The sequence below is a fragment of the Python bivittatus genome, unplaced genomic scaffold (assembly GCF_059951505.1).
Source record: "Python bivittatus isolate LINGU-HERP-01145 unplaced genomic scaffold, Pbiv_v1 ctg000590_np1212, whole genome shotgun sequence".
Lineage (NCBI taxonomy): Eukaryota > Metazoa > Chordata > Lepidosauria > Squamata > Pythonidae > Python > Python bivittatus.
The window spans coordinates 24287884-24359972 of NW_028277086.1; the positions used below are offsets into that span (position 1 = coordinate 24287884).

Sequence of the window (72089 nt, forward strand, 5' to 3'; positions counted from 1 at the left end):
AAAGTTTGTAAACAATATAGGCAGCTCTAAATCTCCTTTTGAGCTTCTGGCATTCTCGATCAAATCATTGTTGATCTTTGCTATTCAGGTAAAAGAGATACCTCCTCTTCTCCGAGGAAAAATTTGCTCATCAGCAAATTGTACAACTCAGTCTTGCACTCCTGTGGGGGCAACTGGCAATTAAACTTGAGCAAATTTCTAAAATACCTTCTGACTTTAACTATTGAGTTACAGCATTAGCATTTTTTCCCCTTCCACTTGGGTCACAGGACAGTGTTAATGACCTCCAAATTCAGGGCGCCAAATTCTTTGCCTCTGTCTTCACTAATCTGTTATACATTACTGTAGCAAATAGAAGGGGATGATGGTCACCTGTTTAAAAGATAGGTAGAAAATTTCAGAAGGTAATCCAGTAGTCAACACTTGACCTTCTCTTTTCCCCAAAATGCATATTCAGCTTGGTGATCTCTGTCTAATGTGCCATTCAAAATGCAGAGATTCAGGCATGTGGTCTATCTCAGTCTGGATTTTCACATATAGAAACAGTTTGGGTGCAAACCAAAACCATGGTTACATGAGAGAACTGAAGGCAAGATCTGAAACTATGTCTTAAAGTTGTTAGATATTATAAGCAGACCAACAAACCATCATTTGACTGGTATATTGTCCTGTTCTAATTGGATGCAGCATGGAATAGAATTTAGGGAAGATGAGAGAACAGGGAAATCACTCAGAATTTTACCAAATGTCATGGATATGTGTGGTTGGAATATAATTTGTAATTTGAAGTTTTAAATACACAACAAACCACTTGGTATTACATCTGAACAAACCTAAAATTTATAATTATACAGTACATTTCAGGGGATATCCACTGCTATATGTATGATCAGCAGTATGAAATAAAGTTAAAAAATTTATGCCATTTGTGCTTTCCAAATAAGATCAGCTTTTCAAATGAGATAAGCAGTTTTAAGGTTGATCTCTTCTTTCAGTCAATATACTCTTTCAGAGGTGACGTGCTTTTTACATATGGAATTTAGACAGAATTCTCATGTCTGAAATATAGGACTTTGAGAAATGGAACATTAAATATAGGCAATGCTATAGTCACTTATCTAAGAAAACACTTTTCTTCTATAATATTTTGCTTCTGTAGGGTAAGTTGTGTTATGGATGATGAAAGATGGAGCACAAATCTGATGAGGAAGATCACATACTTTATTGGAGCAATGATTGTTGGCTTCCAGCTTACAGAAAAGAAGAATAAAAAATAATAGGTAAGGACTTTTGTAGGATTTATGAACTGTGGAGTGGGAAATTCTAGGGCTCTGATTTGCTGACAGGCTTTTTGGACCACAGGAAGAAAACTGGATTGTTTTTGTCTATGTAAATGGGGCCATTTTTGATATTAAGAAAGCCTGACTTTTCTGAAGTGGCAGTACAACTGGAAATGCCAGTTGTTCCTTTGTTAATGAGCAATGGAATATTGATGAAATTAGGTGCATATCCTTGGTTTGGAATGGAATGTCCACAGTTTTGCCTAGTGACCCTGTTGCCTTTTCTTCATAGATCTGCCATTAGGTGATTATGTGGGCTGAGTCTTCACTGCCTTTTCTCAGTTTTATCCTGCTTTGTTAAGGTGAGTAATATTCCTTTCCTTTTAGTCAGAAAGGATTACGGTTAGGGGAGAATTGTTTAGGGGCAGGAATAGTTGCTTTGGGTCTGGCAGAAACCTCCATTTTTGTTTGCCCCAACAATGGAATCATTTTTTAATGAAGACTTCTAAATCCTTCTCAAGATGAGGTTGTGCATAGTTCTGTCTAAAAGTGAAAATGAAGAAATATGTACCAAAAATACATAATTATATTACATGAGTAGGTCAAGACAGATCAAGAAAATCTGTACACATTTGCTTATTTTGCTGCATTTTGTTTGTCAGAAGGACAAAAATGTATCTAAAATATTTGCTGGTACTCTGCTTCACATATGGAACTCCACTGTGGAAAAAGTTTTCCTGCTGCTTCTGACCTACACCGCTTTGTATGGGAATCAGCATTCTTGTGCATCTAATACTCCTCAGAACAGGATTGTCTATTATACAGTATGCTCCCTTTGGGGAACATTTATGTGTGGAACTACTTTGCAAACATTTTAGGCAAATGGTCAAAATATTACATAATTGGAACACAAACTGTAGTTTCTGCTACATATATAGCTAGTTAATGACAACACTTTTTTCTATAATTTCACAAAGACAGCATGAGGTTATGTTGTGTGCAGTTTTAATTCATTTTCATGCTACAGTTGTGAAAATGTTCATTTTAATTCTTTCAGTGAATCCAAAACAGACTTCTTAGCTGGATGTACTTGCTTCAACTGATTTTAAACATTCAGTGAAGTTATAATATATATTCAGTTCATGGTTTTGATTAATCCAATCCAGACTAATCATTCTTCTTACCAAAGAATCTATAGAGGCACAAGGATGGCCATGGGTCCTGCTGAACAGGGAACAGTTTTCTGTTTGAGGACATCCTCTATTTTAATGGCTCTTCTACTCTAAATATAGTTTTAAAAGAAAGAACTCTTCCTAGAGGTAATAGCAATGACCTTGACGTTGCCCAGATAAACTTGGCATCTGGAAACAGACTGAGCATGGAAAAAGGACACAGAGATGGATTGTGCTATTATTTAAAGTATATTCATTATTATCTATAATTTTTATACAGATCTAGGCCTTTGTTCTGTTTTGATGAGATAAAGGGCTGATTCATGAAGATGCTTAGCAATGATGTGGTTTTCTTGCTTAACATTATGCATGAACCAGGCCAGAGCCTCTGTTTTTTTTTCAGTTAACCCTAAATCCAATATTACTGGATTCACACTAAATCATAGTTTATTGAACAAATCATAGTAGCCTATTTCACAGATAAAGCTAAATCATGAATGAACATGCTAGTTAGGATTCCTAGGAGTTACAATCCCAACACTTCTGTAAGGCAACAAGTAAGGGAAGATGACACTCATAGTAATAGATTCCAGGTAAACTTAAGTCCCATTGAGTGCAATGAATAATAAAGCACATGCTTCTGTTACAAGTATAATTCTTATGAGGAAGTTAATCAGATAATTTTGAGGGCTCCATATATGAATATATTGTGAAAAACCTGGACCAAAGCTCTCAGAAATCATAAAAATATTACACTTCAGAAAGCCATGGGAAATAACAGTTCCACGTTCCTTTACTTTGGACAGAACTCACCTTGAGTGTTATATCCAGTTCTGGGCACCCCACTGTAAGAAAGATTGAGTCAAACTGGAACAGATACAGATAACGGCAATAAAGATGACCAGGGAACCAGAAATGTATAAAGAGAGACTGAAGGACTTGGGAAACCCCTTGAAGAAAGAAGAGCAGGGGATAGCACTTTTCATAAACTTGACAGACATTCAAGACTTGTTCTCTACCATTTCAGAATTCAGGACATGGAACAATGGATTTATGTTTCAGCGCTTCAATAGCAGAACCAGTTAGAGAAGGGTTGGGCTCCTTTTCACTGGATTTGTGCATGAGGAGGCTGGACAATCTTGTGTTTGCCTTAATTTGGATGCCTTAATTTGAATGCCTTAATTTGGATTCCTGCACTGACCAGGATGTTGGTTTCTATGAAATCTTCTGCCTTCACTTTCATCCCTAGGTGTCCATAATTCAATTATATTGTCCTATTTTACAGAGTTCTTGCATCATTAAAATACGCAAAACAATATATAAATGGTATGAATGTGATATAATTGAGTATGATCCTATACAGACAAAATGTCAGTACTTTATGGAAGCCAAAACAGACCCATTATAGTGCCTAATGCAAATACACAGCACATTAGATTAATGTGGAATGGGAGATCCGTATGCATTACCCATATAGTTTAATTGTTGTATGCCACCCAGAGTCACTTTTATGCGAGATGGACAGCTATGTAAATACGATAAATAAATAAAAATAAAATAATAAAATAGTTTAGTAGGACGTAAAATAATTTGGCCACAGATTCCATGAGAACAGTTTGTATTCCCTGCTTCCAATGGACTTTGAAGTGGCATGGATGGTAGCATCAAGGTCCACTAGTGTTCATCTTTCCCAGATCAAAAATCTGTAAAAAATGAATCAGGAAAGAAAGTACATTACTGAAAATTGAGTACAAATGGTAGTAGTACATTGGAAAAAGGAGATATATGAGAGACATTTACATTAAATAAGCCTATATTAAGGAAATGTATGTATCAAAGAATGAAATTACAATTTGCATGAAAAAAGGCTGAGCAATTTAGATTAACAGCTATGTTAATTAAGGGGAAATGCATACAGAAGTTAAGTATGCTAGGAGATGCAGCAAATGTAAATGGTTACATTTTCTACTTTTTAAATTAATGTGCTAGGCTGAAATACTGTTCAACTATTGCTGTTGTTTTTAATTGATGTGAGCCGCCCAGAGTCACAGATGTGAGATGGGTGGATATACAAATCAAATAAATAAATAAACAAACTCATGGGACAGTAATGTCAACAAGATTTTTATTGACATGTACATTTTCCATCTTTGTAACAGTCCATCACAAACACCTGCATATGTATCTAATTATAGATGCCAGTAACTGTGCACAAGTTATCTTTAGTTTTATTTTGATTTTTGTTCTTTTTTTTCTCTTTTCTTTGATGTGGTGACTATTCAGGAATTGAACAAGAAAAGCAAAATGATTTTACAAGTGACCACTGGAAATACTGTTCAATCCTCTTTCATTCTCCTAGTGCATGCTGGCTGGGGAATTCTGGGAGTTGAAGTCCATACATCTTAAAGTTGCCAAGGTTGAGAAATGCTATCCTAGTGGAATCAAGTTCCAGGTATGGCATTTGCAAGATTTTGGTTTCCTTTCAAACCAGGGTCAGACTGATAAAGACCTTTCAGGTAGAGGACTTTCCCAGTCTCTTGCTTTTTTATGATATGAAATCTATATAGGGTTCATTTTTCCATTTTCCTTCTTTAGTCCTTCAGGTTTTCCCAAAGTAGGTTGTCTCAAAGTCCGTTACTTAACCGAGTGCAGTTAGTGTGAGGAAATGGGTGAAACAGCTGGTCTATGTGACAGAACCTTTTCAGTCCTGCTGTGATCTTCCTCTCTGATGTCGAATGTTATAATTGGAATCATAAGAAAAACATAAATTAAAATGATGATAGATTATTTATTGTACCTTTATTGTTGTGGTTTCCTGGAGTTTTATAACATGGCTATTGCAAATTCTCTATTTACCAAACAGTAGGTAGCCCTCTCATATTGAAAGTGATAATCCTGTGTACTTTAGTTTTGCTAAAAAAATGATTTCTCTTGTAAAATTGACTGCTTGTATCAGTATAATGATAAAAAAAAACTAAACAGCTTATCCTTATTATTATTATTATTATTATTATTATTATTATTATGTTTTTTGTTGCAGTATTTTGAGTTTATTCTTTTGGGTTTTTATATGGAAAAATAATCCTGATTCAGATTACTGGTTATACAAATTATATCTTGTAAATATATGGATTACTTCCTGGAGGACAGGTTGAAAATGATGATAGTTCATGCTTGAAATTACTTTGAGCCTGACATAGATCGGCTAGTAAGCAAAATGCCTCAAATCTGTAACTATAAGAAATAAATGACTTTGAATGAGTCTCAGTATGTAATAAGTCAAATTTTGGAGGGCAATATCCCAGTCCTTCAGTGGAAGAGCTGGAGATAAAAGTCCTTTATATTTTTAAGCATCAACAGTATTTCAGAGAAATTTGATCTGGATGGAAGAGGATACAGTTCCTCACTTAAATGATAGTAATAATTCTGACTACTCCATCAAATTTCACAGCAAACAAAGAGGAGGAAATCAGCCCCAATCATTTCACTGCAGAGTGAAAGACTCCTTACTGAAGATTGTGGACTATAATCAAACACGCTGGTCCATTTCAGGTTGGTAAGATAGGCATTTTTCAACTTCCCAGTGTAGAGCTGAGAGACAGTGACTGGCCCAAAGTCACCCAGCTGGATCCATGCTAGGAGGAACACAGACCAGAGCAAGTATTTTCACATGGAAGTAGATACAATTCCATTACTGCTGGTGCTTTTTTTTTTTTTTTTAAAGAGTTTTCTGTAGAGGTGCAAAGGTGATTGGTTGCCTTATCTCTATAATTACTAAATAGGTCCATTGGACATTACATTTGCAGAGTCTTGAATTTCTGCCAAAACTGAATTTTATAATTCTTTAATGTCTGTAGTGCAGCTGGATAATGTTAGGTTTACACATGCCCAGAGTCTAATGCATTTATCTGTTCCAAAATTGATTCTCATTTTTGCCATTACTCTTATTGGGCTGTGTTAAATAATAAACAGCCAGGTGCCAGCAATCTGAACAATGATGCCCCTGCTAAAACTTCTTGCAGGAAGGTACACCTGCCAGCCATATTTTCAAGAAGACACAATTTATTCTAGTTAAATTGCTGCTATATAGATCTAACTGAATGCATAAAGGAAAGGAAGCTGAAAACCTTGTGGCAATTTGAATCTAGCATTATAGGTATGTTGAAGCTCTGGACATAATCGCAGCTGAAGTTTACAGCGTATTAGAATGGCCTGTAAACTGTATGTATGTATGTTGGCTCTGTATGTGAAAGCCAGTTCTCAGCTGTGGGATTCCTTGTTCTGGACATTTGTATGGGCTGTGTATGTCATGCAATTCCACAGCTCAATTTTTAAGAATACAACTACAGGCCTGATTCTAGGTAAACTGGGGGTGTGATATATCTTTAGGTTTTGTCCTCAAGGGCAAATAATACTTCTGTTATGGCTGCCAGATCTGGGATAACACTAGATGGCAGCAGAGAGATAAAGATTTCCATCTCTCTTTGCTGCCATCTAGTGATCATCTGGTTTTTGCAGCCCAAATCTAGTACTCCTCCTCTAGGGTGAAAGGGAGTTTAGTTCCTGAAGTTGGCTCATTTTCCCTTTTAAAAAATAGTAGATCTGACTATTATCATCCAATTGTGTCCTTAGTTCCTGAGGGTATGGGAGGAAAGAGAGATCTAGTGAGCAACCCAGCAACTATCAGGACTAAGCTGGAATTGGCACTCACAGGGGATCTGCAGATGTCATTTAAAGGGTCACTGCTGAGGGGCATATAGAAATACAATGGGAATGGCTGCTACTTATTTCCCAACAGGAAGTGTTTTGTGTTTGTTTTTAATAGCACTTCCTGTCTCATAAGCCCCAACAGCCCCTCTGGATACATGGGGTCAGTTTAGAACTTAGAACATCTTGCTGCATGTCATGTTGCCTTCCCCAACCTGAGTCTGCTTAGCACTTGGTTGTGCTGAGTAGAGAATTCTGGATCTGAAGTGCATACATCTGAAGGATACATGAATTAGGGAAGGCTGGTCTAAAGGAGATGTTCCGAATTATGGATGCATAGTGATCCGTATGGGCATAACCCTGCAGAGGGTTGTGTATCTCAGCTCACTTAAAGATTCCTTAGTGAAGTTAGGGTGATTTCTAACTGGTTAGTATAGTGGTGGGCTGGTATTTGAAAAGCAGTGTGAGCATGTTGGGATTGCAACTCCCAGAATTCCCAACCAGTATGCCAGGAACTGCAGACTCAAACCTAGAGCTGATCTTAGTTTATCTTTCAGCTCTGCAAAGCATTTGAAAAAGGCATTTTGCCACACAGAAAGTGCAAATGAAGCATCTCTGTTCAAGTTGTTAAAGCATCTGTATCTTTTGTAAGACTTGTGCAACTGCTTCAGAATCTATTCCTGGTTGTCTCCCATGCCACAGATGAAGCGGCTATGCAGGCACGCTTATGCAGTCACATTTCTCCTTCTCCTGCCACATTCAAACTGTACTACTTTCCTTGCTGTCTCAGAGAAATCCTCTCCAGAAGAGGGGAGGGAAGAGCAGAAGCTAGGTCAAGATTTTTTCCAGAAGTCCCTCAAGACCTGGCTTTGTCATCAGGTCTGGGGGTCCCAGGGGACTGATGAGACCTTGAAATGGTTCTCTTGCTAATCTAATTTCGTGTGCATTTTATGCTTTTTTAACTTTTTAATAATGACTGTTTTCTGACTTGTTTGATGTTTTATATCTTTGTTGTATGCTGCCCAGAGTCACCTCTTGTGAGATGGGCAGCCATATAAATTAGATAGATAGATAGATAGATAGATAGATAGATAGATAGATAGATAGATAGATAGATAGATAGATAGATAGATAGAGCAAGCCAAATGAGTCTGAGTCGGCAGTGTTAGGGTTTAGTACTGAGCTCTTGATGAATCATCATAGAAGTCTCTCAGCCTGAATTCTGATTCTGACAGAAATATATTTCCCAATCCCACAAAAATGTTGATGCTTTCATGTTGAGCGCCAGAGAAAGACAAAATAGTGCCAGAGTTTTTGGGAAAGCAGCTTGGGAGTAGTAATCAGTTTAGGAATAATAATCTGCAGTATTTGGAAATAGATTGTTCCAAAGTAGTCCAGTTTCTGCAATCAACTCTGATCAGCTGAATTCAAATAGAAGCCAGGACCTTCTAATATCTAAGTTTCTATCTAAGACAAATGAAACATTGGAACAATTTATTTAAAAGCTTGATATTGTGCCTTGACTCAAGATTTCCTGAAAATCCTGATCTTCATCTACATATGAAGCCTTGCTAGTGATTTTCGATTTTATGGACTTGAACTCTAAAGTGCGTCTACTTTAAGTACCCTGTGCTGGCTTTGGACTCTGGAGTGTTTGACTGTATCTCTGCTACCTTATTATGTGAACTATTTTCAAGCTGGTGCATGGTAGAAAATAAGTCTCAAAGCCCACCTTGGCAAATAGATATGAATTTCATGTCAGATATCTGAAATATTGATTATCAGTGTAATGAGCCATCCATAAACTGTTGTCAAGCTTCACCCAGATTGACGCTTCAGTTATAAGGCCTGCAGGATGTGAGAGAAATGTGGGGAGGGTGGGGAAGTAATGGATGAGAACACAGAAAACAATCAAGAGAGTAAGTCAGTCGACAGCTTATGTCATAAATGACAACTCAGGTGAAGAGAAATCTGGGAAGAAGCATTTCAGAGACTCTGCTTTAATTAACTCAGTATAAACAAGTCTGAGAAATTCCTATTATATTTTCCAAGATTCTGTATTACCTCTGACTAGCATTAAAGAAACTTTACTGAAATTTGTGCAGTTCTTGCTTCCTTGATCTTGCTCAGCTGCATGGGGCTTGACACAGGCAGACACATCTCTTCATAAGCTATTAAGAAAAGCCATAATTCTAGCAGAAAACCAGAGACTGCAGTCTATAAGGCTCAAGTCATACGTATACTAATCTCAGCGTTCAAATCTTACATCTTTTTCTCCTGTGTGTCCTAACAGACTGAGAGCCAATCACTTCTCTATGGGAGGAATGTTTGACATCTGTGCATTGTTATTGTAATGGCCCTGTCTGGTCTCAGGCCCTCTGCTTCTGACCTTGCCTGTCCTAGCCCTCACACCAGTGTGAGAGACTGAGTCATGTCAATACTACCAAGTAAGCAACTTTGCACCAGATTGCAAACCTTTCATCTTCTATCAATTTCTTATGGAAGTTCCTCAGAGCGCTAGACTGAATCTAGCATTGGATGAAGGCGAAAGGTCATTGCCTGTAGTTGTATGCATATGTTCCTACATTGTACAAAAATTTAAGAATCTCAAATTAAGTGGGCTTATGAAATTCATTCTGTTTGTCATACTTGAGGCCTAGAGAGACATAACATTGCTGGAGAGACTCCGGGGTGGAATGACAAAAACATTAACTATGATTGTAAACGGATGGGGAAACTACCCTTTCCTGAGATATTTTTAAACTAGAGGAAGACAGCTGAAATAGCCCAAGGGTCTAATACGCTTTCAGAGCAGGCAGAATCTTCAGGCCAATTTTGTTATGCAACCTGGGTTTATTTTTGCATGTTAGCTCTGAGATACTCTTTGCTTCCTTTAAGGAGAGATGTAACATTTAACATGTAGTCAGTAAGAACAAAATTAGGACAAAATGGATGTGAGCCTGTTGGAACAATGCAGATCGTTTATTGTGTGTATTCTGTACAGGCCCAATTGACTGAAAAACCATGCTTATTTCTCTGGCCTGTTCCGTCAGAAACACAGAAGCCAGATGTCAAAGAAAGGAACAAACAATATGAAATCTCTCAAACTGGTTCTAATTAGTATGAGTAGACACAAGAGTTAAGTGGCATGGCAATCCTGTGGCAGCTGCAAATAAGAGATTTCATAAAGCATGAGACTGCTTCTGAATTTTAAGATATAAAACATTTATTTGTTGGTTCTGAGAATCTGTAATTAGTAATGGAGTTGTTGATATTACTCTGACCATGTTAGACATTGCCTGGTGATGACTGTATATTTTGGATATGGGTATTTATATTGGGTGTGGCAGCTGTTGTGCACATACAGGAAGGCATTCTTCATCATCTTAATTTTAAGATTGTATTATGAAGTGTCTCCAAGTTTAGCATTTAGTGATACTGGATGCGTGGGGGGTGAAATATTAACCCAAGAAATTAGAATCAAGATGCCTACTCTGGATATTGTTGAACTGAATTGCTAATATTGATTTGGTTGCTTCAGGTGAGCCAGGTTTTGGCCACAACAATATATACAAGATACTGTAGAGTGGTTGGGGTTCTCTGAGCTTGGTTGTTTTCTTGCAAACATTTTATTACCCAGCCAGGTAACATCTTCAGGGCTAGAATGGAGAGGAATTTGCAAACTCTGCTCCATTCTAGCCCTGAAGATATTACCTAGCCGGGTAATGAAACATTTCCAAGAAACAACCAAACTCGGAGAACCCCAGGGCTTCCACAGTTCAACACTGAGCTACGCATATTGATATACAAGATAAAGTGCATAAAGCAGAAAAAGCTTTAGATTATTGTGTATGCCTTTAAAAATGTAATTTTAAGGAATAATTATGCTCACAAATAAAAGAAGGTATTTCAGTTTCTATGTTGTATGGCAGAGGTTGGCAACACAGAACACATGGATGTCATCTCTTCTAGACCACTCCCAGAACATCATTTTAAAAATGACTGCAATATAGCAAGACTTCCAAATTTCTTGACTTTATAATCTTGCCTGAAAATCTCATGAGCTCTGGAGCTTTTAATGCTGAAACGTCTCGAGATTACGTATCCTTTTGGATGTTTTCTGCAGCAATTTTTTAAAATGATCTATTTTAGTGCTTGCACCATCATTCAGAATAATATGATGGTAATGTTACTGATCCTTGCTTTATGGCATCTCTTATTTTGGCAGAAGTTGAGAAAATGCTGGGAAGCATTGGTTTGCTCCCACCAGATTAAGTCCAGGATCCTGGATACAGATACTGGAAGTTGCATCCACTAACACTAATTCTTATTTCTGATGCAGAAGTCCTCTGCCTTTCTGTCCAGGGCCAGACCAGAACATTTTGTTGCATTAGGTGGATTGGCAGACTGCATCTCTTCATTAATCCAAGTCAAGGTACAAACAAACCCAAAGACACATAAAGCAGAATATTCTGAAAGCACATTCCCCAACCTGGCAGTTGATTAACTATAATAAGCAAAAATGCTAACAATCTGCTGTCCAAACTGTGGTTTTAAAGTTTTTTGTCTTACTTAACCACTTCTCTCTGTTGGATTAAAGTTAAACTAGGCTGGGCCTAGTTTAACCTTAACCTTAACCCGACAGAATAAAGATGGTAGAGCTTTAATGGACTCTGAAGCTTCTGTGGCTGGCTGGCTGGCTGGCTTGCTTGTTTATTTATTTATTTATTTTAGCAAATTTATATAGCCACCCATCTCACTAATATGACTCTGGGTGGTGTACAACCAACTAACAATTAAAAACAAATATAACAACCATTAAAAACAAATAACTAAAAGCCAAGATTGCAGAAGAACAACAGCATTCTAAGCACAATGCAGCCATCTCACAGGCTCCCCATGGGATCCCCAAGGCTGTTGGAAAAACCATGTTTTAAGGGCTTTCTGGAAGGCTAATAAGGATGGGGCTAACTCACCTTGGGGAGAATAAGGTTCCAGAGGGTAGGAGTCACGGCAGAAAAGGCACATCTCCTTGGTCCCATCAGATGAAACTCTTTAGCAGACGGGACTCAAGATACCCCTCCTGCTGGACCTGATGGGACAGGTAGATGTAATTGGGAAGAGACGGTCCCTCAGATAACCTGGTCCCATGCCATTGACCAGCAGACCCCATCTTCCTTCTGTCCACTGTTTTCTGGTAAATTCTGTAGGGAACTAGCCATGCATATATTTAATTGGCCAAGTTTCTTGTCATTTCTGACCTCTCAATATTCCATTAGTTATTTTCCTATCATTTAAAACGTTGTCTCCAAGGTTATTAGAACTATTTAGACTCACTTATCTTAATAAACAATACAAAAGGGGTCTTGGACTTTTGGACATATTTTATATTCTTAAACTATGTTGTGCCAGCCATAACATTAGAATCTGGACTAATTGCTCTGGAAACTCATATGTGATTAGATGGCTGAAATTCTGGATTAAATTACACTCCTCTGGTAATAAATTGGCCTCCCTGATCTTGTAGGAGTATGTCATGTCCTCATGAAAGGAAGGGATCCTGACTGATCTAAAATATAATGTTTTTTTTCAGTTCACCATATGATCTTCCTTGGTCCAGAAACAGCCTGATTAGATTTGAAACAACAAACCCTCAACCCAGATATTTAGCACATTTGTCCAAAATCCCTACTTGATATACCATGGGTTGTCTGGGAGACCATTCTTTCATGTATAATTCTAAGCAAATATTCTTTGGCTATCTTAAAGGGGAACTTTTACCCTTACCTGATCTAATGATTTGCCTTCTTCCCTTTTAGAAAGCTTTCAAAAGTCCAAGAACAACTTTGCCCAAAGTTCCCTCAAGGAAATGGAAACAGTTTCACACACCTTCAATTGTCTTTTTACATGACAATTGAATTAACAACTCCTCTTCTGACTCATAATAATGGAAGACTGGACAAGGAGATCACTTGCTTCCTTTTAACTGACAGCTCTATGAATATCTTCAGAAAGATTGTCAAATGTCTTGCAATCATTATTGTCACAAGATCATTTGTCTAGCAAATCAATACATTTGTTTTGGGTGAGAGGATTTATTGTTTTCCTTTTTGCTCTTTACTTATTCTGCTGATTGTTTTAATATATGCAGTATCTTGGCTTTACTTTCTCTAATGCCCACTCTGGCTGTAAATTTAATTTAAAAACCATTCTAATTTTAATAATTTTTTAATTTTCTGGTTTTGGTCTTTGGTTTTACTTGATTATATTAGGCTGTATTATTTATTTATTTATCAATCAAATTTATCCCCGCCCATCTCCCCCCAATGGGGGACTCTTTATATATTGTATTATATTGTAATATGCTTGATATTTTGATCTATAACTGCAAAAAACTTTTTTAAAAGAGTATGTTGTGGCTACTGGAAAGAAAGAAAATGCCTGCCATGCAGAGGACTATTCAGTTCACAAAATGGCTGCCGCAGTGGTCGGTCACAAAACATCCCTTTGCCAGAAGACAAACTGTTGGAGTTGATCTCTATTTTCCTGTCTTCCCAGTATACATACTATTAACTTCTAGCTTGCATTTATCTTTTTTTCTGATCAGATGGGTATATTTGCAAACAATGCACAGAATTATACTTCCTCAAATCTTTTATCTTCTTAAGTCACCTATGGGGCCTATGTGGAGCCCAAGGGCATTTTTGGAAATAAGGATTACCCTGGAAGCTGGTGCTTTGCTTTGTGTTATACTAGCTCCCTTTTAAATGTTGTTTAAAATATTTTTTAAAAAATGATCCATGAGAGTGGGCAAGGCGAGAGGTCTGTGAACACCCTGGTACCCATGGGTGCCCCTCTGGAAACAATAGGCGGTAACATAAAGGAATTTTATGGAAGAAAGCATTGTCAATTTAGATTGTACTTTGTAGACACTATTGCAAAGAAAAAATCCTCATATTTCTGGCATCATTCTTTAAAATGCATCAGCATGTGACCTTCTTGTGAACCCAGGTTCCTGTTTTCACCTCCAAAAGCCAAATGACATGGTAACTGTAGCTGGTCAATAATTCTGGATGTAATCCACCCAAGGGATGTTAACTTTTATGTCCTCTGGGTGGCATTTGAATTAGATGGCAGTCAGGTATGTGTACACTGGGGTGGTCATTAGAATGGGCAGATGTTCACGGCTAATGGCCTACAGCTAGGATTGCTACAAGGGGAATTCTTTGAGAAGGAGCAATCCTGCCCCCCACCCACCAAGTCTGAACACAAATGAGTTATGCAGAAAGATACTTTTCTCATAGCATCATTTACTTGCAGCGAAACATAAGGCTGAATTAAATGTATGTATGTGCCAAACAAAGGACCACACGATAACATTTGTTCATATTTAGAGCCAATGGGTCCAGAACAAGCAGGGTGATCCCCCCTTATCTATACAAGCGACTACTGAGGACTTAAACCATGGTGGTGTATACTGTGGGGTCCTATTTGTTGTAGTGCTTGCACTCTACGTGTCTAAGCAGAAATGCCCGTAATCTCATTAGACCCCTGAAAACTCACCACAGTCACAACACAACCTAAATGCACCAGTGACCTGTGTGCCAGTATCTATGCAAATCTCAACCAGGAGCTGAGATTTATATATGCTTTACATACCCCTGAGGAAATACCTATTTTATAGCACTGATGGAGCAGATGTAGTTGTCTCTGCAAAATGTGAGTGGAATTTAATCAAGGAGGGAGGGAAAAGAGAGCACTATGTATTCAAAACAAGCAAATGCATACACTACCCCTTAAACCTGCTGGCACATCGGAATGGATAGAAAATGCCATCTCTGAACTAATTAAGCACTTTATTGTATGCTGCAACTATACATTTGCATGCCCACATTAGCGGGATCTTATTCCCTTCCAGCTGTACCAAAGAGACCAAAATAAATCTGAAGTTTTGATTGTATAATTGACAGCCTGATAAGGTTTATGATGGAAGATGGCAAACTCCCTTTAGAAATGTTTGAAAATGGAGGTCCAGTGAGTTTTTCCAAAACAATTTACAATTTTTACAGCCACAGAAGCTCAAAAAGAAAGAGAAAGCAGGCAAGATGGTTTAAGCAAACAACCGTCCCTAACAGAGCCTGTTAGAGTAGTCAACAGTCTGTGATTGCTGAGATACATCTGTCTATTTGGCAAGGGGGAAGTTGTTGTTCTGCTTCAGATTCTGAACTTCTGTTTAATTATGCCATACCTGGCACAGGTAATGTATGAGCAACCCTAAATGATCTAAAATTGGTTCTATATGTGGAAGGAATTGGAATAGGTTCTGTAGTACAGAGATGGGCAATTATCTATAGAGTCAAGAACAGAACATTTTAAAGATCATGTATGATGTAGTGGCATCAAATAGAAGGGGAAAGACAAAAGGAAAGCCACCTGTTTGGAGGAAGATCAGGGAGAACAAGGTTCAAGTCCTCTCTTGAGCATGGATCTACTTGGGTTCTATAGGTCAATTATTCTACCTCTGTCCAGTATACCCCATAGGGGTTGTTTTTGGAATACAGTGAGAGGGGATCTCGTTTATCCACTGTGAGCATCCTGAGGAATGGCAGGATATCCAGAGCAATAAATATGGAAACAAAGAAAACAGATCCTTTAATTTCCACCATGAATATGACTGCAGCCCTTCCAATGGACTTGAATTACACTGCAGATGTGTAGTAAGAAAACTATAACAAAATCAATTTCTACTAATGTTAAATATTTTTCTTATGCACTGTAACCTCATAATATTGAATATTGAATGATAGCCAGTTTGGCGTAGTGGTTAAGGCACTGAGCTAGAAACTGGGAGACCATGAGTTCCAGTCCCGCATTAGGCATTAAGCTAGCTGGATGACTTTGGGCCAGTCACTCTCTCAGCCCTAGGAAGGAGGCAATGGCAAACCAGTTCTGAAATCTTGCCAAGAAAACTGCAGGGACTTGTCCAGGCACTTGCCAGGAATCAAAAACTGACTTGAAGGTGCTCACACATATGCAATATTGAATTAGGCAACAACACTGGCTCTGTTGCAGGTTTTTCCTATGAATTTTGGAATTTACTCAATTCAAATACTTTTCAAAATAGGGCTGTAGCTCTTCAGGTTAGATAAGTCTTCCAAGCTTCTCTTAACCCTTATGCCAAATGTTGCCATTTTTAATCTCCAAGATAAAGGAAATTATTGAATGCAGGAGGTATAATCATAGTTACTGTAATACATAACATTTTAATTAAAATTAAATCAAATATAATTTTTGTGTTGGCCTTACTTCTTCAGGTTGGACTTACCCACTTTTTGAATTACAGTTCCTGATGCCATTCAAAGGCCAACTGAGAATTTCTGCCTGAAAAAAAAAAACTTCAGGCCTGTTCTACAACTTTGGCTGATAGCTGGCCAGAGTACAGTGCAAGAGCTTGAGAAGAATGGAACAATGGACATGGCAGAATCCTCCTTTATTCTTGTCCCTGTTATTCCAATTGCTACTGAAGAGTTAATACGACAATCTGAGAATGGTTTTGTCTCTATTTCTCATATAATTAATCTCAGTGGGAGGTCTACTAACCTTATAAAGGAGGAGGAGGGGAAAGAGGAGAAAAAAGGATTGTCTTTTTCGTACAATGCTGTAAATATTATTTTTGTCCAGGGCAGATGAAAAATAAATCAGCTGTTGGACAGGGAACCCATGGAAATAAAATATGATTTTTTATTTCATTCCACACTAAAGGATTAAAAAACAAGCAAACAATAGCCTTAATTAGAATTAATACAACTAGATGTGTGTATTGTTTGGGTTCTGCATTAAGAGTATCCCTGGAAAATGTTATTAAAAAAAATAATGGTAGACCTTAATATAACAAATTTAGTATAATCTGAATGTTAGCTGACAGCTCTCTAATATATTGAATAAGTTGTCTCTTTCTTTGGCTTAAAGGGAGATCCTGCCAAACACCATCATTCCTTATTTGGAAAGTTAGCTACTGGGCAAGTTAATTTTAAAAAATGCTCCTATCAGCATTGAGAAGAATAACATTCCTTCTAGACAATCTGAGACTGATTGGGTATAAAATGTAACTTTATGCCTGATACCCATGAATAGCATACATACTTGAATTTAAAACATTTTAAGACACCACACTCTCCTCCCCTCTGTCTTTCTGAGTTTTGTTGAAGCAAAGGAAGGTTTCTCTAGATGCAGATTAGTAGCACTGGAAGTTCAATTCCTTGTTTAGTGCAGGAAATCCAGAATTAAAGAATCTGGAGACGTTTCTACTCTCTCTAAAGACCTCCAGCAAGATAATTGCTTCCATCATCAAACTTCTCTTAAGGCTATACATTAGGAATAATTCCTTTCTTTTACAGTTGGGTGGTGGGGGGGGGGACTTACAACCAGGCTACAAAGATAAGAGTTCTCTCTTTTATTTATTATTTTTATTTTATTTATCATATTTATATAGCTGCCCATCTCACCGAAGGTGACTCTGGGTGGCGTACAACAATTAAAAAAATAAATACATAAAAAACTATATATAAAAAACAGTAAAAACACACAAAAACAGGAGGGGATAAAATTAATAAGGGAGCCACCGCAAAATCTCCCTGGTTCCCTGGAGGCCCCAGGCCTGATCACATAGCCTGGTGTTGAGGGACTTACAGAATGTTAAGAGGGATGGAGCTAATCTCACTTCCGGGGGAGGAGATTCCAGAAGGTGGGCGCCATGGCAGAGAAGGCCCACCTTCTGGGACGTGCCAAATGTAATTCTCTAGCAGACCGGACCCACAGCATGCCTTCTCTGCCAGACCTGATGGGACAGGCAGATGTAATCGGGGAGAGGCGTACCTCAGGTAACCCGGCCTCATGCCATGAAGGGCTTTAAAGGTCAAAGCCAACACCTTGAATTGGACCCAGAAGCAAACTGGCAGCCAGTGCAGCTTGAAAAGCAGAGGTGTAACATGTTCTACCCTAAGGGCACACATAACTGCCTGCATCGCTGCATTTTGCACCAGTTGAAGCTTCCGGATACTCTTCAAGGGCAGCCTCATGTAGAGCGCATTACAGAAATCCAAACGGGAGGTGACCAGGGCATGAGTGACAGTGATTAGGTCCCTCTGATCTAGGAATGGGCGCAACTGGTGCACAACACGAAGCTGTGCAAAGGCCCTCCTAGCCACGACTGCCACCTGCTCTTTGAGCAGGAGTTGTCTTATTCTTTGTTCCCAAAACTATGTTGCTCTGAGTATAAAAGGTTCATAAAACTATCATGGATAATAATTGTGAATAGTTCACAATTCAATCTCCTAGTTGTTCCTTATCCTTCACTGAAAAAGAATGCAAATATGTTCACAAGTACTAGGGCATTCTCACTCCTGGTTCAAGCCAGTGTTTGGCTTGACCTTCATTTGTTCAATAAGGAATCAAATAAATAAAATTACAACTTCATTAGTAACTTGGGAGGAGCTCTATGTGCTGCAACCAAGGCATGCGGCCATAGCATTTTGGCTAAGCTTGAGTACATTTAGTAAATTTAAACTTCTCTGTGTGTTTATTCAACAAATCAACTAAGAACTACATGTGAACTTGACCCTAGTGTGACATAATGGACAATCTATCTAAATTGGATCTGAGAGAGAGCTACATGCATTCCTCTATCTGGCTATGAAGGCCAACAGGTTACAGTCTAGCAAAGCTCACAGGATGGCTGTGAAGATAAAATGAGGGAAAGAGGCTGAATATTCTTACCTAACATATATGGAAGAAGAAATGATTTGGTTACAGTAAGACCACCAAAGAGCTTTGAGGCCCTTTGAAACAGATGTACTGAAGCCTAGGGTTTCATGGGCTAGGTCCAATTCCTTATATTTTTTGTAGTTACAAAAGAAAGGAGTAACAGCATTATCAACTGATATATCAATGGAGAGCTAAGTTCGTCTTAAAAACAGTAAGTTATGCATCACTCATTAGCGGTTTCAAGATTTTTCAGTGTCTACCCAGCTCGGATAACAATTTACTGATGAAAGGCATTATCTTCTTTAACAATCTTACAAACTACTCTGTCCTCCATTTGAGAAAGATTTTTAGTAAAATATTATTTGTCTAAATAATGAAAAAAAGAAGAATGAGGTAGAATTACACTGTCATTTGAAGTTTCATTACAATGCTATTTTCTTGAGCACCATTGATTGACCCAATGACGGCTTTGTCTAATTTCTGTAGAGTTGTTATTAGAGCAATTTATTAAAATTGCATGCACTGATTGGAGCCACAAATGATTTCTTGCTAATTATGCAGATGATGTACAAAACTCATTTAAAATTCCTTTTTGAACTTCACGTCAGTGAACAATTTTTTTTCAAAATGAAATACGCCTGTTTGTTGAAGTCACACATATACTGGTGACATTCTTTTGGCCTACAAAAAATAAAAAAATTGTGCAACCATGGGCATATATGAAACACACAGATTCATGTGCATACACACAGACATACACTCTTATTCACAGTCTTCCACCACACAGATTTTTTGAACCATTTTAGCACAATGTTACTATTTTTAATGTGAGATGGTCATCTGCATAAATTCTAACCTGGCCAAACTAAAATAGGTCTGATCCTGAGAGAGGTATCTCTGGTTGGAAAAAGAACCAGAGAATATAGTTGAAATTATAGGTTAAACCTTCAGACTTTTCAATTCTAACTTTCATATTATTATGCATAAAGAAAGTAAATTAGTATATTTTTGAAGAAGAAAATATGAAGCTGAAATTATTTATTAGCCGTAATGTAGAAATGTGACCCCCCCCCAAAAAAAAGCTCACATAAGCTTGCATACATATGCACTGTTTCTATTTTTTTTCTTTTTTGCTTGCTGTAGGAATTAGGACTGTAATAAGTTGGCTGAGATTTCATAATACCTTTACTTACAAATAAGTCCAATTCAATGGGATGTCATTTTTTTTTTGTAAATATGCATAGTTATGAGATGTTAGTTCAACTATAATCATAGGATAATTGACTAAAACATTTCAGTTGACTGATGAGTCAACTGGTGGGTCACAGATTTCTATATTTTAGAAGACAATTTCTAATACAAATATTTGTAAAAACTGCAGATGGTAAATGCTGTATTACAACAGGTTTTGTTTTTGTGCAATGGAAAATGAAGAATGCCTTTTTTTGATAAGGCATTGGGCTTCATCTAAAACCACATATGCCTGCTTCTTTAGAACTATTGGTGTTTTACATCTAAAATTCACAGTTTTATATGATTAAGGAAGATATTAATGGATCACATTTAATGTAAATACGGTGCAATTTGAAAATTGTCTATTCTGAAGTAAGTTCCATTGCTTTCAAACAAAGTATACGTAGAACTGTAACAGAGAGGTGTCAGAATTATTTAATTAGGAAACAGTTACAGTTAATGGTGTAGGGTTAGTAATAGAGTAAACTCTGCGTGTGTGTGTGTGTGAGAGAGAGAGACATCCCCTTCTCATGAATAAGATACATACTATATTTTCTATGTGTACCTATGTGTATTCTCTTAATGATGACTATAACATTCACAGGTTTGCATTTGAGGTTCATGTCTTGGTGAATGGTGAGAACCTAGCTAGTTCTGTATTCAATAAAATGTCATTAAATAAACCATAGTTTAGCCCAGTCTGTCAACTCAATCACTGACTGTGATCAAAAGTACGTGCACATGGATGTCCTCTTCTCAGAGCTGCGCCAGTTGATTTGACAGACTGGCATTTGTTTAATGGATATAAGAGTTTAGCTCTAGAGAATAAAAAGATAACGTTCTGGATTTTTTCACCTTCCTCATTAAAGAAAAATGTAGCATCTAACTCCAGAACTGAATTCTGGACTTAAACAGATTTGGCCTAGGGTAACTCCATACACAAATTAATCCTTGATGGATATTTCTTAATTTCAGCTTGTCTTTTCTGAGTGGTTCAGGAATAACCCACTTTGGGGAATTGTTCCAGAAGCAATGCCAGAAAGTTGGCAAAAGTTATATAACATCAGAGCGTGTTATACAAATGATCAGTTATTAGAAAATCAAAGACAACAGTCCCAGAATAATGTATACTCCTCAGTGGCCAAAGTAATAGAGGGTGGTGTAGATTTCTAAATCAGATGAGTTCCTAAAAGAAGATGCAATTCAGGAAACACACAAAGTTAGTGAAAGAGTGCCTCTTACACAGCCTTCCTTTGATGTTTCTCTTCTCCAATTTCCCTTCTCCTTTTATAAAGCTGGCTGAGCTACAGAAAGGTGCGAAGGAGTTAATCGCTTGGTTTTGCTTAAAAATTCCAAACCATGATGAAAACATTTTAGCACCTAAGAGCAAAGATTGTGGATGAAAAAAAAAAACCCTCGAAGATACATGATTTATCACTCCCCTCACAAATAAAATTTATTCATTGCATCCACCAGCCATCACACAGATGGTCAGAAAATTGGCTTTGTGTAGAGATGTGGATTCAGGCATGAATATTAATATGAGACAGATGTAAACGCATATTAATATGCACTTGCTTTGCATGGACTGACATTACAATATTTTCATTAAAGAAGCCGCATTTGAAATGGAAAGTGTAGGTCACCTTTTTTTTAAAAAAAAATAAAACATAAAATGGTATAGTACAATGTATTTACCATTTCCTGAAACAGCACAGAAAACAAACAAAAGAAAAGTAGCTGCCATAATTTGCTGAATGCAATGTAAAAATTGTTGGAACAGAAAACTGATTTGAACATAAATTATATTTCACCACCGTCCTTCCCTGAACTGCCCCCCTCCCTTGCAGATAAGGAGTATTTTCTTGAGTGCCAATGAACACAAATGTTCCTCAGTGTTGCATATTTGTACACAGGTATATTATCTGAACACACATGTTAGAATATAATTGAAATAATAGAGAGTAAATTGGGCCCCAATTCAGATTTTTTTCTCTGTAGAGGTGTATTTATGTGTCAGTGGGGGAAGAATACATGATGTTTGAACAAGAGAAAATGTAAGATTGAGAGTTTATCAGCTATAAAGATGAAGAAGAAGAGGAGAAGTGCATTTTGGTGTATATCTCAAAAATAATTCTGTAATGTAATTGGTTAATATAGTGACGTTGCACTTTTCACATGTTACCTTATGCTGTAATTTGGGTCTACTAGGATTGAACAAAGCTTTGAATGGGCAAATCAGTTAGAAAGAGGTTACTCTTTCAAATTTTAACTTGGAATCATTTCAAGCTGTTATATCAGGGGCTTCTGATATTGATGAATAACCAGCTGGGAGGTTTATCACTCTGCCATTCCTGCCTAACACAGTGCTTGGGGAACAGCTAATCTCTGTTTGGGTATCTCACTCTTCTACTAAACTCTGTTTAGGCAGGTTTGCTTGGAGAGGCAGAGGAACCAAGACTGTTTTATTCTGTACTTTTTAAAATAAAATCTGGCTGGCTCTTTGTTGCTCTATATTCCCTAAATCTATATTCTTTTATTTGTATCCTTGTGTTCGCACTGTCTTTACTTATTCAGTCCCTCAGTTCTCTGTTTATGGTGGAAATAAAGCCTTTTTGCAGTGAAGGACAGGAAGGCCTGGCACGATATGGTTCATGGGGTCACGAAGAGTCAAACACGACTTAACGACTGAACAACAAAAAGGGCGTAAGACAAAGATGTGTGATGTCCTCTAAGTTGTTTAATATGTTTATGGATGTGGAATGTTGCTTTTGTTGATATTAGAGATGTGTAAGTTAGGGATGTGAATGTATATCTACTTTTAGGTACAGACAATGGTGAGTTGTTAGCTGAAAACCTGAATAATTTGCAGTGAATCCTAGATAGATTGTATGATGCAATAAGAAATATGGGTCTGAAAAGTAATGTACTGAAGACCAAGGTAGTCATGTTTGACAGTGGAAATGTAATTAATAATTACAGCTTATACAATAATGGTGAAAAATTAGAGCAAAATGATGAATGCGTATATCTTGGTAGAATGTATCCTAAATATTGGAAAAATTTAGACAGAATTTTTAACATGGTGGTAGAAAGGTTAAGAATAATATGTAGCCTTTTGCAAGAAATGGATATTTGTTGAAAGAAGCAAAAATACTGTTACTCTGTTACAAACAGTTGCTTGTTCAAAACCGCGCAGAAACTTTAAAAAAAAATAGTTTTACTCTCTGAGCTTCCTCCTTTTCCATTTTTTCCTGTTATTCTAATAGTACAATTCCACCATTTCACCAAATGTATGTATGTATGTATGTATTTCAACCTGGACACTGCCTAACCCTAGTCACCTCTGGGCCACTCACAGCATAAAAAACAAACAACAATATGCAATCCAGATGAAATAAACAATGACCAAGATGGCAAATCTGGCCAGTAGCAACATACATGCACCCTACAAGGGAAGCTTGGGAGAAGAGCCAGATTTTAAGGTTCTCTGGAATGCCATCAGGGTGGGAGCCCTCACATCTCTAGGGGAACCACATTTCCATGCTGTGGCAGAGAAGTCATAGTTCCAGGATCCCGTTAGATAGCACTGTTTGACTGAAGGAACCTGGAGCATGCCAACCCTGTTGAATCGAATTGGTTGGGTTGATGCCGTGGGAAATAGGCAGTCCCTCAGTCACCAGGTCCTATGGCTGCAGGGTTTTATAGGTCATAACCGGCACCCTGAATTAACCTGGAAGCAAATTGGCAACCAGTGCAGCTCACTAAGCAGAGGTGTCACATGGACACACCAAGGCATGCCCATTATTGCACACTCCGCTGCATTATGGACCAATTGAAACTTCCAGGTGGTCTTCAAGGGCAGTTCCATGTAAAGTGCGCTGCAGCAATCAAGCTGTGAGGTGACTAGGGGATAAGTGGCTGTCTGATGAGCCTCCTAATCTAGGATAGAAACAACTGGCACACCAGATGAAGCTGTACAAAGCCCTTCCTGGCCACAGCTGCCACCTGCTCATCAAGCAGGAGCTATGAGTCCAGGAAGATCCCCAGATTGTGCACCACTCTTGAATGGAGAAGTGCCACCCCATCCAAGGTTAGAGATGGAATATCCACAGATCTAGGTGGCCCTAACATCCACAACTACTCAGTCTTGGTAGGATTGAGTTAGAGATAGTTCCTCCCCATCCAAATCTGCAGAGCCTCCAGGCATTGGGACAGGACCTCAACAGCCTTGTTTGAACTGCCTGGGATTAAAATGTATAATATTGATGATACTGAATCTTTAGCCTCACCCAGAGGTTTCATGTAGATGTTGAATAAGAGGGGAGAGAGAGTTGAGCCCTGTGGTACTCCACAAAGGAGGGGCCTAAGGAGCAACCTACCCCCCCCCCCCAGGACATCAACTGAAACCAGCCCTGGAGGAAGAGAGAGAACCACTGTAAAATGTTGCCCTGATTCCCAACCCCTGGAGTCAGCCCAGAAGACTGTGGTCAACGATATGAAAGCCACAAAGAGATCAAGAAGCACAAGGATGGATGTACCCCCTCTTCCCAGCTCTGGCACAGGTCATCTACAAGCACAACCAAGACTGTGTCTATATTAAATCCTAGCCTGAAACTGACTGAAATGTGTCTAGATAATTTGCTTCCTCCAGGATGGATGCCCCATCATCTAATTCAGCCTTCTCTAGCCTGGTGCCCTCCAGAGATACAAGACTTAAACTCTCACAAAAGCAAGGATTGTGCTGGCTGAGGAAATAAGGTCAAGCTCTCTGGAGAACACAAAGTTGAAGAAGGTTAATCTAATTCTAACTCATCTCTTTCCTCTCCTATTTAATACACATTGCAAGAAAAGGGGTTTGAGAAACAGTGTGGTTCAGAACAGGATAGGAAATGAGAAAATGATGCAGATTTTTCTATATCTGTTTATTTTATACAGCAAGTACACCCTGTGTAGTAAAAAGAATGGCAGGGTTGGAAGAGATTAAATCTGAAATCAAAATTTGGAATCTGTAACACTAGCCACTTGAGATATGCAGATGGCATCAGTTTGTTAACTGAAAATAACAAAGGCTTTGAAGGATATATCATGAAGATAAAATGGAAAGTGAATTATGTAGGCTAATGCTATATGTTAAACAGGCAAATCTAATGTCCACCAGCATAGTTATTGAATTTACAGGTGATAATAAATAAATGAAAGTGATGTAAATAGGAAATTAATCCTAAGAGGAAGACAATGATAGATGTAGACAATATTATGAAAGATAAGGATATTTCCAGGACAATAAAGTTCAGAATACCTAAAGCAATGCTTTTTCCAGTGGCAATATATGGCAGTAAAAGCTGAACATAGAGAAAGAATGAGAGAAATTAGATAGGTGCCATTGCATTATGGATCTGAAGACAGTTATTAAAATATTATGGGCTGCAAGAAGAACCAATCAGTCCATTTTGAACCAAATAAAGACCGATTTGTCCCTTAAAATGGAAGCAGAAACTCACATACATTAGGCACAACATCAGAAGGAGTCTGGTGGCACCTCTGATAGTATTTTGGGCATGTCATGCAAGCAAAATTATGGAGGAGAAAAAACAACTATGCCTGGCAAAGTTGATAGAAGTAGAAGAAGGGAAAGACAATGGATAAGATCCAGTGGGAATATCCTTGAAAAAGCTATGGATTATCACTGAACAGGCCATGATAGCAGGCATTCGTGCATACAGTCATGAAAAGCTGAACCCAATCTGATGGCGCCTAATTAACTTATTTAACTATGTTTCTGCTATTGTTTTATTTTCTTTCTTGTTCTTTTTTGCAACTGTATTAAAATAACAGTCACAACTTTCTTATGTTATTCTGGTGCCTTGAGGGCATCCTGGATGCCTACACAAAATGACTGCAGTAATAATCTGATTTCAATGCAAGATGAAATTCAGCTCTCCGACTCAAATTCAGATACATTTTCAAAAAGATATTCCCCAGGAGAGGTTCCGAATGCTAGATGGGCTTCAGCATTTTTTTTTTCCTGGAATGCTGTTTGTAAATTCCTGCTATTGTGAGATTTATTATTTTTCTCCAGTTTGCCAGTGTGCACGTGTGCACGTTTTGTCATGGACAGAATACAAGGGTGTGAATACTAACTGAATAATGGGGGTTAAACATAAAATATAATTAAGAGAGGCAGATGCTAACTGCCTGTGACTATATAGGGTGATTCTTTTCTTGACTTTTCCCCCACCCGTGATGATTTGTAAAACAGTCCCATTCCGTCTTAAACATTGTTAGTGTACAGGGAGTCCTTTGAGTAACCCTGGAGTTATTCAGGAAGCAATTTTCAAGCAGTTGTTGTTTTTTATTAGCTGGTAGGAATTGAAATTTGTGTCAACATCCTATTCCCCTGAATTCTTACATGACTGAATCTGACATATTTTCCATAACCATAAATATTGCAGAAGCTACTCTTCTGTGCAGGTGAGTATTTTACAGTGAGAAATTAATGGCAAATAGCTTTTTTTATTTGATCAAAGGGGAAGTTCTGCAAAACAGAATGCTCACATCATAAATTTTGCACTGATGTGTCAGTGAGGGTAAATATATCTCTAAAACAACAAAGAATAAAAAGCAGAATTGAATGAAATATAAAACAATTTTGATGAAACTGAAATAAATCCTTGTGGAGAGGTACAAATACATAACAGATGGGATTTAAAAACATTCAAATGTTAATTCATTTTAATGATCAACACAGCAATTCAGTATTTTCAAAGTATATTTAACTGATTGTTGTATGTCAGACGGTAATCTGCTATCGCCAGGCTATTGAAAGTGGGCACTAAAATGGGAAAATACATAGCTGTTTCAAGACGGAGAACGCAAGCCATCTTACGTAATAAAATATGTAAGATTGCATGCAAGCCTTCATATATACTTCCAAGTACTTTTTGCAAAGGATTTTGTGTGTGTGTATTTCTGTGTTTCAGTGCCAAGATTCACATACAGTATTAGGTTAAGCCATAATGCACTTAAACTGGTTTTGGCCTAGCACAATGTATGGTTTATATACAATGGTTTATAGCATAGCATATATGTAAGCCACATTGACTTAAAGCAATGGTCTTATCATGTGTGCAAATATGGTAATTGTGGTGTGTAAACCATATATTATAGCTGGTTTACATGGTTTACTGAATTTTGTTGAGTAAGCCTAGCCAATTGTATCATATTTAACAAATCATGGTTAATCAAGAACATGGTTTAGTGCAATAGATGAATCACATTCTGTATATGTCTGAGACTGAGAGGCAGTGTATGTGCACATATGCATACACTCACACAACAATTAACAAACATGCTCTAATTTCATATTTCTGGTGATTCCATAAGCAAAACCTTGCCTTGACTGCCAACCTTTATAATTACTAATGTATCTGTGGTGCCTGCTCAACTATTACTTTGCTTCCTATCACTGGTTGGAAAGAGATGTCAACAAATGTTGAATTCCCCCCCCCCCCCGCCCAATACAGTTGGTATTGTAATAGGAACATTTCCATCAACTGATCCAGATTTTCATTTCCATTCCATTGCATACAGAAAGCTCCTGTGCAAGTTATGCTTTGAAACCAAGCAGGGCACAAATAAGTAAAGTTAGATCCAAAACTTAATGATTTTAGAGAGAACTGTTTTTATATGACCATATGTATTTTGAAGCGCCGAGTTAACATTTCTCTTCTGCCCCAAGCATACCATGTTTTAGAACTGCTTCTTCATAAACCAGATGGTCTTCAGCTTTTTGGAGGCTGGAAGCCACATCATAATTTTGGGAAAGGTAAGGGCAACTGTTGGTAAGCTGTGGAGCACTCATACATTGGCAGGCCCTGGAAAATGATTTAGAGCTCATGATACAATTTTTGTCTGCTTTCTGTCTGAAAATGGTGGTAATCCATGCCTCCCTTTTGGGAAGCTGTGGTAGTAACCACAAAGGGGAATGTGGCTTGGAGCCTCATGCTGGAGATTCCTGACATTAGAAAAGCAATACCGTATGACAATCCATGGCCAGTTCTGCTTTTCTAAATGACTGAAATCAATGCAGCCATCATCAAGACTATATATATATAGGCAAAGTCTACGTATGCTGCTCTGAGGATAAATATATAAACTTTAGGATAAGTTTCATGTAGCTCCAGAAGTAGACCAGACATATTACAATGAAATAAAATAATCTGAATTTCTGTAACCAAGACAATACTGCTCTATACTCAGATTCTAAAATGCTTTTGTAACTTAAAGGAAAGAAAGATGATGTGGCAACCCTACAGCATATTTGAGAGGTGGGGGTGAAACCCTTCTACTTCTACTTTAAATCATTGGAGAAATAGTAAAACAGCACACAGTGGAGGTTTTAAAAACAAAAAGCATGGGAATAAGTAGGAAGCTCAAGGAAAGAGAGGAATTAGGATTTTCTCCCTTCAGTTTTGAACCAAGAAACTTATATTTACAAGGCAAGTTACAGTCTAACCCAATATTTCTCAACCTGGGCAAGTTCAAGATGTCTGGACTTCAACTCCTAGAATTCCTCAGCCAGCATGCTGGCTGGGGAATTCTGGGAGTCGAAGTCCACACATCTTGAACTTGCCCAGGTTGAGAAATACTGGTCTAACCATTATGCCATTATAGCATTCATGGTAAGGGTAGGTCTTTAAGGCATTAGGAAGCCATATGGCAATAAGGGTAATAGGGTAATTGGTTCCAGCTTGATGGAAATAGGCAATTAAAATTTTTAAACATAAATTTTTATATGTTTATTAATGAAATACCATATAACAGTAAAAGAGGAGAAACCCATATTTAAAGCGTACCTGCTATCTCTTGTATTCTGCTGTAGTTCTTCAAAATGAGCGTCTTCATTTCTGAGCTTTCCTCAAGCATAACCTTTCTTTTTCTCCATTTTGCATAAATGATGATTGGCATGTAAAACTCCAATGGCAACCGTGCACGCACTAGCCTCAGTCATGTGTGTGCTAGCCTCACACTAACTGAATTTTGGTTCTCATTAAACGCGACCTGGTATCAATTTATAAATTGCACTAAATCAAATTTTGCACTATTTGAACTCACACTAATCATGACCTACCTGTATGTATGTGTGTGTGTGTGTATATGCTTTTATGTGTGTGTATGTATGTATGTGTGTATGTATGTGTGTGTATATATATATATATATATATACACACACACACACACACACACACACATACATACATACATATAAAAGCATATATGTCCAGGACAACCTGTCCTTTTATTTTACACACACACACACACACACATATATATATATATGTTTTAAAAAGGAAGATAAAAACTAATACAAACTAATATAAAGTAAGAAGAAGAAAAGAAAAAGAAGAAATCAGAAAGCTAAAAGTGCAAGAAAGGGGGAAAAAAGTAAAAGAAAAATAGAAAAGAAAGAAAAAAAGATACAAAGAAGTGGCTTCTGATCTTCTTTCCAGCAGTTTTAAGTACAATTATAAATTTACCTCTTACTCTGAGGTTACAACATGACACTCTTCTTTCTATAATCTATCCTGTTTAATTATCAGAATCATAAATCATAAGTTCATTCTTTTCTGTTTTATGCAAAAAGTCCATAAGGGGTTTCCAGGCAGTAATAAGCTTAGATACTGTCTTTTCTCTGAACAAAGAAGTCAGTTTGGCCATCAGCCACATATTTTCCCATTGTTCCATCTTCATGTTATAACCAAAATTTTTAGCCCACTTTATCATACATTCTTTCACTTCTTCTTCTTCAAATTTCAATAAAAGTTTATACATTTTAGCAATTACATGTTCAGCATTTGTACACAATTCTATTTCAAACTCAGTCTTACAATGTTCAAAACTATAAACTCTTTTGTTTACTTTAAATCTTTCTAATAACTGTAGATAAGAAAATCATTGGCAATTATATCCCTCTGCCACCAGTTCTTCTCTTGATTTTCCTTTGTGTTCCCCTTGACAAAATTCTAGTATCTCACAATAGGTTAGACATTTATATTTGCCTATTATTTCTCGTCTATAAAAGATGTTTTCAGGCACAACCTGGGTTTGGATCTATTCTGTATTCTCAATATGGCATGTCTAACATAATTTTTAAAATCCATATTAACCTTGACTTTGTTGTACCACAAATATTGATGCCACCTCTATCTCAGGTTGTGTCCTTCTAACTCCAAGAGCCAGGACAACCTGTTCTGAAGAAGGAAAGAGATTAGCCTGGAACAGAAGGCAGAAAGGCACAGCAGCAGAGGAATTGCTCAGCAGAGAACCTTGCAGCCTGCAGTCTGGACTGAACACCTTGCCAGCTGTTGCCAAAGTTTTAGTTTGAGACAGGATATTTCTTAAACTGGTTTAAAATCCAGCTGGCATAAGCACAGGACAGGAGCTGCTTAAACAGTGAATGCAGATATGCCCTATATAAGCTACAGAGATGTAAGCTTCTTTTTTTTTTCGTGCTTTAGTGAGGAGAAAATTAAGAAAATCATCATTAAAAAATCATGAGATATTATTATATAGGTTACTGGTTATGCATATATAATGTTGCAGCTTCAAACTAAAAAATTTGCATTAATGGAGGAAGTGTTGTTTTGATTGTTCTATGTCATTTTCAACTTACTTTAAAAAAAATGTTCAGAACTGCCTCGGTTTTTTAGGAGCCAATTAGCACTTCACTCTGGTTCTTCACAATATAAATTTTTCAATGTTTTCCTTTTCCATCAGTAATGTCTGAAACAGAAGGGTAAGTCTAGATGGAGAGAGACAGAGAGAGAGAGAGAAAGAAAAGCAGGAATAGAAGGTGAATCCTGCGTCTTTCCTTGGGTCTTCTTTGTTTCAATATAGAGAACTAGATTAGACTGAGCCCCAGATTCAGGAGCTCCCAAATACAACCACCATGTGCTCTGAAAAGCCACCTTTGAGATCGTGGTTCTGAATCCATTTAAACCATTGTCAAATTATTTCATTGCACAAAATAAGATGTAGCTGTTTTCAGTTACATTGCGACTAGATTAACAAAATTAGAACCAGGAGAAAGAGATTAAAAATATAGCTAAAATAAGTCCGGTGTAGAAAGCAGAACAAGTATACCCAACACCAACAGAATTGGCTTGCTGATAACATTTCAGGCAAGTTGCTGCAAAATGTAGGGTATATAAAGCAGCTATGTTAACAATGAATAGCCAATGCAACTCATTTAAAAAAGTTACTTAAAAACAGAACTAAAAGGAAAAGCACTGGTAGCTCTACTAAAGGGTGAGTTTTACCATGGAATTTAATGCACCATATTCTGGTTTTCCCCTGTTTATCTATGCTCTTTGCACCAACTCATTTTCAAGATTAATACATGCTCTTGATGGTAAGGGCCTGTGCTCTCCCATAATTAAGTTACCCTCATAAAACAGCTACGACTGGTAACTTGAAGGAACCCAATTGAATGAACCACTTCTCTGAATCTGCATGACAATATTGAAAATTAAACCCAGTTAATAGAAAAAAATGCTAAATCAATTGCCATAAAATTTAATGGGTTTATAGCAGCCTTAACTCAGTAGGACTGAATTATCATGTTAATTTAATTTCCATTTCTAAATGAACCAGAAGGCACAATAAAGGTCAATTAACCAACTACCTTCTCTGTCTTCTTTTTCTTTTACTGCCAGTTTTAAATCACAGGAAGCCCCAAAGCTCTTCCAAGAATCTCATTAGTTTGCTCTTGGAAGAATCAACAAAAGCTAGCTCTGAAACAAGTGCCAAGAATCATTCCAGCAATTGTACAGTCTTACAAATGCTGGTCTATTTAAGACTAAGCACACATCTGCATGATGCTTCCTTCAGAGCCAAATACAATATCTCTACCTAGTAACCAGCATTACCCTTGGTGGTAATTGTTCTGATATATCTGGAGTTTGCCAGCTTGTGGAAGACTAGGGCACATCATATAGTTCAATGTGGCGGATGGGAGGAACTGGAAGACCAGCAGCCTGTCTACTCTTCCCACTGGTATTGTTAAGCCATACCAATACCTTCGATGATTGCCGGTTACATGCCATCAAGTTGTTGTTGACTCTTAGTGAACTCCTAGATAGATTTTCTCCGTGCTGATCTATCCCTAACCCGGACTTCCAACGGTGCCCCCATCACCACTGGAACTGAGTCCGTCCACCTTTCTGCTATTGTGCTCTTCTTTTTCCCTCCACCTTTCCCAGCATTAGAGCTTTCTCCAGGGAACCACTATATCTGACACAAGCTTTTTTCATGGTTTCAGAGCAGAGGAAATAGTTTTAAGGTATTGTTGAATGGGATCCCAATTTTTCAGAAGGAATACTGCAGTTCAGACAAGACAAAAAAGGATGTTTCTTTAATATATAAATGTTATCTACTGGCTTTTCAGATGATTATAATTCACTCACAGGGTGAATTACAGTAACTAATACAGTACCGAGAATACCAAATAATACAATGTGAAATACATAAGCAGTTATATGAAACAATATAACTACATAAAATAACAGAAGCAAATAATATAGTTTTAATACAAAAGCTGACTGGAATAAAAATATACTTAGGATTCTTCTAAAAATTAATAGAGAAGGCCATCTATTTTTGCCCTGGAAGTGTTGGGCACACCACAGAAAAGGCTCTTCCGCATAAAAAAGATCTTGCTGAAGGCCTTTTTAATATTCCTCCCAAACAACCTTTCGTCTGAACAGTAGGCTTGAAGTTGCCTATTAACTCTTGCAAATTAAACAGGCACGCAGATTACTCAGTCCTTTTTCATTACACTGAGCTGAACTTGATCCATTATTTTTACTGCATCTATACAAATACATTAGAACACATGTTTTTTGTGCGTGTAAATTCTCATCTTTTACTTTCTCTCATTCTTGTCTTTTGGCGATTAATTTACTTTTCTTTCACAGTTCAGAAAAGCCACTTGTCTCTGTCCATTTATCAGTTCTAGCTTTTGAACATATGAATATGAAATCGTTATTGTGATACACAATATAGAGAAGAGCCCTTTAAAATGTAACCACGTTCCAACTTCAGACAATTACATCATTCCACTAGTAATAACTAAGAGAGCAGGAGCATGAAAACAAACCTTTATGAAAGGTTGTGGAATATCTTCATGCAGCTGGCAAGGTCCCAGGGTGGACAAAACCACAGCAATTGAGCATGGCAAGAATGGGGTTTACATCCATCCATATATACACACACACACGACATGCATACTTGTAATCTGCTTCTGTTTTATTCCCTTTTCTGTAGTCTCCATGTAAGGATCTCTTTCTCATTCCCATGGAGACTTGTAGGAAAAGTAAGAGAATGGAGGTGGGCTGGTCTATTGTCTATGGTTACATCTGTTCCCACTAACTTCCTGAAGAGCATCTTTCTCAGTCTTCCCCTTTCTCCCCAAAGCGGCAGAGATGCAGGCAGGCAGGCTGATATATGTAAGCAAGGAATGGGTATCAAGAACATCTTTAGATGCTCTGTGTACTGCACTCTATTGTTGACCCTCAGAATTCCTATGCTTGCTGGTTACTCTTTCTTTTCAGTTGTCCCTCTTTTTCTTTGCTTCCAAGAGTGAGAGAAAAAGACAGACTAGAAGTAAGAAGATGGACAGTCAAATGCCCTATACCATAGGAAGAACAAGATTGCTTTTCTGTTCTGTGTACCTACATAATCTTATTATGCTTAGAAATATCAGGAACTACTGGGAAACAGCAGTTGGAAACCATATGGGGATCTTTTCCATGTGGATTGCTATCCTTCCCTGATCAAATGGGAAGGGCCAATAAGACCGCAGAATGCAGATACAAGTGCTGTCAGCTGGGGATCCTGCCATGAAAAAGACATACAGTACTCCTTATCCATGCCTTTAAGGATAAGAACAGCTAAGCCCTTTCTATGGAGTTTGGACGCACTCCAGGAATCACAGGATTGAACCTGCATCTCTAAAAGACTTTCCTGGGGGAAAGTCCTATTAAGAACAGTGGGAATAATTTCTGACTAGATGTGTATTGGATGGCCCTGTAAGTTATAATTATCTATCATACATCATCAAAACTTTCCAAGATGGCAAACAGATTGTGACTATTACAATAATAATGTAATCTGGGATTACATTTTAATGCCGCTTTCTAGGGAAAAAAAAGTCTTAGGCTCATCTGCTTTTGCATATTTTCTCCTTGGAAGGAGCTTTTGATTTTATAATGTTTTAGAGATAAATGCATTATATTGTATATGTGGCTATGTGTTCGTTTTCATTAATGTCTGTCAGGAAAGCTGGAGAAAGATGTTTCTCATTACTGGTATGGAACATCTGTCCATTTTTCTGAGTACAGTTTTCTTCAGGCACAGTATTTAATATTACATTTACACATCCAATAAAATCTTTAAAAAAAGTTTACAAGGAGGGAACTAAATTGTTACAACTGTTGCCTAAAACTGTAAACAAAAATGAGTACCTAATGAAGGAATATAACTGATTTTTCTTGGCTTGGAATCAGGAAATGTGCCTGCCAGGTAAATGGATTGTCCCTTTCTGAGGCAGCACCACAAGGATATTAAACTAGAGGCAGAAACATTTACTGTACCATAATATAGGAGTTGGCAACTGCAAGTCCTTTGGCCAAATCTGGCCCATTGAGAACTACTTGAACTGCTTGCCCAAAGGCAAAACCCACAGACACATCAAGGAAATTTCATGGCATCTCATTTTGTAAATGAGGAAGGAACTAGAACCTGCCTTTATTTGCATGATAATGACTGTGCAATGATTCACAGAGTTTGGATTCTTTCCTCTTCCTCTTCCTCTCCTCCTCCTTTCCTCATTATTGCATGTGAATATAAAACATTGAAAGCAATAAGTGATAAAAACCAAGGTTACCTTCATATGTCTTTCTGGAAGATACTAGCTTGCAAAATTCTATGCCAATCCTCTAACCACCTCAAGATAATTCTTTCCATTTATTCCTTCCATAGCTTCCTTTATATTGCTGATTTATACATTTAAAAGCACATATTCCATTCAGTGTGGAATATGCCACTGCCACTAAATAGATACGAAGTTAGTGGAAGCTGTAATTAAGTCCTCTTCCCCAACACATGTAAAAAATGTGAATGACAATCCTGGTGCATGTTAGAGCATTCAAAATATAAGTTCACTTAACCAGATTCCTCTGTGGTAGTTTCACCATGTAAATCAGTAGCCTTGTGAGGGTTAGTGATTGTTTCATATTTTATGGTTTCATTTTCCTTTGAAAGAAAAGGGCTGTAATAATCTGTTCACTTACAAACATACAACAGAAGCAACTCTTAAAAGGAGCAGATCCAAGTTATGTCAGCTCCAATGTCATGCAAACCCCATCTCAGCATTCCCAAAGAAACTTCTCTGAAAAGGCCTCCACAAAGGTAGTTCTGAAAGTACATCAGTGGTAAAGCACAGTCGCAAGCACAGGATCAAAAGTGGTCACCAAAAAACCTTGGTGTTCATTTTGTTCATGCACTCTTTCCATAGCTTTCATTCCCATGAGTTTAAAGAAAATGCTAATAGCAGTCTACATGCATTGAATGTCCATGTCATTGCTGTGCTTTTAAAAACACAGTGTAAGAAGGGAGTAAGGGGTAAGAAAACTCTGCATGGGTAAAAACAGATGGGGTGTAATAACATAATAACTTTTGTGGAGGGAAAACCATCTCCCATCTCTATCCCATTAACATATCATATATATATAAAATGTACTCTGTGTGTGTATGTGTGTGTGTATGTGTATCTCAGCCAGGGATAACCTGCCTATATTTTATAGTCACCTGTCCTTTTCAACTCAGAACAGCATCGCTTTTGTCTGAAAAACAAAAGAAAATGACCTGTCTTCCTTCACCTGTCTACCCTCCTGCTTTGGATAGAAAAAATGATTAAGCATGGCTTTGATGCATTGCCTCTCATAGGGATCCCTTTACCATTTTGTTAGAAATCTCCCTTCATTATTCAAATTCAGGCTTCAGTCAGTTGTTTCTTCCTTGTATCTTTATAAGCCTTAAGCATCTAACTCCCTGGATTATAAGCTTTGGAAACCTGTATATTACCAAGCCTGCAGGCCTCTAAGCACTGGAGAATTTTCAAGTTTTATGCAAGATTTTGTTGTCACAGACAGGATGTTTTAGTGACTCTCAAAAAGATTTTAAAGTAGCTTCTTTCTTTCTTTCTTTCTTTCTTTCTTTCTTTCTTTCTTTCTTTCTTTCTTTCTTTCTTTCTTTCTTTTCCTTCCTTCCTTCCTTCCTTCCTTCCTTCCTTCCTTCCGTCCTTCCTTCCTTCCTTCCTTCCTTCCTTCCTTCCTTCCTTCCTTTCTTTCTTTCTTTCTTTCTTTCTTTCTTTCTTTCTTTCTTTCTTTCTTTCTTTCTTTCTTTCTTTCTTTCTTTCTTTCTTTCTCTTTCTTGTGCTATAGCACCAGTGGGAAGTCCCTGCAAATCATTGGTTATTTACCATTCTAACTAATTAGCTATGGCTAACTTCTAATTAGCCATAGCTAATAAGTCCCTGAGATACTCTTCCAGTATTCTTTGCCCTGAGTTGCAAGTTCTGTGACATTCAAGCATCTTCCTTCTTCCTCCTTCCTCTTCTTCCTCTCCCTCTTCTTTTATTTGATTTATGTCCTGCCTCAAACTCAAGACAGGATATAAATGCTCCCACCTCCTGTTTTTAAACAGCAGCTTGGTGGAGTGGCTGAGAGAATATCTGGCCCAAAATCACCCAGCTGGCTTCCATGCTTAAGGAATGACTAGGTCACAGACTCCAGTTTCTAGTCCCAGACCTTAACCACTAGACCAAACTGTCCTTATTTGGCAAAGCTGATGTTGCACATGTAAATTAGTGAATATATGAAACACAGCCTTTTTTATTGAGTTTCCAGAATTTGGAACAATCTCCTAAAGGAGATTTCTCTGGTTCCATCACTCATTGGACAGTACAGTCAACACTGTTTTCAACCAAGATTTACTGCTATTGCTGCTTTTGTACTGTGGATTTGCTATATTTGTTTTATTTGCTTTCAGAAAACTGGGTATGGATCTTCAAATCTCTGGTTTAACTCTCAAGTCTTTATATGAATACTTTTGGTGGCCTCTGCTAACCCTGTGGTCTCATAGCCTGAGACTTTCCATGGCAGTATGGGCATAATTATACTGACCTATTTTATAAGTTGTTCAGCAGAATATGTGTTCAAACATATTCTGATGTTGGTTACATTGTCTGAGCTGGAGAGCAAAGTAAACATCAAAGAATGCACTCAGAGCTCTGTCTGTCTGTCTGTCTGTCTGTCTGTCTACCTATCTATCTAGTACAGAAACCTAATTAGGATTAGAGCCACAGCATTTTTTCCATTGGTAGCACTTCTTAGGAGCTAACAGGTTTTTTTTTGGGGGGGGGAGAATTTTAATAGAACAGTGGAGAGCAGAGAAAATAGATTAAGCCTTCTCTCAGGACCATCAGCTTTCTTCTGATTAAATCTTACTTTCAATTTATATTAAAAAAAAATATTCATGAAACTAGAAGTTTCTTGTTTAGGCACAGATGTAATTTGGCCTTGCTTATATATAAAGTAATTCTCTTTTGTTACACCCAAAACAAGCTATTGAACAAACAATAAAATAATAGCAAACGCTTTACTGTAGCTTTTACAAGACAGCTTTTAAAGGCACAGAAGTCCCTGAGGGGAAAGAAGGTGGAAGCAACTGAGTTAAGATAAAACCCTGAAAGCCCAGAACAATGTGCACAGTTCAGTGTCAACAGACTAAAGTAATATTGCATGTGAAATCATCATGATGATTTTTATTACTGGCCTATCCCTTTTCATTTATCAGTGGTACATAAAAATAAAACAACACAAACCATTCTTATCATTCTCATCCCCGTTCCATGGAAAATTGTACTGTATGGCCTTTTGCTGGACATTAACTTTCCAGGAGCACAGCTATTTGAAAAGATGGCAACAGGATTAACTTCTGGCTTCTTTTCCTTTATCTGGAATAAAATACCAAAGATTATTACAATCTATCAATATAATATAATATAATATAATATAATATAATATAATATAATATAATATAATATAATATAATATAATATAATATACTCTACAAGGTGAAAGTAAAAGTAAATCCTTGCTTGCATTGACTTCAACTCCTGCTGACTTCATGTAGTTCTCATAGAAGTGGGTTGCCCCTGCCTTTTGGGGGAATGATTTTTTAACTCCCTAGTCAATCCTACTGCCTTGACTTTTCTTGATGATTTCCCATCCAAATACTATCCAGGTCCACCCCTGCTCAGCATTTTGGAGATTAGCTAGGGCCAGCTACATGCTGTTATCCACTATGATGGTCTACAAGGAACAACCATTAAAGGTGCTTCTGAAACTTCAACCAATTAAAAATCATATATGACACTTAGATTGCATTGACTACCAACATTTATGGACTCTACTTCATGTCTAGTATTGCCCTTGAAGTACATATAGTTTGGGTTCAAGTTTCTGGACCCCAAACTTTTTTTTTCTGTCACCAAAATGATGAAATGACATTGCAATACAAACTCTACCCATTTATACTTGCATCATGATGTTGCACCCCAGTAGGTAGGGAATGGAATTTGAGTCGCAACATCACAACAGACATTTCATCACTTGCTCCTTTAACCCTCCTCCTATGGTTGCTTATGAATCATTTTTGCCTATGTCGGTCTGCCTGTCTCTTGAGATCAGTAACAGAGGCCCTGTTTGTATGGCTGCCTGTGAGAGCAATTAAACTGCCTGACTTGAGAGACAGAATTTTCTTTGTAACAGTTTCCCACTTGTGAAGAATTCAGTCTCAACTGGTGTTTGTCGAAGCCAGTGCTACAAGTTTTCAAGTAGCCTTAAAAGTCATCTGCTAACTGTGGTCTAGAACGGAATTAAGTTATTACTGGAGCTGTTATCTATAAAGCACTGTTGGTTTTAACTATTGATTTTAGTTTTAAAATTGTTTCCATATTTGTCCTTAGATCTGTAGTTTTGTTATTTTTTTGTTCTTCACTTTGGGAGGAAATACTGTAAAAGAAAACTTATAAACTTTAAAGACAAAAATTTATTAAACCATTTTGTGACATCTCTTCTTGACTGAGGAAATGAATTTATCTGCAGTTCCTTGAAGACCAAATTCATTTGACCACTGATCCCTGAGTGCCAAGCAACACCCATTCCTTTTAGTAAAATCTGTTAAATGGCATAGGTAATGCTAAATGTGACTAAACAGAGTAGATGCTGAGTAGATCTGGACAACTCTCAGAAAGCTTAAGTGAAGCAGTGCAATATGAATGCCAATATTTAAAATCCACCCCATAGTTAGATAATAAATTTTGTAAGGCCCCCCCCCAAAATTTCATTAAAGAATGTACAAGTGGAAGACTTTTCCAGAAGCCACCATCAGACATGTTCTTAGGAAAGACAAAAGCAACTATTAAGTTCAAAAATCAGTCAGATGTTTCAGCCATGTGATCTGCAGTTCAAATATAGAGGTTTGTGTTGTTGTTGTTGTTGTTGTTATTAAATAGTTTTATATCCCACCTTTTTTTACAGGAGCTCAAGACAGCGTACATAGTGCTCCCTTCTCCTCAACAACCCTGTAATGTAGGTTGGGCTGAGAGAAAGTAACTTGCCCAAAGTCACATAGGGAACTTCTGTGATTGAGGGTGGACTAGAACCCAGGTCTCCTCATTCCTAGTCCACCACCTTAACTACTATAGTACACTGGCTCGCTGACCCTAGATTGGGGACTGAGGACATAGTTATTGCTAGAAAATGCTAATGTTGGGTTACACTCAGCATTTTGGGACAAAAGGAATTGCCCCCCCCCCAATAGAGAAGCTAATTTATATCTTACCATAGGTAATGTACCAAAGTATCTTGGCCTAGCAGAGAGGAAAAATAAAGATACATTGTTTTTGAATCATCAATACTAGTTGCTATAATTGTAGATGCACTAGGTAGAAAGTCTATTATGTCACATTGTGTATATTTACTTGGAGGCTGAAGGGGATGAACCCTCAACATGTGCAGTCTCTCTTCAGAACATATAAAGTTCTCTTCCGGTGTTGGTAGAATCCATTTTGGGCAGCTAGCTGCAATGTTTTTCAAGGCATACAAAAAGCAATAATAGCTGTATTGATCCTTGGGGTGGCGGAGTGGGGAAGCACATTATCCAGATGCTGAGGATTCTTAATGTCCTTCAGCTTGGTGCAGCTTTAGCACAGCCTTCCTCCCTCTGGTGTCACTCTGAGAGCTTTCCTTCTTCAGTCTCCGGAGGGCACCAGGTTGGGGAATGCTGCTTGAGCATTTGCCTCTGAAAACCCCTTGAAGGCTTCAGATTTGATATTAGACCTGGCTTGATTGCAATCACCTTGTTGGAGCTCCCCAGTCATTCACCAAAGCAATTAGTGTAGATCTTAGTAACTCTCCCCCAGCTGTGCACTGAGTAAGGGAGCAGGACTCCATTTTGAGCTCTGACATGCCATCTGAGTCCTGCAACCAGCTAATAGAAGTCTTCCAAGGGCAACCGCATCACAATGCCATTCTGTTCATTCAACAGTGCCTCCTTTCTCTCTGCCACCTCTCCCACCAAAGAATGGAACTACAGGCAGTGAAATCCATTTACTCAAAAATATGAGTAATCCCCCCCCCCCCCGATAATGTTCCTGGTTCTTTCTGTAGGTATTATGCTCTATAATGTGCAGCGTGCACCCATTTTGTCATCGCTTTGGGTCATCCTTGCTCACAATTGGTTATTTACTCAGGGGCTTTTGAAATTATTGAGTTGACACATCTGTCAGACGGCAAAAGCAGAAATGCTAAAAGGTCACTTGGAGAGAAACCAGCTGCTTCACATGAACCTTTCTGCTTTCAAATAGCACAGTCATTACGGCCTGGCAGATGGGGCCTCGGCTTTCATTTCTTTTTTTTCTCCTTCACTTCAGGTATTTAGATATAGACTACCTCATTCCCAGGTCAGCATAGGCCTTGCAATTACCTCCACAATAGATGCTCACTGCTAAAGGAAAACAGCTCTATTTTCCTTTAGATACAACCTGTGAAAAAACTCACCACAAACTTTCCAATTAACAGATTAGTTTTGACAGGAGTAAATACATTTTTATTACTCCTTCTTTCAGGATTATGCCATGAAAGCAGGCATTAAGTGCTGAGTACATTGCCTTGAGGGCCTCAAGAGACATTTGGCAATGATAAGGATACAGCAGCCCAAATAATCACAAATGGACTCAGAGAAATTTGGATTCCTTCTTGGATAGCCAAAAACTGATGAACAGGTTACAAATATTCTTGCCTTTTTTTTCTCATCTCAGTTGAACTGATGAGTCTAGCACGGCATGAAGATCAAGTGTAAATAGATTAGGAAGTATTTTTAGCTACTCTTTGGGTAAAGCAGAACTTCAGGCAGAAAGGAAACTTTTAGGAAGTGTTGCCTAAAGAGCTATCAGTGAAGTTCACTCAGGCAGATTTGGAAGGAAATCCACAGAAGGAAATGCATCTGGTGCCTCTACTGCCAAGGAGCTTGGATACCATAATTCCAAATAAAAACTCAGTTTGAATAAGTTGGAGAAGTTATAATTATCTCCATAATCTTAGTTTTATATTAACGTGGCAGGTTTGTTAGCTATTTGGTTTCTATCTCACCACCCCACCCTACAACTCAAGTAATGGAATAGTTATCTTAGTTCATCCTAACAACAGACATGCAAAGGAGGCAGACGGGGGAAGCCTGGATTAGGGCTACCATATATGGCAGTGCTTCTCAACCTTGGCAGCTTGAAGCTGTGTGGACTTCAACTCCCAGAATTCCCCAGCCAGCCTTGCTGGCTGGGGAATTCTGGGAGTTGAAGTCCACACAGCTTCAAGTTGCTAAGGTTGAGAAGCACTGCCATATGGCCTGCAAAATTCAAGACAACTGCTAGATGGCAGCAAAGATGCTGTCTCTCTTTGTGCCATCTAAGGGTTGGCTAGCTTTTAGCTGTGCATATATGATAGGATCCCCAAATGGACTCAGCTAGTTCTTCCTGATTTTTTTCAGTGCTTCACGCTAAGAGTTATACACATAGAGCTGAGCAATGACGTGCTCTCAAAGGCTGTGTTTGAACTACCCTAGGGGTGGCCCTGAGTGTCAGCAATGCACATTCACAGATGTTCTGGTCAAACAGGCAAAGGTTCACCCACTCAGCTGCCACAACAGAAGTGACAACTGTGTAACCAGTATACTAAAACCAAGTTAATCTAAAATATAGAATAAATCAGGACTATATGTGGCCTAGCTTAAATCCTAGATGTTTGGCAATGTGAAGAGGTAACGTTATTATCATCCATCATTAAATCCACCAAGTGTCAAAACTTATCACCTTGACACATTAATGATCCTTAAGCTGTCCTTGTGAAAGCCTGGTGCCATGGCAACCACTCAAAACACACAGCCTTAGTACTGCTGAACTTCTCTTAATAAATCAGGCATAATTGGCATCTATGCATTATAATAAATTAAAAGTTATTCAACTGGAATGATTTTATATTGTACAATATTAAGTCATTAAATTGGCTGTCCTAATCTCTCCTTTGTGGTAGAATTCCTCATGTGGGGTGGGGGTGGGGGGTGGTTATTTTTAACATGGAGGATTTTATATAACCTTGCACTTAAAACTGAAGATCATTACTGGAAGCGTGGGGGGTGAAGGCAGAAAAGAAAAGGCAATGAATAAATGCAAAACCTGCTTCCTACTGACACCTGGGTTCAATTTCTGGTTAGTTTAAATCTCTCAGAGCATGGGGTTACACTTAAAGATTAAGCAGTTACTTAAATTAAGAGGCTAAAGGTAATTTTTCACCCCCAAATCATGAGTGACCAAACCAGCTGACTTATTAACTCAGACCTTCCCATCCTGTGCCCTTCAGATTTATTGGACTTCAACTGCCAGAATTCCCAGCACTTCCAGGTCTGGTCCAAAATTTTGGAAAATATTAGACTGGAGGAACCTGGCTTAACCCTTTCCTTTCCACATCACTGCACTTCTCTTTCCTACTTGGGTCCTCCTTGTGTATGATTCTCTTGGTTACAAAGTAGCATCCAGAAGTTATTTCATTATTCACTCTTTTTTCCCCTCTAAATAACCAGAAGGCCAGTTATCATGGAAAAGACACCCAGCCCCTTCTAACTATGAGCTTGCAATCAGGGTATTGGGGTGATGTGAATTCATTTTATATGAAAGAATTGAAATAAAATTGGAAGTCATTGGGATTTTTTTAATGGTACTTTCCAATCAAATAGACTAACTCCAAATTAAAATATTCAATCATTCTCTAGATTTTGTTTACATTTTATAATGAATGACCATCAATAAATTTTGCCAGTATAAGCCTGGGATTGGTGCAAAGGACACTTCCCAAAAATCACTCTGGAAGAAAGAAAGCTCACTCCCCGCCAAGGATCTGTGGTCTATTTCTATTATTGAAATTTAAAAAATGAATGACCTAACTCTAAATTGCTAAAATACAAATGAAAGAAGTATGAGTTAACAGATAAATATCAGAAATGAAAGATTCCCTCTCTACAGTGATCCCCTCTGTACAGTGGCTGCTTTCTGTTCTGTTCAGTTCCTTGGAACTGAATTAGAGTTTCTGAACATTTAAGATCAAGCATAGAATCTTAATTTTTTTCTGGATTTCTATGGGAAGTTAAATTAACATGAAGTTGTTCTTGCAAACATAAAGATGAGTAGTATAGTATGCATGTGTGAAGACAGGTAAGTCAGTATGAAGTGGTAAAGTTTTTATTTCCCAGTGGAACTGGCTGAATTGAGGTCTCTTTGAATTGTAATTCATACAATATACCTAACCAGGTCAGGTAAAAGACTTAGCAGATGCATTTATACAATCCACAAAGCTTAATTCTAACTCAGCTTTTTTATAGCTTTGCATGTGGTATAAACCCAGTCTAGTTAGTTAGTTTGGTTAGTTCAGTCTATTTGCAAACTCAGACAATGGCTTAATTCAGTAAATAGGTTAAGTAAGTTGTATGAATGCAGCCACTCAATGTTGATGAAATTTTCACCTTCAACAATGGCCAAATGTTCAGAGTCTCTATGCTGAATATGAATTTTAGAAGATATAGAGTAAACAGGGTCTACAATGGGGACAGAACCTTTAAGCCTGCCATTGAATTCTACTCTGTTCTCAAAAATATGTTAGTTACTTTGTATATTAAAACTTGATCTATGCAAGACCCTTGCTTACATTACCATGTACATACACAAAGAACTGTCCTATCACAGCGCCATGCATATAGAGTTCCTCCTTTAATTGAAGCGCATAGTCACTTGTGCTCAAGGCAGCTTGTTTTGTTTAAGAACGGTAGGACTCTTTTTGGATGAGGTGTCTTCACCCAGCATTCTGTTTTCAATAAATTGTAGTGAACATCATATAGCTCACAAGCAAAGTAAGATCGATCTTCATCAGCTGGGATGTATTCAGAGGCAGACTACCTCTAGACATGGAATTTCTATTTATACCCTAGGATTCATGGATCTTGATACCTCTAGCTACCTCATATTTATCATTTATTTTTTAAAAAAGCCCATTAATGAGCATGGTTACCTCATTTTATTTATTTACTTACAAGGCTTATATCCCAATCCAATCAATACTAACTGAGCAACTTACACACAGGTAGGTCTTGCTTAATGATTGCCCTGTTTAGCAACCATTTGAAGTTATGAACGCACTGAAAAAGTAACTTTATGACCGGTCCTTGCATTTATGACAGTTGCAGTGTCCCTGCGGTCACGTAATCAACATTAGGACATTTCATAACTGGTGGGCACTTAAGACTGTTGCAGTATCCAATGGTCACATGAACACCTTTTGCATGCTTCACAACCGGCTTCCGACGAGCAGAGACAGTGAAGAAGCTGGCAGCGATACTGCAAGCTGTGGTCATGTGATGTCTCACTTAAGAACTCATAGTGGTTCACTTAACAACCAAATGGGAAGTGATGTTGTAAGCCTGTCGTGGTCTTGTGATGTTTTGCTTAGCAACCATTTTGCTTAGTGACGAAGTTGTCAGTCCCAATTGTGATTGCTAAACGAAGGGACCCCTTTCTACATAGTCATCAGAAAAAGAGAAACAATTGGCAGTCCTGAAGATATCCAGGTCCTGTGCCATAATGGGCTATAAAAGTGACAACTTCTTGGAATGGTAATGCTATAAGTTCATTTTGCACTGCTGGAATGAGTGTCTTATGTCTTTCTGTCTGTTAATTTTAAGTTGTCTATTTTGAACATGTTACACAGCAACTTGTACTTACTGTATATAGTGAAACATAGAGAAGAAATTCCCTTTCACTCCTGCATTTGTAATTTGATAAATCTCTATTTGGCTATGTCATTTTCATCTTTTTAAAAGGAGGAGGAGGAAAAGGAGTGGGACTGTGGAATTCTACCACCTGCTAGACCAAAGAAAAAATATCCATATTTATTTAAGAAACCTATACTCCTTCCTCCCCCAGTCACTCAGTGTAACTTAGAGAAATATCAAAAGTATTGAAACAATTTTTTAAAAGTTTATGTTCTGATGGTCTTCTCTCAAGGTAGGGAGGGCAGAATGGAGGTAAAGAAGAACAGAAAGTTCAAGCCCAGCCATTAAACTCTGATTTCGCTGTACTTGGTAAAAGCAGCAATGAAAAGTGGTCCTTAGCATACCAGCCTTTATTCATCAGAAGCTAGCAAGATTGTTTGAGTTCAGTTGGCTTGTTGAGCTCTGATGACAGAAGCCCATAACAAGGAACTTGACTATACATCCAATGGCAGATCTGTGGAATAACCTGTCTCCCATCGTGCTGAATTGCCACTATCACTTTTTATCCCACAGAAAGATTACCATACTCTGTGTATGAAAAATGCATTCTTGAACCACTCTGAATTAGTTTTTAATGTACTGTGACCTCGGGTTGCCCCAGGATATTAATGCTAAATGATTACTTCTGAATGCTTCTTGAATAGCTGCAAAGAGCAATTAAATGTACCATACATCATGCATGATACAGTTAAATGCCTCTTCTGGTCAAGGAACCTAAACAATTCTTTCAAATGACGGTAATTCTGTAGTACTGGAGAATGGAAAAAAAAAAAAAAAGCACTTGTTACCATTAAAAAAATGCATAAATGGGAGTTGGTGATAACCTTTGCCTGAGGTTGATCAAAGGGAAATAAAAAATTTAAAGCAATCTAAATGGAAGATGATTTCTGATCACTACAAAACTAGTGTCCCATAACATTATGTTCATAATCTAAGAAAAAGGGAACAATGGCATTATATCTCATAACTGAGTGACAAACTTCCAACGTTATTTCGGTAGGGGAAATTAAATATTGAAGAGACCTAAAAAACAAGCACATAGCATAGGTAAAACTAGTAAGTGGATTACACTGAGCAAGCGGATTTTTCAACAAGATATTGCTGTGTAGGGTACTTCTATTTAGGATTCCAGTCATCATATTTTGCCTCTCTTCACCTTATTTTCTGTACCCCTTGTCATCAGTTTTCATGGCTTTTAAAGCCCGTGTACTTCTCCAAATCTCTCGCTTCCCTCAGACTTCCCCCCAATCTGTGCTGTTGATATAGCAGCAATGGCATTTAAAGTCTTAACGTCAGAAACCAAAGTAGCGATAGCACTGTGGTAGGGAGATCTGATGAATCTTATAAATAGTCACTTAAAAAAAACCCCACAATATTTTCAAGAGAACAAAATCTGAGTTCTTATTGATAGCATGAGCAGGTAGATAGTTTTAAACAGGTCCTAGAGTTGATCAGGCTTCCTAGCAGATAGCTTTATAGTTGCATCAGACACAGGGCTGTCCATACATAGTATGTGGTCCAGAAAGTCAAAATGGCAGGTGCAACAGTATGATTGAAGGTCTGCTTGATATTTATGTGCGTTGCACACGTCACACACATGAAAAACAGGCAGAGCTTCAATCACACTGTCACAACCATCATCTTGACTCTTTTGACCACACCCTGCAGACTCCCCTGAATGGGTGGAAGGCTTTTCTATATGAGCTGAGCAATGCTCTTTTCATGCTTCTCGATGTCTCTTTCCTAATCTATTTTACCGTGTTAGCATGCCAGGTGAGGCCCTAGAGCCACGTGTATCCTGCCTCAGTCCCCATTTTTGTGATCCTGGAGAACTCTCTGACAACTGCTGAGAACTGGTAGTATGTTTTCTTGCCATTTAAAATGAGAATGAACAAAAATTAACCTATACCTTAAATAGGCTTAATAAAATAAAAAATACAAACAACACAAATCTCAGGGGGAAAAATCCATAAAATGCTGACCTTTGGCAACATGATGCTGCTCATTCTTCATCTTTGCCCCACCTACTGCTATCTTACCTTCCCAAATCATGTTAGGTATAATCACCAGCCACAAAAGGTTGCCCATTCCAAGACAAGATAAATAGCCTTCCTATTTCTGGTTTTTTATGGTATTTATTAATGTGTTTTTTATATTTCTTCTCTTGTTTTTATCTGTCTTTTTATCTGATTAAACATTCCCAATTTCTTAAGTTTTTTTTAAAGAAAAAGCTTAGTTTCTAGTCTGTTGATTATCCTTGATACTTTTTTTTTTTGAGTCTGTTGGAGCTTCTCTGAATCCTTCCTAAAGTGTGGTGCCCAGAACCCCATATTATATGAGGAAGGATTTCATCAGGATACAGACCTAACTTAAAATTGCATTTGCCTTCCCCCCCCCCACTACATCACACTGAACGAACATGTATTTCTGAGCAGTTATATACTATGTTAATATACATATAACCTTCAATTGCTTTATTCCAGTAATAGATGCCATCTTACCAGGTCTCTGTTATACCTGCCTTTTTGGACTAAGAGTTCAAATGTAACTTGTTCATTTCCCATTCCCTAAACATTAGTGATAACTTGATATGCCTTTTTAAAGTTCTTCAATGAATAGGTTAACATACCATTATAAATGTTTTCTCACTTTCTTCTATGGTGCACAAGTTTTAATCTGAAGTCCTTATCTCAATTTCACTGTCAGTTCCTACATAATTCAGTTTAAAGACCCTCTGATCAAGCTCACATGATTTGGACAAACATACTTAATCAATCTTTGGAACGTGCCACCAGTCCATCATCCAGGAATTCAGACCATGGTCCAAGAAGCCCAACCTCTTTAACACCATTTGCGTAGATAATCATTCACATGGAGTACTCTCATTTCCTTTTCCAGTCATATTCTATGGATGGATGAACCTCTGAGCACCTGTTTTCTTGAGCTGCTTTCCTAGACCTTCAAAGTCCGCCAGGATAGATATGTTGAGCAGTATGACTTCTCCCCACATGGATTAGCAGAAAGGGATAATTGTAAGTGGATTTGGTAAATCTTAAATGATGTTTTTTATTGTAAGAAAGTACTATGCTTGGCTGGTAGAGAAATCATTCAGGAACCAATGGATCTGGTCAGTGCATGTTTGTTTCCATTCCTTACAGCACTGAATCACAATCTCTTCTCTTTTGCTTCTAGAGGGTAAAGCTGCATTCCTGCTTCCTTCATGAATCCACTGTCTTGTCTCCTTTCTTCCTTTCAAGGCTCAGAACCTTTTTTTTTTTTGCAAGTGCTTGAAAGCTGTTTCTGAGTTCCAGTGGCACACGATGGAGAATTGCTTCCTCTGTCAACTCCCGTTGTGGCATTCCCTTTGCTTGATCTAATCAATTTTCACCCTCTTTTATCAGCTGAAGTATAGCCAGTCATAGCTGCAATCTTCTTTTTCTTCACGAGCTGCTACAAGCTTGTAGTAGCTACAAATATGTGCCAGGTTCTTTTCAGGCAAAAATGTAAACATTGTGCCTAACTGCAGACACCTGTCCTTTCATATTCACTTTTTTTTCCTTACACACAAAAAAAGCCTTTATTTCTTCTTGTCCAATTACACACTACTGACCAAGAGGGAAAATTGATTAGGAACTGCCCCCTCAAACTTTGCTACCACACTCCTACTAGCTTTCCCTGTTTTCATGTTTTCATGTTCTCTTTGCTCACTCCTTGGGAAGTAGCTGCCTTATATTCATTCCACAATCTCTGCAGCAGCCTCTGCGTATCAACAGGAAGCAGCTACTCAAGTACCCGCAATGGATAATGGGCCATTCCCAGTCAGGTCCTTTTGCAAATCTGCAAAAGGTCCACACCCTTATACAATAACCTTAGCAATTTAGTGAGAAGGTTGTTTAGCAGTCTAGCCATCTTAGCTACAATGGCTTGTTTGAACTTCTTGAATGGAAATGGACAACACCATTAGTCCTGCTTGCCCTTTTAACCTACATTTGCCAAACATATGAAGAGATAGTCAGATCATATCTTATTGTTTTTGCCCCGCCTGGGTGCCACCACAAAGGAAATAAGGTTCTGTGCATTCACAGTTATATTCCTTTGCATGCTTGAGCATACAAGTGGGAATCCTGATTACACAGATCAGGTGAAAGAGTTATGTAACTCCTGTTCTACTTATATAATGCCTTGTTCACACTGGCTGCTAAATGTGCAAAGGTTAAGTTGGGTTTGCAGCGGTTTCCAGGTTTTAATGTTCACTATTTGAAGATGAGAATAAGCTGATGATAGACAATCATGAGATCCTAACACTGCTAGGGAACTTTCTTTTACAATATACTGGATTGTTACATAAATACCTGGACAGAGGACAGCCCTGAATTTAAGATGATCTACCATTCAAAAAGAAAATTTAGGCTGAAATATTCCTCTGCAGCCATTGTAATGACCTCAGTGAACTAAAATGACTCTTCACTTTTAAAATTAAATTGTTTGAAAAGAAACCCTAGCTTTTCTTTCTTTCAGACACTTTGATTACTAAATAAAGATGTATTGTAGCATTTCCCAACCACTCTACATATATATAGACTTCACTTTCCAGAATTCTCCAACCAGCATTACTATGAGTACTGTCTGATCCAAGATTTTTTGATGACTTAAGAAAGAAAAAGTCTGAAATACAACATGCTACTATTGTAAATTTCAACTCTGGATTTACTGTAATAAAGACCCCAATTTATTACACAAACAAACTAATTGGGACATATTATGGCATTGTGCAATATGAAACATTTAACACACTTCCATTATTCACAGGGTGGAGAGATTTACGCAGAAGATTGCAAATCTAGTTATACTTGCAGAATGCAAGCTGCATATAGTAGACTAGGCCTTACTTAAAAAAATAGTTGGGCAAGTTGCAAACAAATAACTTTAATATTGCATTGGCATGGTAGGTAATCCAAGCTGAAGCTGACATTGCCAAAAACTCATAATACTATTTTCACTAGAACTAACTGACCTTGATAATTTCTCAACCATGGTAGGGACTGATATGATTTCCCTCTGTGCCCTGCCCATCTGCTCTTTGTTGCAGGGATTTGCTAACTTTGATCCATGGTTTTTAATGGCTACTTTGCTTTTGTTTTTTGATTAACTGAAATAGCTTATTCTGCATTTGAACTGCTCAGTAATTGACTGCATAAAGCATGTCAAGAACATCATTCTGGGCTCTTTCATGGTCTCTGGTAGGATGATATTTGATTCTGAGACTTACTCTAAAATTTTAATTGGATAATGCTGGTCCTTGGGCTATAGCTTTCAATGTTCCGGTCTCAGTATTTTTTTAATCATTGCAGGGAATGTTTCCAACATTAGTTCTGCAATTGGCAGGCAGAATGAAACCTTTGTACTAGCCAGAGGTAATGTAAACACTGTGAACCTGGCTACCTTTTTTTAGACAACAGCAATGGCTCTTCAGTACAGGACTCCTCCAGGCAGAATCCTTGGTCTCTTTCCAATCAAAGTAGATGTTTCTTCCACTTGTTGTGAGGTAGACTCCATTGTTCAGCTCAGAGTACTGCTATGAGGGATCTTAAACAACTTAGACAAGTACTGTGTATCTTAAGGCAGAAGTGATCTTTACCTGTACAAAAAGTTTCAGTGCTTCTGAGAAAAATCAAAGGAAATCGATAATGTACAACAATGACAAAAAGTAGAGCTTTCTGCTCAACTTCCTATTTCTGTTGGGATCTTTCCAAGATCAGTTCCTTCTCTTAACAATGTCCCTTGGCTCCTGAAAAGTTGTATCTTCTCCACATGATTCCACCCCCCAAAAAGAAAAAGCTGTATTGATGAATCCTTCCTGACTAAAAAGTGATGTGAAAATAATCAGAGATTCCCCTTTTAATGCTATTCATAATTCTATTAATCAGATTCACAGCTAGTATGAATGTCCAATAATAAGGGAGTCCAAAAATGTCCAAGGAATGTCCAAAAATAAGGGAGATACAATAACACATTTTCCTGATTGTTTTAAAAACATTTATTGGACTATCTATATTTTTTAAAACAAGGGCAAACCTTATTTTGGTACCTTTTGTCCCCACCACCAAAGCAATAGCAGTGCCCCTTTTATAAGCTTTCTCTATTGGATACAAATTTAATTACTAATTCTAAGAGTCAAGTATCTCTCCCTCTTTCTTTGCATTTTCCAAAAGCATGCATGTGTCTTAATTTAAATCTTTCCTTCTAAGCAAAATTGAGTTCAGATTTTCCAGTCATACTCAGACTGGAGGTTAAAAGATAAAAAGAGCAAATCTCCATTGATAATATTGCTCTTCAAGTTTTTTTTTTTTTACTGTAGTTCTGTTAGTTTGTTGGCACTAATACTGCCTTGAAATTTATAGAATGAGAATGCATAAAAGAAGTATAATGTGATCCTATGGACACCCCGAAAATTTCTTTAGCAGCTCAGCCTTAGTTAAAAATTAGTTAAGAATAGATATCACACACCAGTCTTCGGTAAGTGCTCACACTCTCCCTTACAGCTGAGAATAATTAACTGTTCTTTTGTGACTGTCATTTGTTCTCAAGGAATTAAATGCCACCTTATTTCCCAGTACAAGAATTCAACTACCATCATTATAGCTTCATTTCAGGAGCAAAGAAAAAAAATCATAATTTATTACAGATTGTTCACCATGCGTGAGAGGTTTAAATGCCGCTGAAAGTAAATTGTGGCATGTCATGAAGGGCTTTTGCCTTCATGTAATTGATTTATAATTTCAAATTTTAAATTAACAATATTCATTCACTGTACCTTCCATTATGTAAGTCTCCATCAGGGATTTGAGAATTATGGGTTCGGTTCGACCACCATATTATAATCATTATAATAATTATTAAAAAGTTACAGTGGCTTTAGAAAAAAAAAGTTATAGCCATTTGAAAGGGAAAAGTGATAGTATGAGCAACTATGTGAAACTGATATCAGCCCTAAGAATTTAGATGTTGGAGATTGACAGCAGTGTTTAAAAGCTAGACCTTTAGGACTGTGGTCCAATCCACACATTCCAAAAGGGTGACATGCAGGGGTCCTGATCATGCTTGTGTCAGTAAAAGTCAGGGATTTGTTTTTTCTTCTAAGCTTCTAATCAATGCATGGAATGATAGTGGTCATGAATATGGCTATGCAAATCTTTGGAGAGACATGCTTCAGAACATGGGCAAATCACCTCTTTTCACACCGTTAAAACATGTACAGGCACACATAGCTACATCAGAAGGTGTTCTAGGCTGCCATTGTATGCATGTACATGGACAGCCACTTCACTTCACTAGAAAAAATGCAAAACAAGATGGCCATGCATGCAAACCAAAGATTTATTAATGTTACATAAAACTGTTATCTGGCAGGTAAAAGCATTCATCTTAATGAAGCTGATTGAACATACAACTGGAATACCAGAAGCATCCATGGGGAGAGGTAAAAACAGTCAACATGGACGTTGCAACTGCATGATCAAAATCCTGCCCCATTTTACATGCGTGTGACTTGTGATTTGCATTTTAAAAGGGCCACGGCTTCAATTACAAGTAGTTCTCATTTAGTGACCACAACTGGGACTGGCAACTCAGTCATTGAGCGAAGTAGTTGCTAAGTGAAACCGCAATTGTGCTTATGATCTTACTTCAGCTTTCCTTTGCTTTACAGACCTGCGAAGGTCTAAAATGGGAGGATTGGTCATAAAGTTACTTTTTCATCACTGTTGTAACTACAAACAGTAGCTAAACGAGGCAGTTGCTAGACGAGGATTATCTGTATGCAGTTGGAATCACTGTCTTGAAGTTTTGAACCACCCCCAACTCTACAGACACAACTGTGGAATATAAATTTGAGTTTATATTCTACTTCTTAGTTTATTTCTAGTTTGATTTTTAGACAAGACAGCTTTTGTAGCCACAAGTTTTCCCATAGATATTAAAAATGTTTCCTCTGATGGAAAAAGTCTAATGCTTTTCTTGTGTATTTATATATTAGTTAGATTTATATCCCATCTTTCTTCAGTGGCTCAAGGCAATAAACATGGCTTTCCCTCCTCCATTTTTCCACTCAAGAATAACCTGTGAGGTAGACTGAGCTCAGAGAGAGAGTGTAACTATATTATAACTCTGCATTTTTATAAACAGTATGGGAAAAATTATCTGTTCTATGCTGATCTTACCCATTAAACATCCTTTATAGTACACCCCTTTGCAAACTATTGTGTGGCCTTTAAACAAATCTCCCATCAGACTAACAGTCTGGAGTTGTGATTTTGAAAAACATTATTTGGAGCAGTTTTGTATTTCTAAAGCTACCTTTATATTTTATTATTATTTTTATTCCCCAAGCTTCTACGTGAAAAGCATAGCACAGTCAGTGGATGAATAACATTGATTGATTCAGATCAATGTGTCCACAGATGGAACTAGAAACCTCTGTTGCTGTAAAATGATTATTTTTTCAATGTTGACTTTAATGGAACTTTAGAACAGCCAAGCTGGTAGTCTACCTATCTTTGAGACTAGAATTCCATCACCCTTCAGTATTGGTTGTGTTGCCAGGGGCTGATGGAGATTTAAAAGAAATAAAAATACATGGAGGACACAAGGTTACTAATGCTTTAGAACACTTGTTAGAGAACCTTAAGTATGGAGGCATGTAGCTGTCCAAGGTGCTGAACCTACCATTGCAAGGTCATGCTGTTTTCTAGCTTTCCTGAACCTGGCATCCTGCAAATCTTCTTTTTTATCTATCTATCTATCTATCTATCTATCTATCTATCTATCTATCTATCTATCTATCTATCTATCTATCTATCTATCTATCTATCTATCTATCTATCTATCCAATTAATTAATTAATTAATATAGCCATCCATTGCACACATGTGACTCTGGGCAGTGTACATAATTAAAACACAAAGCTAAACAATGAACATAATTCAAGCACAATCATTAAAAACCAGTTAAAACCAGTTAAAAATTATAATAAAAAGACAGGGGAGAGTGCATTCAAACTTATACACAATGCAGCCATTTAATGGGCTTTGGACTGCCACGGGATTATGGTTTATAATTCCCAGAATTCATATTTAACATGGGATACCTGGCTGAGGAAGGATGATTTAATCTTATGAATGTTGTTCCAAAAATACTGCCAATAGTGCACATCTAATATAAACATTTGAATAGTGGCAACATAAAGTGCATGCATGGAGCTGTGTGTCAACATTAGCTACTAGTTGGGAGGAAGTTTGGTTGGGGCTGTTGGATATACTTTGGCCAGTCGTGCCACAATATTTGATTCTGGCACTTTTCCATGTCTATTAAAATTAGTAGAGAATGCTCTGCTTAACTTTCTATCCTTCCCTAGAGTTAAGTTAGTTAGGCTTCATATGCCAGATCCTTTGTGGTGTGACAGTATCTCAGGCCAAATAGACCCACAGAGTTCAAGACTACTTTAAGAAGGCATGATAAATTTTTCTTTTTCCAAAAAAATTCTAATAATGCTTGTCCATGGGAAATTCAGTAGCAACAAGCAAAAAGCTAATAACTAGCCTGATAAAGTGGTTCCTTCTCTAATGATTTTGAAAAATCTATGATTGTTGTAGAGAACCAGTTTGGTGTAGTGGTTAAAGGCACTGGGCTAGAAACTGGGAGACCCTGAGTTCTAGTCCCACCTTAGGCATGAAGCCAGCTGGGTGACCTTGAGCCAGTCACTCTCTCTCAGCCCTAGGAAGCAAGTAACGGCAAACCACTTCTGAAATCTTGCCAAGAAAACTGCAGGAGCTTGTCCAGGCAATCACCAGGAGTCAACACTGACTCAGACACACACACATGATTGTTGTAACATTTAAAATTTTTAAATTAATTGAATAAAATACCCTAAGATACAAAGATGTCTGTATGCTTTCATTATATGAAAAAAAATGAAAACTATATTGTATTTCAGTCTAAATGTTCCACAACAACAATATTTTATAGAAATTTATATGCATGCCCTTTTGTACACAGCATAAAAGTCTAAATTGCACTAAAGAACAATTACGCGATTGTTCTTTTGATGTGATTGTAAAAACACTCCAGGTACATCTGACAAGGGCAAAGAACCTAGACTAATTTAGGTTTTTGAAATCCATCCAAAGTTATTAATAGGTAGTATGTTAAGGATATGACACTATCTACCTTTATTATGAAAAAGGAGGCTAAAACAGTTTTAAATTGAGAAAATATGCAATTTCTTTCTTGAATAATAGCAACTTTTATCATAGAATCACATCCGTACAGATATTTGACAACCACTATCATATTTCCTTTTAGTTAGAGAGGGATTACACAATATGAATGGGGGATGGGAGGTGGCTTTAGGAAATCACAAAGGAATCTATAACCGGAACAACACAGGAATTGCCCTTGTTCCTGATAAATATTCAATGGGAATTAATGACAATGAATTTTCCATACATGCAATTGTATGTATAAACATTTAAGGCATTCTACATATATCTATCTACACATTCTCATAAACTACAATGAATGCTTGTTGGGTGTGTGTATAGGAATGGAAGAAAAACAGTTCTGGCAACAGCAAAGGTAACCTGTATAATTTCATGGTATTTTGTCTTTATTCTATCCTTTCTCCCTCCTTTCTTTTCCTTCCCTTTTCTCCATCTTAAAGCTATTCAGGTTTTTCTATGTTTCTGACTTAGTTTCTAGACCTCTCATCTTCCTGCTGAATTTCTCTGAATACGCTCCAATATATTCTGAGTTAACTGTTGCACAATTAGATTAAGAGAGGGATTTCTACAAAACACAAATGTGAGTTCTCTAAAATGTCTTCCTTGCCATCCAATTTATTTGCTCTTGTTTCTTATCTTTCTTATATGTACTATTCTTTTCTCAATATAGCAATTCAGGAAGCGAAATATATATGCTTTGATTATATTTCCATGAGAAAACTGGTTAAAGCGTCGCTGTAATTACACAGAAGAAATTAAAGAGAATTATACTGCCTTGATTAACTAGATTTTTCATTACCTTTTGAAATAAGGAAGGATTCTGCAACACCATTCAGTCTTTCATTAATACAAAGGGAGTTTACTGCAGGTAAAGCTAATCACTAGAGAATTCTGCTATTTTTCCTTTGAATGCAAATGAAACATATTGAGCAGTGCAAGGAAACAAAATCACAGTAAAAATTGAATATCAAAGCCATAAAGTTCAGATTACAGTTGCTCCCCAGGGCATAACAGTTCTACATGCTTTCAATATTTAATGTGAGCTAGACTTATTAATATACATTTTGTTTTGAGTGTATAGACTTCCCTTTCCAAAATTAATTTGGGATAGACTAGGATAAGGAAATGCAGAGAGAAGTAGATGAGACTTCCACATATGTATTTATGCGAAAGTGAGAATGTAATGATAGATAGAAAGCCACTGGACTGACATTCCTAAAATGAACCGGGTGATGCTCAGTCATAGTATTGCAGAAGGGTCAAGAAGGCAAGATCCTCTTAGAATCATACACACTACAGCAGCAGCTTCACAGTCAGGAGTCCACTAAGTGGCGCTTGGCACTCCCCGGGGGAGATGGGCAGCATATAAATTTAATAATAAATAAATAAAAAAAAATTTAAATGAGGAAGTCTCTTACCTGACCTTGATTTGCTAATTCTGAGCTTCTGAGGATGAGAAGCATGAGATGGTGTATTAATAATAATAATAATAATAATAATAATAATAATAATAATAATACATGTTTGTTATTCTACATCCTATTTAAGAGAAGATTATTACCTGATTCTTAAAACCATCAGATGTTGTGCAGATGAAATCAATAAGGCAAGGAGGCATCCTATGTAGTATATCACCACTGAAAAGCTCTTGTTTCTGGTAGCCAGAATTCCAGACAATTAGGAGTTTGATAGGTCCAAACAATGACTTTGACTGACACTCAGAAACAAACTGTTGAGTGTAATTGTTCGGAAGATGTTGCATTCTTACAATACTACTCATTTAGCAGGCGTATTCATGATCCACTTATATTTCTGGATGGTCTTCATAGGTAGAAATGAAATGTAGCAGTATAATATTAAATGTAGGGTCTGTAAGATTAATCTGCAGTACATGGTCTGCAGTTCATTGGAAGCAGCACTGAATGGGTGTGTGTGTATGAATATACATACACAGAAATGCAGTGTAAACAACAATGCAAAATAATGCTATTTATCTTTTTCGTTCTACAAGATAAAAACAGGTGCAAAAAAGAAACATATATTCATGAGGGAAGATGGCATATCAGAAAAAAATAGATGATATGTTATTGTAACAATAACTTTAATTATTGTAACTAAACAAAATAGTGTAAAACTGATTACTGTCTTAGAACATCTGTTGTATGAACAGTCTAAGATATAGAATATATTCAATCCTTTTTTAAACATCCAGAAGACCCAAGAAATGCTACGTCTATGCATGAACACAGAGCCTGATCTGTGAAACTGCAGACTTCCCAAATGGAACTGAAGAGATTCCAGCTTTAGCCAAGTGAGGCCAAGACTCAAAAACTGTTTGTCAAAAAACTAAAATCTGCACATTTCCGTAATACTCACTTTAGGTACAATGTACCTCATTTCTGCTGTTATGAGAGATTACCTGATGACAAGCCCATAATAACATTATGTACTTAACAAACGATACTGGAAGTGCATTTAATATTACATTGCAAATTGCTTTTCTCTTAAAGGGTAAAAAAGCAGCAACAAGAAAAAGCTGTAAAAGGCCAGGTCTAAGGGTGGGTAGATAGCACATCCTCTTGTAAAATTCCAAAATCCTTTGAAACCTTTTGAGTACCACATCACATTAAACAACAACAACCCTCCAAAAACCCTTTGAAGCATTTCCAACAAACTCCTTTGAGAGGCAAACATATTTTCCAAGACATGTTTGTAGGTTAAAGAACAATGTCCCAGACTTGTTTACAAAGCAGCAGAACAGCTGCTGTGAGCCACTGGCCCCCCTTTGGATAGACAAGATGCATTTGGATCTATCGAGCTGAGCAGCATGGCTATCTTTCAACAGAGATCGACTAGTGGCAGCACTGAAAGCATTGCCAGTATCAAGAACAGTTAATGATGTTAGACATATTTCTGTTCTGCTTCCTTTGCTTCTAAAAAATCATCATTATTAATCACTGGCAAAGGAGTTCCTAGAATACCACGTCCTGTAGTGACAGAGTCCTACACTTGATGTCTGTGTTATTGGACAAATGTGGGATCTGTTTGCCTATGGCTGAATTCATCACTGGGTGGAGATGCTTAGGAGAAAAATCTACTTCAGCCTTAGCCTTGAGATAAAGTCTCTCTAGGTTCCAGTGGAATTTTGTCCATTTTTTCCATGCTTCTAGCTGGATTATCTTAATAGACCTATGCACATGAACATGCACACAGAGTTGAGAAATGCCTCAAGATTCCTTACCAAAGGAAGGTAGACAGGATTCCTACTTTTAAACTTCACAAAGCATGCTATGAGCTGCAGTGGTACACCACATGCCCTTCAGTGTTGCAGTTCTCAGTTTAAGTCTATAGCCTCTCCAGCTAAGGCTAAGAAGGATCCCTCCCTGTAATTCTCGGGAGCTGTTGTGGAGTTTGTATCCAGACTCTATTGAGCTTGATGGTCCAATGGCTCGATTTAGTATAAGACAATTTCCTTTTCTGAAGTGTGAAGGCAAGTACCATTATATTCTTTACCCAGTGGGTAAAGCCAGCTGAAGCCAGCTATTTTTTACTTTTAAGCATTGTTCTGTGGGTGGACATTGTGGTATTTAACATACCTTAAATTTTCATAACAAATATAAACATCCGGTGATCTGAAAGAGATTAATCATATAGTCCAAAGAAAAAGTAGAGAATTGCTTCAACTGCTTAGAACATCTGATCTTCCAGAAAAAAGTAGTTCCCATGCTCTGTTGCGACCAAGCCTGTAACTGAACCTAGAGAAATGTTCTGTTTTCTCAGTAGGTGGCAGCACATGACTGATCTTCTTTGGGCTTGGAAGTTAAGTAGGGTTGGGCCTGGTTAATATTTGGATGGGAGTCTCACAAGCCATACCAGGGCTGCAGGCTAGATTGGAAAGTTGAAAAAGCATGCTGGAAGAGGGCAATGCTAAATTATGTCTGTGTTGTTGCCATGAAAGATACCTGGATATAGAATGCGTCAATACCTGGATGCAGAAGAAGTTAAGCTTGACTAAAAGGAGATTTTACTTACTACACACACATACACACACATAGAGGAATGAGATATTTCTGTTTAAGGTGGGCACATGTAACTTCATTCTAATTTCCACCCCTGCCGAGTTCAAAAATGCAGGAAATTGAAAAATTAGATCCCTATTTGCTCCACCTCAGAAGGTATAAAGCTTTTGATTTCCCTCATATGCTATAGGGCTTACTACTCAGATTCCAAGCACACAAGTTTAAATTGGTCTTTCAGATCAGCCTTGGACTGGGAAAAAATATGTCTGGGCAAACCTGGAAGATGAGCAGCTTTCCCCCCAAATTTGATGGAAATGGCCCTGGTGAGTCTAAGGGATAATGCTACCTCCAAATTCTATGTTCTATAATAATTAAGAACATAAGCAGTGCCCTGCTGGATCAGACCCCTGGTCCACCTAGTCCAGCAGTCTGTTCTCACAGTGGCTAATCAACTGCAGAAGGAAGCCCCTAAGTCTCCCAGCAGATGGCTTTCAGAGGCAGTCCCACTGCCATCAAGGCTAATAGCCACTGATCCCCATGACTTCCATGAATTGGTCCAATCCTTTTTTTGAAGCCAGCCAAGCTGGTAGCCACATCTGCCATCACATCTTGCACAGGCAGAAATTCAGTTAAGTCCACAGTACATCCATAATCATTTCCTACAGACAGATCTGACAGATTGTGGCCTGATGCATACTAAGATAATTCCCATTATTATGAAAGTGAACTTGTACCATTAAAATGTCTGTCTATGAATTATTAGCAATAGCCATTCACAAAATACTTGGCAGATGTAGAACTGCCATTCTTGCACAGGTAAGGTAATTAAAGTATGTAATATGATTAATAATAAATTCTTTAAATCAGATGAAAGGTTTGAACAAATTTAACTTCATGAAAAATTGCAGCTGTGGTGTTTCATGAAGAAGAGAGAGCTTCGTACTCCACTTGCTCAGGCAAACGAACACTGCACATTTGCCCTTGTTTCTTCTCTCTGATGCAGTTCAGTTCCTATATATTGCTCCTACACTGCAAAATTATTTAAGGGAATACCAGGGAGTATGGAGGGATAATAAGCACAATGATGTGGGATGTAAAAGACATAGATAAGCGCAACATTGCAACCCTTAGAACAGCATTAGGGTTACATTTGTATTAGTGGAGTTGTTATCCTATACCTTTTGCTGCATCACAACCTAGCTGATCTAGAAAAGTCCACCAAGGTTAGAAGTGCTTAATATTTAGATGAAGGCTACCAGGCAACTCTGACTGTAAGCTAGGCTAGAGGTAAAACAAAAGCATTGCAGAAGGAAACAGAAAGCACTTCTGTCAAAAAATAAAAAGTTGCACTCCACTTGAAGGAGACTATATGTATAGCCTGTCCTTGCGTTGTCATGCGTAGTTACATATTGCAGGCATAATCTAGCACAGTGTTTCTCAACCTCAGCAACATTAAGATGTGTGGACTTCAACTCCCAGAATTCCCCAGCCAGCCTTAAAGTTGCTGAGATTGAGAAACACTGTGCTCGCATTTCAAAAGTATGGGTAAGGATTCTGAACAATATATAAATCTGAACAAAATAGCACATAGAAGGTCTAGGCAGAGTATCACATTCTAGCAGAACTACTACTAAATAAGCACATTTCAGGACTTGATAGAATGCTTCTTATTAATTAACCTGTAAAAGAGAAGTGGCTTTACTTTTAATATGATCAGCTAGCTTTTCCACACTTTCTGAATTCTATTTGGTTACTCATTTTATCTGCTTTCTTATTTATTGTTACCAATCTTGAACCATAGGAATGCAACCCATAATATTTTTAATTAAATAAATGAAAATGAAATGCCCACCTGAATCATAATGCTTTTCTGAGCCTTGCTGAAATGGCACCATCTGGACCCACCAGTTTTTATTTTACACATGACTAATTGTCTGCAGCTAGATTAAAAAAAAAATTAGAAAATATTCTGCACTTTAAATATGGGGGGTGGGGGGAGGAGAGAGAAATGTTTCAAAAGTACCTAAGGCTGTAATGATCACATACTTTAATGATAGCACATGCTAGAAATAAATCCCATTGTACATCAGCTGGGTTTACTGAAGCTATGAACAGACATGTGCATAAGGCTATAGGGAAAGTCTTCCAGATTCAAATTAAGTGCACTTACATCTCTAGGGCTCTGAAATGTCGTGGCTTCATGGATTAAAGGGAGAATAAGAAGGAAAAGTTAATGTCTGAGAAGGAAATTATATTTTCTTTGAAAAGGCACTAGGTTCTCTACCACTGTAGATGGTCTTTATTTTTAGAGTACTCAGCTTAATCTTGGAATGAATCTATGATCAACAAAGATCTATGGATACATTTGTGATGAAGCTGAATGCTTTAATGCAGTGTTGTCCAAACTTGGCCACTTTAAGATGAGTGGACTTCAACTCCCAGAATTCCCCAGCCAGCATGTTGAAGTCCACTCATCTTAAAGTGGCCAAGTTTGGACAACACTGCTTTAATGTGAAAAGATGGCACATGAGTGCAAGAAACCCAGCCTATAACTTGTGCATGTAGACCTCTTTTCTGTTTTAGTTTATCTGTTTCTTTCAGTACAACTGCCTCCCCGAGCCCTGCCGCTCAGCATGCCCTCCTGAATCAGCTTATTCACCTGAAATGAATGGCACCCATTCAGAATCTGATGATGACGTTTCTTGCTATTTTTCAGTGGGAAATTTAGTAAAACTGAATTGTAAAGCATACTTCACTCTATTTAAGACATAAGAGAAAGCCTTGAAATATCCCTCTAAAAACTGGGAAAAAACTGTCTGAACTAATTTGCAATATTGGCTCATCTCCCAATGAAAAATGCTGGTATTTGTTCTAGCAGAAGCACTTCTTACGCAGTGGAAGATCTCTATGGCAGAAGAAAGGGGAGGTCATTTTTAGGATTCCTCTCCCCCTGCACTACTGCCTGTGCTGAACTTGAGGACCCCCCAAAACACCAAACTCAAGAGTAGAGTCTGGGTCACAGAAAACTGCAAAGGACAAATGGAAATCAGCAAAAATGGTCCCCATTCTCCTTTAATCAGCCTGGCAGTATTGTGGAAAGTGAAGTCCATGAGATCAGGGAAGATGGTTTTAAGGGATTTTGTAATTGAAACTGAAACCCTAATCAATATTCATAAATTTATCTTATTTTATGGCCCTGTTTGCATAAATTCTTAACTCAACCATGAACTAAGTAAAATTTCCTTACTGGTGAGCATAACCATACTAACTGGTTCAAAAGTCACCTTTTGGGAAAGCAGAATCCCCATCCACTTTCTGCAAAATGTCCCAAGGCTTCATAACATCATTAGTCCTTTCCTGTTGCAGGAAGCATGGTTGGCTATTGCAGGCCAGTTAATGTATGGGAGATGTAGTATGTACCTCGAGGCCTTGGCAGGGAGTTCTGTAATAGAGAAGTGTGTGTGCATGTGTGTGTGTGTCTTAAAATGGCAGAATTTGTGCATTTGATTTCCTGCAAAAAAAGAGGCTGGACAGTGTAGTGGTTAGAGTGCTGCTGTTTGATGTGGGAGACCAGGGTTCAAATCCTGGTTGGTACCTACCTTACCAGTAGGAGTCCTTGGGCAAAGGCCCCGTAATGCTTCACCTGCCTACCTTGGATATGGGAGTGATACGAACTAAGAGAGTCATGCCGGCTCAAACATCGCCCAGGTTAACAAGGTCTGTGCCAGATGTTGGGGAACCAGGACAATCTGATGATAAGTTGGCTACTGGAACAAACCATACATGGACAAGACATGATAGAATGCTACTACAATAGTAGACCTAATGAGAGGGAATATATGAAATGTATGTGGGAACTATGGATGGACAGAAGGCCTACATCCACACTAACTGACAAACAGCTAGTTACCCAACACTTCAACATAATGAAGAAGAAGCTGTTCTCCCAACTTGAGATAGACCAACTACTCATTACATCCTGGACTCAAGAAAACCTAGAAGAACAACTGGATGTGCACCCAACACCTGAAGCTGGAACGTCACTGCCATCCTCTCCATTACAGAGCACAGCAGCTGATATAAAGGATAAAATCATGGATAAACTAGCTACAGTCAACCCATGACACTAATTACCAAGGCTCAGTGGAGAAGTACCATCAGACAGTATGCTAGAAGATGCCAATAGAGCCCTCATGACAATCCCTACTACCACCATAACCCAAACAAATGAACTGGTATATGCTACAGCCGCTATAATCCTGGAGATGCTTGGCTACATGATCAAGAAGAACAGTACATAACATCCCCCCACCCCCCTGGAAAATGAGGTTGGAGGCTGAAATCAAGGCAACTTGGAGAGAAATAAGTCAGCTGGTGGAACTACAGAAAGGTGTGGAGATTAAGGATAAGACTTGGCTACTGAAAAAAATACAAGGATCTAACTCCATCTGAAGTCCTAGAGATGGCTAAATAAAGGCTTACAGCACTGGCTACCAGGCTAAGAAGATACACTAGAGAATCAGAGGCCAAGAAGATAAATGCCGTGTTCTCCAAAGAACCATCCAAGGTGTACTCCCACCTGCAATGCAACAACACAGTAACAGCAGAGCCACCAACAGCAGAAACTGAACAGTACTGGAAGAACATATGGGAGAAAGAGAAGACACATAACACCAGTGCAAAGCGGCTGCAGGATCTGAGAGCAGACCACAGCAATCTCCCAGAACAGGAACCAGTCACCATCACAGTAGCAGACATCCAACAGCAGGTCAAGAAAGTGAAGAGCTGGATAGCATCTGGCCCAGACATGATCCATACTGGCTAAAGAAACTAATAGCAGTGCATGAACACCTAGCAGCACAGGGAGGAAGTTCAAGCAGAGGAAGCGCCATGGCAAGAGAAGATCCTGTATGGGATGTACCGTCGACAGATAGCTGAGGTGGCTGACATTGGGAAATCCTACCAGTGGCTGGAAAAGCCTGGACTACAAGACAGCACTGAGGCACTGATCATAGCAGCACAAAAGCAGGCACAAAGGACCAGATCCATAGAAGCAGGACCCAAAGTGCAGACTGTGCAGAGAGGCCTCAGAGACAGTCCAACACATGGTGGCAGGGTGTAAGATGCAGGCAGGAACAGCATACATTGAATGGCACAACCAAGTAGCTGGCATTGTATATAGGAACATCTGCACAGTGTATGGGCTAGACCCTCCCAAGTCCAGATGACAGATTCCACAGAAGGTTGTGGAGAATAACAGGGCTAAGATCCTGTGGGATTTCCAGATCCAGATGGACAGGCAGGTACTAGCCAATCATCCAGACATCGTGGTAGTAGACAGAACCAGAAGATGGCATTGGTGATAGATGTAGCAGTGCCAAGTGACAGCAAGATCAGGAAGAAGGAGTATGAGAAGCTGGAGAAATACCAGGGTCTGAAGGAGAAAATATCCCTTCCTTCCTTGCTTCCTTGCTTCTCACAAATATTATTCTCCCAATTCACCCAGTTAAATATATTGTGAAAAGAGTACTTCTAAACAATATATTGCTAAATTGTTCTTCATTTTTACTGCTCCATATGCTCTAGAATGTATATTTATTCACAATCAAAATAGCCCTTTGAAGAAGACCATTAGTAAGTGAATGAACAGATATTTGAAAATTCAAATCTCATGGATCTCAGGATTGCACCAGCTCCATTGAAAAGCAGATGATAGGGAAAAAAAATAAAACATGAAATGTTTTCTTCCTCATGCAGAGCAGTTTGGTGCAAACAATGCCCCTTCCATATAACAATGTTTTTCTTCTAAACAAAGTCAACTTAAACAATTGCTGTAATAAATTTCTTTCCTTGGGAACTGCTGCTGATGTAGCACTGTCTCTCAATCAAAGACCATGACAAGGACAGCCTTTGGAGTCTACAAATCAAATGGATCCAATTCTTCTTCGTCAGCTACCATATTGTTTCATTTGCCTTCCTTCTTATCCATTGAGTGGTATTTGTTTCCAAAATTATTTATTACCTATGACACATGGCAAGCCAGCATTATATCTCAATCTTAGCCCATGGGTGATTTTGCTTTTGCTTAACAGTATGAATCTCACAAATCTTGTCTCAGGCAGAAAGTCTGCATAAAAGCTGCATGCAGCTCCCCCCAATCCCCATTTTTGCACCTCTGGAGTCTTCTCCAAAAGCTTACAACCTTCTGTACTGTTCTAAAGTCAATGTTATAAAAGGGAGATCCTGCGCCCTTCTCTAAACTCCAAAGGACAAGGTTTTTCATCACAATACACTCTCTGGGAGCAAGCTAGCAGTGCACCTGTGGACTGAATATGATTGCTAAATGAATTAAAAAGACAGGTTGAGTTGTTTGACATAATTTAGAGATACTAAAGTACTTAAGAGTACTCCACCCAATCTGCCTGTTAAATGTTGCGATCACACAAAATAAAAGTAATATTTATTGAAATCTGCATATATATCTAGTTTCTCTATTCAGCTTTACTCTCTGGGTTTCCACGCTCGCATAATGGAGTACCTCAATGGGTTGGTTTCTTCCATTAAAATGAATTGGAAACTTAGGTGAGGTGTGGGGACTTTGTCCACCTTGAAGTACTCAGAATAGATCATAAGGTTGGAGTTTGTTATTTGCTGACTGACTAGAGTGATATTAATTAAGCAGAAGTAGGATAAGTAGATAATGCCATTAAAACCCTAAGCCACTTTAAAATGTCAGTTGTTAGAGAACTCAAGTGCAGGTCAGGCACATACACGCATGTGTTAGAAAGCCACCTCCTTCTCAGCAGTATTAGTTTAAGGATCTGTGAGAAATGGCATAAGGAGGAAAGATGAAAGTAGGTGTTTGGGAGATGTTTGGACAGCCCAATGTGGTGAGCCATTCAACTGCAAGTGGCAACTTCTGAATGAAGTATCCACAGGTTGTGAATTGGTTCTGCCCATCTCCGTTGGCGTTGGAAGCAATATAAATGAATTTTCTGTTCTTGCTGAGATTTTTCCAAGATCTTCAGAAGCTCTGTTGTATTCTCTCCTTGCTTCTATATCTTGTCTCCTAGCTCATCCTCTAGGCATGACTTGGGTTTTGGTCCTGATTACTGTTGGTTCCATGGCTCCTGGTTTATTACATATGGGTCCTCATGGTGCTGTTGTAATAACATGGAACCCAAATTCTGGATTCACTTAAGTTTGCTTTCAAATAAAAACTAAAAGTTTTGATCTTCAGGATGAGCGCATAAGAAGAAATATGTAGTGGGAATGGCTGCTACTTAACACGAATTGCTTGATGAAATGGAAACTGTAGGAAAGGGAAAAAAGAACCCCCAGCTGCTCATGTGCAGTTTTGGGATTGTGGTCAGTATTTTTCCTTCATGATTTTTCTTCCAGCCAAGGCAGTGACAATAAATGTAATTACGGGTTGGGCAAAACTGAGTGTAGTTGTCCAATGCCAGTGAAATTAACTTAATGGCTAATGTAATGAATATATCAATTAATTCCTTATTCTAGCAGCCTGTGACTGTTGGTAACATGAAAGCCTGATGAATGAATAAGGTTGCGGAAATTAATTGTTGCACATGTAATTTTGTGATTATAACAATGTAGACCAAAAATTCTTTCTCTCTCTCTTTTTGCCCTAGGGTCAATCCACTTACTTCACTCCATTAACTTTAGTGGAATTCATCTGAATTATATTCTGATGTACTAGGCCAGAATTTACTAATTTGCCTTACCTCAAAACCTTTCCATACAGAAGTGATGGGCTACTTTTTTCAGTCAGGGGCAGGACTTTATTGACTTTTTATTATTTTGTCCTCTGAGGCCCTCAATGTCTAGTGGCACAATGATATCAGTAGGGATGGGACTGGAAATGTTCAGCCCACTTTTCCCTCTTTGAGCATTTGGGGAAGGCTTAGAGCAGAAAGAGATGTGGAAAATCATAGTGGTAGTAAGGGGTAATTTTGCTCCAGAGATTTGGTGGTGTGAGGATGATGGAAAATGGGAAGCTGGTTTGCTCCTTTTGGAATAAAATGTGGAACTGAGCTTGATCTTCTCTGATACAACTCTTGGCACTCTGGATCAAAAAAGAAGTGGGTTTTTTTTTGGGGGGGGGATGAATATATACAGTATGTATGATATTTATCTGTGGATTTTGAAAAATATGTTTAAATAACAGAATAAAATGGAAATGGTGCTGAAAAAGTGGCATAAAAGTGGCATGGGAACAGAGAGATAGGTCAAATCCGAATTCAGAAGGCTTTCACTGAGTTCAGGGGGTTTATTCTTCTGTAAGTGTGCTGAGGGCAATCCTCCACTTAACTGAAACTGAAACCAAGAAGAATGTATACATTCTTCTCCTTCAAATGTGTGTCTGTGAATACAATTCAGATCTGCTCCTTTTGTGTTGTTAATTTGTATGTTGGTTCCCATCTGGAAGTACTAAACTCTGTATCTGATTTCAAGAGTCTCAAAAACAGGATGTGTTTGATGAATTAGAAACCAATAATCTCTGTGTAAATTAAGATGAATGGAGGCAAACTTTCACAGATTAAAATGTATAATGAAATAATTATATTCTATAATAAAATCATGTTGCATAAAGTAACCTGAGGCTGATTATACATAGAGTGAAGAAACTAGATGGAACAACAATTAAAAGTTTAATTGGGTTAACTAAAATACTCAGCAATGCTTTGTTCATGGGGGGTGGTACTAGTAACATAAGCGCTTTGCTGAATCAGGAGAAGGCACCATCTATTACAGCTTCTAGTTACCAATAGTGGTTTCCTTTCCCCTTTTCCTAGACATTAGGGAATTGAGACATCAAAGAGAAAGCATGACAAAGTTTCTAAAACTGAGTTTGTATAATCTGCAAAAGTAATTGCAATGCAAAGAAAGCATATGGAAGTAAGTCCCACTGAGGATTATAGCCTAAATCTAGAAGAGTGGTAGCAATACATCTTCTTCCAGATGTCCTGGAAGTGAAATTTCCATCATCCTTTGCCCTTTGCCTTGCTGGTTGGGGCTAATGCAGTTTGAACAGCATCATTCAGAGGGCATGCATTACCGTTCCCTGGTCCAGGCCATTCATAATACTTTCATTCCTAACCCAAGAAATAAATAAAAGAAGATATTGTTGAAGAGGTAGAAAGAATAGTGACTTACTATTTGACATTATATAGACTTGCTGTCTCCTCTGTGGCTCTGAAATTGTTTTTCTATGCAATCTGCATTCAGATTTAATTCTTACCACTACATGACCACTATAGTTTTCTAGAGATTTTTTTTTTTTTGCTTTTTTATTGAACAGCACAGTTTTCTTGATGTGGTAACATTTATTGACCACATTTGCAATTAGTCAAAAGGGTTGGTGAAGCTATCCTATTTTTTCCCCTAAGATTAAACCTGAGGGATGGGTGATATTGAGAGAGAGAGAAGGAAAGAGAAATTGGAAGTTCACTCACTTGCAATGTGTTTGAAGGGAATGCTTTTATGTTACTTGCTGTGAACTGCCTAGAATTGCAGAGGATAGATGGAAATATAATGTTTTAAACAAAATAATGAAAGTACATAGAGCAGGATGAGCTTTTAGGCCAGAAATGGCCACTCTATAATCTCAGGACTGCAGGTGGTCCTTGAGACTCCATTGTGGCCCTGGAGACTCCTTTGTGGCCCACTTACTTTGTGGCTGTCAGACTCCAAACTTATAACATGCAGCCCTGGGCTACCCAAAAACTGCCCATCCTGTTTTTAGAGCTGTATCTCCATGATTACAGCCTGTTGGTGGCATTTTGGAATGTCCTATTTTGTGACAGTATGCATTATTACTTAATAGAAGCTATGCAAAGATTATGAAAGATATCAACCAAAAATGTATCAGGATCTTTAAGCACATGTATGAAAGATGCTAATTATTTCTCGGCTACAAATTGCAAATACAAAGGTATATAAACCAATGGTTGAGGCAAGATGAAGAAGTGCCCTTAGCTCAGTTCAAATATTCCATCTTGACTAATATTATTAAACTATGGAATGGAACCACAGTTAGCCATATGCTAAACGCCATAACCAGGGCAGACCTGTCATGGCCAGGCTAGAAGGGAAGGCAAGCGAAAATAAATTCTTCTGAAAGGACAACATGCCTCCCACCATGAAGAAATGAGGACGGACAGCCAGGGGCAGTTCATTGTCCAGTGACTGACACATGTCCTGATCTAAGACAACAGTGGGAGCTGAGCCATCTCTCTCTGTCAATTTGATTGTGCTGAATGGGACCCTTCAGTTCAGGTCACATTGCAATACACTGACTTAATAAGCTTAATAAGAATGTTGGCTTATTCATTTGAGCAAATGATGAATACTTCTATCATGGAAAGGGCTGTGTGGCACTCTATGCAAGAATTAATATCTATTGGGTTCCTAGGAGGGGTGCTTCCTTTCTACCCATCACAGTAATATATAGCAACATAGATCAGATATAAGCAACTGTGTGTCCAAAACATGATTTTCTTTTCACTTTTTTCCACTAAAGTCCATTATTTTTAAAAGCCAAGTTATAAAGTATCTTCCAAGATCTATTAAAAGGATTGCCAATTCTACCCCCCACCCCCACCCCGCCCCACACATCTAATAGAATGATGCTTGATGTAATCATATTTATTTATACATTTGTACCCACTTGCTCCCATAAACAACCTTATTGTAGAAAAATAAGTTTTCAAATTGCATTTAAAAGTAATCAGAGGAAGATGAAGGATGAAGGATGGGGAGGCAACTCCATAGCATTGGGGTTGCTGTGTGGGAAGCTCTGTCATAGCTGATTTCCACTGGATTTCTTCCTGGAAGGCACCCTCAGCACTGTTGAATGGAGCTGAGTGCGTAGTTGCTCTTTTAGGCAGGCAGGTTTCAAGCCATAATAAACACATAATAAGTTTTAAAACAAGCCCTTTGAATTTGGCTCAGAAAACTATGGGTAACCAGTGAAATGGAGCCAGGATTAGTATCATGTGCCCTTGATGAGGAATTTGCAAGAGAAGCCTGGCTGTCGCATTATGGATCTGCTATAGTTTTGGAGTTGCCTTCAAAGGCATCCCCACATAAAGCACATCACAATAATCTATTCGAGAAGTAACTTGAGTGTGGTTCAAAGCCCTACCTAAGAAGGGGCAAGACTGGTAAAGCAATTGTTTCAGAGAGGCAGAAATGTACACCACTGAACTCACCTGAGCCCTCAGGGAAGGAACTATTCCAGGAGCATCCCTAAAGTGTTGTCCTGGTCTTTCAGGGGGTGTGCCACCATTTGAAATCAAAGGATCTTGAATAATCTGACTTGGGGTCAAGGATGTCAGATTCAGTGCCTTCTTTTGATCCTAATTGGAAACTTGAGATTAATTTATATTAGTTTATTGTCTGTATCTATAATTTTCTCTTTTTCTCTTTCATCCTCATCTCTTTTTTCTTCTCTTCCATACATTTTTTTCCTAAATAAATTTATGGCTGGAATAAGCTTGGATAAAGAAGCCAATGGGGTAGAATATGATCAACCAAGCTGACCAATGAACTTTCAAGGTAATTTCCTGAGTTTTTTTTTTTTAGGCTAATTTCACTGGCTTATTTCCTTTTTCTTTAAGGCTTTCATATTTGTTAATGGGCCTTCATATAAATGAAACCAACCAGCCACCATTTGTGATAAGGAGGAAGAGCAAAAAAAAAAAAAAAAGCATTTCAGAAGGAAGACCTTCTGTTTACATGTAAACTTCTCCTGGAATATTATGAGAACATACTAAAATTTTTATCTGAACCGGCCAGCCAAGAAATGTTGCTTTTCTTTTGCCCATCAGAATGACAGTCAGAACGATTGTCTGTTGTTGAAAACAGATTTATATAAAGGCACTTGCCTCTCTTAGCTGTCTCATCCTCTGTTCATTCCATATTGCTAAGTGGAATAAATTCACTCAGTTGAAAATAGCATTTTGTGAATGGCAGAACAGGGAGGTGGCGGGAAGCTATTCCACAGATTTCAAAGCAGATGAAAGTATTCAGAAAAGTTTAATCTTTATTTTATAAGTGTACTGTATCTGGGAGGCTGGAGAAAATGGAAGTAGTCATCAAACGACTTTCTGGTTT

At 38.0% G+C, this 72089-nt stretch overlaps 1 long non-coding RNA gene across 1 annotated transcript; it reads left to right on the forward strand.

The window, feature by feature from the left end:
- Positions 1–919: 919 nt before the first annotated feature.
- On the forward strand, positions 920–13141 carry LOC148214762 (uncharacterized). The gene is made up of 5 exons (XR_015797512.1): positions 920–1280; positions 1573–1642; positions 4736–4904; positions 11502–11594; positions 12979–13141. It is a non-coding gene; the product is annotated as an uncharacterized LOC148214762 (long non-coding RNA).
- The last annotated feature ends 58948 nt before the right edge of the window (positions 13142–72089 follow it).